This window comes from Melanotaenia boesemani, chromosome 5 (genome assembly GCF_017639745.1).
Source record: "Melanotaenia boesemani isolate fMelBoe1 chromosome 5, fMelBoe1.pri, whole genome shotgun sequence".
NCBI classification, from domain to species: Eukaryota; Metazoa; Chordata; class Actinopteri; order Atheriniformes; family Melanotaeniidae; genus Melanotaenia; species Melanotaenia boesemani.
In genome coordinates, this window is record NC_055686.1 from 29,298,490 (window position 1) to 29,349,449 (window position 50,960).

General features: G+C 42.1%; 2 protein-coding genes across 3 annotated transcripts; one reads left to right on the forward strand and one right to left on the reverse strand.

Moving 5' to 3' along the window:
• Window positions 1-19,730: 19,730 nt before the first annotated feature.
• On the forward strand, window positions 19,731-37,485 carry aco1 (aconitase 1, soluble). Of its 2 annotated transcripts, none has more exons than XM_041984755.1 (21): window positions 19,731-19,814; window positions 22,382-22,504; window positions 22,582-22,750; window positions 25,829-25,966; window positions 26,084-26,153; window positions 26,236-26,419; window positions 27,791-27,930; window positions 28,019-28,190; window positions 28,419-28,519; window positions 29,874-29,990; window positions 30,069-30,228; window positions 30,305-30,440; window positions 31,409-31,493; window positions 31,599-31,755; window positions 32,507-32,631; window positions 32,705-32,809; window positions 33,388-33,530; window positions 35,101-35,248; window positions 35,324-35,446; window positions 36,425-36,610; window positions 36,690-37,485. In XM_041984755.1, exons 2-21 carry the CDS (start codon window positions 22,396-22,398, stop codon window positions 36,804-36,806), a joined length of 2,685 nt encoding a protein of 894 aa, XP_041840689.1. In that variant the 5' UTR covers window positions 19,731-19,814; window positions 22,382-22,395; the 3' UTR covers window positions 36,807-37,485. The 2 variants fall into 2 exon arrangements, with proteins under 2 accessions (XP_041840689.1, XP_041840688.1); XM_041984754.1 differs by having other exon boundaries at window positions 19,746-19,818.
• Window positions 37,486-42,820: 5,335 nt separating this feature from the next.
• Window positions 42,821-48,925, reverse strand: paqr9 (progestin and adipoQ receptor family member 9). Its single transcript, XM_041986103.1, has 2 exons — window positions 44,081-48,925; window positions 42,821-44,034 (listed from the first exon to the last, which is right to left on the reverse strand). The coding sequence occupies exon 1, from the start codon at window positions 48,064-48,066 to the stop codon at window positions 46,921-46,923; it is 1,146 nt and encodes a 381-aa protein (XP_041842037.1). The 5' UTR covers window positions 48,067-48,925; the 3' UTR covers window positions 42,821-44,034; window positions 44,081-46,920.
• Window positions 48,926-50,960: the final 2,035 nt, after the last annotated feature.

The following is a 50,960-nucleotide window of genomic DNA, read 5'->3' on the forward strand; positions in this document are numbered from 1 at the left end:
CCGTTCTGGTGTGGAGGGCTAAGTCTGCTGCTAACTAACTATGGAAAAAAATCCCCATTTTCATAAAAAAGAAAAAATCTCTAGAAATGGAAAATTCGATTTATCGATTAATCGCCCAGCCCTAGTTCATGGTGAAGGGGACTTTAAGTGCACCACTAGAATCTGGGTCCAACATCCTCCTCTTCAGTCAACTTCTTTCAAGAAATTTTTACCTGAAGATTTTATTTTGTCATTGTCTCCTGAAAATGATTTCAATCACTCACAGTTAAATGACACTATTGGTTTCGGTACTACCTTTCCTACTCCACCATGTCATCCAATTATGACCACAACTGGTTCCAGAAAGGCCAAAATTGCAATGGCCAGCTACCAAACATGAGGCTCGGTATGGTCTCAGTATAAAGCCATGAGGACTGCAGCTGTAAATGAAAGTTTTGGCACCATGTAAATAAAGGTTGCCTGAGAAATTCTAGTTTTTAAAATGCAGAAAAGAATCTGCATTGTTGTAAAAGATTTGTATTTAAAAAAAAAATATTTTGCAAACATCTGTTCACGGACGCAAAGCAAAAAACTGCCAGTAAGACCTGCTGCTGGAGACTCGGACTGAGTCTTCATCACATTCACCTGTCACACGGGCCGTCACACCATCACCTGTCTTTAAAATCTGCCTACTCTGCAGCGATGTGGAAGGACAGGAAGCCATCTGCTCTCTGATTGGACAGTTTGATTTGTCATCATCCAATCAGAAAGACATGTAAAGACGGCCAAAATCTGTAACTTCAGAGTCTCTCTGGCAGTTTTTCACTTTGCATCTGTGAACAGACTTTTGCAGAAGAACTTTGATTTTTCTGTACAGATACAAACTGTATTCCGGCCGTGCAGGGTTGGGTGCTTCTTCTCTACGTATTCACTCACTGGAATCTTTTTTTTTTTTCCAGGATGAAAAAACTTGGTTGACAAATTTAAACGGAAATTATTTGCAAACATTAATTTATAGCTGCAAAATTTCTGGCTTTCTGGCTTCATATTGAGCCCATAGTCTTAATTCAGCAGTTAGCAAATCAGTGGTGGGGTTATGATGGCTACACATCCATCGTACCACACCATTTTTATTTATACAGCACTTAAAACATGAAGTGTTGCTGGTAAAACACTGAAACTCTACAACGAATATAAACACAAAAACAGAGAGGATGCGATATAATCTGAGTAGCTGGTTAAAGTCAAGTCAATCTCACACTGGATTTAAAGCCAAAGAATAAAAGTTTGTTTTCCAACAAGATTTAAAAGCATCAACGGAGGAAGTTAGTCGTATGTGCAGAGGAAGCTGGTTCCAGAGATCTGAGACACAAAAGAAAAAGCTCCATCATTTTCCTTTGTGATCTAGGACCAGCAGCAACATCTGGTCAGCTGACCGAAGGGAGCAGAAGGGGTGTAGGGGTTAGGAAGCTGGACAAAAGTCCAGGAGCAGGACTTATAAACAAATAAAAGAACTTTAAAACTAAAATGAGAAGGAAGCCAGTGCATTGAGGCTCACGCTGGAGCGATGAGCTCTCATTTCCTTGTTGCACTGCAACGTTTCCACTAACTGAAGACAGAGGGACTCGGCTAATTCCTGGTAAAACAGAGTAGCAGTAATCCATCGGGAGGTTATAAAAGAGTGTATTACTGATTCCAACTCACACCTAGAAAAGGAGGCTTTAACCTTAGCGAGATGTTGAGGTTAAACCCTTCATTTTTTTTCAGTCAGTGTTTGCAACCTAGCTTGGTTGCTGCTAGTTTCAGTTCTCATTTCACTGCAGACTGCATATAAGTCCTCTTAAGGTGGTCTGGCAAAAAACTGTAATTAGATAATCTAATTTAGCTGGCAATGCCTTTTCTGTTGGACCTTCGCTTCCTGGCTTACTCTAATGGAGATTTTCTGCCATTAAGGCCGGACCATCACAGATTTTAGCTCATTTTCTGCTAATTCATGGACAAAAATAGTCTCTGCATTGTGCTATTTTATGCTACTAGTGTGACATCCCGTACGTCTGGCTCTCACTTTGCATTCCTGTCTCTCCAGCCAAGTGTACATTGGGATCAGAGCACACTGGAAACACGCATGCCACCTGTTGTGAAGGCCTCAATATGAGGCAGGCTAAACAAATGTACCCCATGCAAAATCACCAAGTTACTGAAATATGATGGCTTCTGCTCTCTGTGTTTATCTAGGGCCACTGAAGAAAGAAAAAATAGAATTCTGAGAAAAAAGTCAGAACCCCCCCCCCAGTGGCTCTAATACTCTTCCAGACAGTACTTTACTCAATACTCTAATACTTTATCTGCCAGACAGAATCAAGCTGATTTTCCAGTGTATGAATAAAACAACACTGTAACCTGCAGTTTGGTTGATAAATAAACTGGCCTGCAAGCAACAATGCACAAGAAGAAAATGTGACTATTACCACTATGACTCTGGATAAACAGCAATAGGATTAGATCCTCAGAGGACTTCATGACCCTCTGTTGATATGAAATACCATGCAAGTGTCACATGGAAGGAAACGCCCACCCGCCAGTCTGCTGTGTCTTTAGAGGACAAACCACAGCAAGCAGCGACCATGTATCACACCACTGAAAGTATGTCACGTTAAGGGTTTCTGCCACATTAAACAAGTACACGCACGTGACAGGTGACTCAGACCCCTGCAAATACGTAAATGTGTCTTGTTAAATTCTGTAAATATTATATTTACCAAGTGTGATTATTTACCATGAAATATGAACTATTATCTGTTGTCACGCTGCTTCTTAATACCGACCACTACCTAAAAACCGGTGTTGAATTAGAATGTGTTGTAAAGTTAAAGTCTTAGATGTATGCCGACTTAAAGAGCGGCTTCTGCTGAGTCAGTTGGTGCCTAAAATAATATTCCCGAAGGTGCATTTTCTGCAGAATTCCCTCTAAAGCTTAAATTCTAACATTTTCAAATAGAGTTTTGAATGCATTTTTCCAGCATGGAAATGGAAGGTTACGGGACATGCAAAGGTTGCCCAGACGTTACCTGATGGATGTTCGCAGGCTCGTCATTCCCACTGGGAGACGGTGTCCCTCCTTCCAGCGATGCTGCGGTGACTGGAGAAGAAGCCATGATCTCTCCCCCCACTCTCCACGGTGTCCTCCAGCATTCAGCCGCGCGGCTCGCCGTTGCTCCCGCGGCAGCTGTGGTGTCCTGTCCGGGTACAGGGACTCTCCGTCCGGCTACACAGTGGAGCCACTGTCCCTCCTCCGGCCGGTGCTCGTATGTTCGCGGTCCGTTAGCCCTGTCCACGCTATGACGTTTTCCCAGAGTCTCTCACTCGCCGTTACGCACAAACACACCACTTCACACACACCATCCTTCACACTCTCCATCCTTCTGTGTCACACTTTCAGACTCTCTGCCCTACGACGCGTCCTGGCGGACATCATTTCCTCCTCATCCTGCAACAGTTTCTGTGGAATATGTTGCAGCTCTTCCCTGCCTTTAGAATATCTCTATGTTACATGTTCAAACCCACATTTTTATTCAGGGCTGTAGAACCAAGCAGCAAGCAGACACGAATCCCTCAAGTTTACACCTGCAGGAAGGAGATGGGGGATAATTGCCTGGCAATTAGGGTGGTTACAGGAAGGAGAAGAGACTCTTACCCCTGTGCTGTGTCAAGGATGTTGGGGAGGAGCTTTGGAGCCTTGAGGGGAAAACAAAAAAGGAACCAGGATGGTCCCCAGCTGGTTCCATCTTACTGGGTAACTGGTTAAAGGTGGTGAGGCTGACCCTGTGGCTGACCCCAAAACAAATGCAATGACCAAGATGGTCAGAGGGGCTTCTTCATAACCACATAAGCAATGAAAACACGGTTATTTGTACAAAGTGAGGAGAAGCAAAGGATCTGCAATGTGGTTTATTACCAAATAAAGATGACGTTCAGGGAGTCTGGAGCCCTGTTTCCACCAAAGGGTCAGGTCCAGGGCCGGCCCTGGTCCGGTCTCAGGCAGTTCGGTAAACCCTAATCTTTGCTGCATTTCCACAGCCACCCGTACCTGGTGGGCGGCGTATAAGCTGCACAGCCATAAATGAGTCAGTGGCATGGCGCGACTTTTTACCTGAACTGAGACAAAGAAGAATGTGATACAGAAGCAAAGGAGGAGAATGGTGGACATCCAGCAGCGGAGGCCTCTGTTCACCTAAGATCAGGGGTTTAATTCCCAGCCAGGGCGAGGTCCTGCAAACTCTCTTTTTTAATTTTTTTTTTTTTTTAACTGCAAACCTGCAAACTCAATATGACAGAGAGACGCTAAATGAAGCCAAACCAGCTCAGGGATGACCTGGATTAGCAAGACCCCAGTCAGGTGTGGGGGAAGCAGGACTCAGGGATCAGAAGTGGGAATTGGAACAAGATATTCACAGATTGTTGGAATGCTATGGAACCGAATTCCCATTTAATCTCATCATTTAGCTTTTTTTCTGAAATGTTGGCAATATGATGCATGGCAAACATTTCCTTCAGCGACAGCTTAAAATGGGTGATTTCTGCTAATTTTATGTGGTTATTTAGCAAGTTTGTGTTGATTAACGATTAAAGCTGTTTAATTAAAGTAAAAAGAAAAAAGTCCAGATGACTTTAAAGAGATAAAACCTCAGAGAAACGCTCTTCAGTGAACTTTGTTCCTACACTGGCCGCATCTACAAACACTCATAAGCTGTAATTTAATGGCCCGGTGGGTTTCTGGAGCAAAGGCAGCTTCAGCCGGGCCTCTGGGCCGTGGAAAGCCCTCAGATTCTTTCATCAATGAAAAATGGAAAACATCAGATCAGAGTTCACAGGTTTAGCTGATCAGAGGATTCCCCCCGTCTCTGAGCCCTGAGCAGTTTTTTTAAATATATTTTTATTGGATTTTCTTTTCTCTGTAAACACAAACATCTCAACTTCACAACTTCTGCAGTTACCCAGACACACACACACACACACACACACACACACACACACACACACACACACACACACACACACACACACACACACACATTAAACTTGCATTCAGTCTAGAAAGCAAAAATGAAAACATAGAAATAGTCATAAAAGCTAAAAAATACTACATCTTCATATTAATTTCTGTTTCTGTGTTTGTGTGTTGGGTAAATTCCAGCTACACAAAGTTTAACATTCACAGACAAGGCAAGGCAAATTTATTTGTACAGCACATTTCATGTACAAGACAATTCAAAGTGCTTTACATAAAACATTTCAGCAGGGTGCAGAAAGCAATACAAGTGCATTAATAATAACAATAAAAAAGATTAAAAGAAATGCAATTAATGAAATAAAAACAGAACGAAGATGCTAAAATAAAATAGATAAAATGCAAGAAATAAAAATTTCAGTGTGGGGAAAGACAATATTAAAACATTGTTCCAGCTTAAAAGAACCAGGTGTAAATTTTGACTTCAAAATAAAAACTATTGAAATGCAGCAGAGAACAGGTGGGTCTTTAACCTGGATTTAAATAAACTGATTGTTTTAGCTGATTTGAGGTGTGTGTTCCAGACATGTGGAGCATAGAAGCTGAATGCAGTTTCTCCATGTCTGGTTCTGACTCTGGGAACTGATAAGAAACTGGAACCAGATGACCTGAGGGTTCTGGTAGATTCATACTGGGTCAAGAGGTCACTGATGGAGGTTTTATAGACCAGCAGCAGAACTTTAAAGTCTATCCTCTGACAAACAGGTAGCCAGTGTCAAGACCTCAGAGCTGGACTGATGTGGTCCACTCTCTTGGTCTTAGTAAGGAATCGAGCAGCAGAGTTCTGAATAAGCTGCAGGTGTCTAATTGATGTTTTAGGTAGACCTGTAAAACACTGTTACAAGAATCAAGCCGACTAAAGATGAATGCATGAACTAGTTTTTCCAGGTCCTGCTGAGACATCATATCTTTTACCCTTGATATATTTTTAAGGTGATAGTAGGCTGACTTTGTAATTCCCTTAATGTGTTTTTCAAAGTTAAGGTCTGAGTCCATCAATACACCCAGATTTCTGGCCTGGTTGGTGGTTTTTAGGTGTAAAGACTGAAGCTCTGTGGTGACCTTTAATCGTTTCTCTTTCACACCAAAGACAATCACCTCAGTTTTGTTTTTGTTTAACTGAAGAAAGTTCAGACACATCCAGTCATTAATGTCCTCAATGCATTTACCAAGAGCCTGTACGGGGCCTGAGTCTCCTGGTGACATTGTAATATATATCTGTGTGTCATCTGCGTAGCTATGGAAACTAATGTTGTTTTTCCTCATGACCTGTGCCAGTGGGAGCATGCAGATGTTTAACAGAAGAGGCCCCAGGAAGGAACCTTGGGAAACTCCACATGTAATTTTTGTCTGCTCAGATGTAAAATTACCTATTGACACAAAGTATTTTCTATTCTCTAAATAAGATTTAAACCAGAGTAGTACAGTGCCAGAGAGGCCCACCCAGTTCTCCAGTCGTTTAAGTAATATATTGTGGTCGACTGTATCAAATGCTGCAATGAGGTCCAGTAAGACTAAGACTGACATTTTTCCAATTATCTGTATTCAAATATATGTCATTAATGACTTTGGTCAGAGCAGTCTCAGTGCTGTAGAGCTGTCTAAAACCTGACTGGAAGACATCGTAGTAGTTGTTTTGTGTTAAAAAGTTATTTAGCTGATGAAAAACAGCTTTTTCAATTATCTTACTTAGAAAAGGAAGATTTGAGATCTGCCTGTAGTTGCTCATTTGTGTCTTGTCTAGACTGTCCCTTTTTAGGAGAGATTTGATTACAACTGTTTTTAGGAGTTCTGGGAAGACGCCAGAAATTAAAGACAAGTTCACAATATGTAACAGATCTGGCTCCAGAATCTTTGAGACCTTTTTGAAGAAACCTGTGAGCAGGATGTCCAAGCAGCAAGAGAAGGAGTTCAGCTAACATAAGATGTCGCCCAGATCTTTGCTGTTAATGGGATTAAACTGTGTCATGGTGCTTAAACTGGTTTTCATTGGACACAGTATGTCTGTTGAACCTGCTGCTGATGAACAAACTGCTTGTCAAACTCATTGCAGGCCTTGGTGGAATAAAGTTCAGTTGCTACTGACACAGGAGGGTTAACCTGTCAACAATAGCAAATAACACCCGAGCATTATGATAGTTTTTGCTAATAATGTCAGAGAAATAGGACTTTCTTGCATTCTGCAGTTGTAGATTATAAGAGTGAAGTTTCTTTTTATACATGTCATAATGAACCTGTAGATTTGTTTTTCTTCATCTACGCTCGGCTTTCCGACACTCTCTTTTTCCATGCTTCACCAGTGTGGAATTCCATGGAGACTTTTTCTTTCCAGAGACAACCTTCACCTTAATAGGCGCAATAGCATCCATAATATTTAACATTTTAGCATTAAAACTAGCAACAAGATCATTGGCTAAACCCCCTGATAGGGCAGGTTTTAAAGAGAAGATCTGGTTAAACATCCCAGTCGTAATAAGCTTTATAATAAGCTTTCAACTGAAGAGCCACGTATTCAAAAGAAGTAAAGCTTCCAAGAGATAACTGCTTACACTGAAATGATTCATTAAATAAAACTGCAACCCCCCTCCTCTCCTGTTCAGTCTGACCTCACTGATAAAACTGAAGTTGGGAGGCGTTGACTCTATCAGAGTGGCTGCACTGTTATTTTGGTTTAACCAGGTTTCAGTTAAAAACATAAAGTCAAGGTTGTGCTCAGTTATAAAATCATTAATTAAAATGTTTTCCCTACTAATGACCTAACATTTATTAATGCTAACTTGATGGGTTTAGAATTGTTTACCCTATGTTTGGGGGCACGCTGTGGCTCACAGGGTATGTTAACTCTACTTGGAAACCTTTTAGAAAGCAGCTCTCTGTGTTCTGACCAAGCTGCATTTCTCCTTCTATTGCCAAACAGTACAGATATTTTTGAACCTTTTAATAAACGGGTCCAGCTGGACCTGGGAAAAATCATGACTGCTTTTATCTATGCAGCCTGGACCCTCCACACATCATACATCCAAAACATAAAGCTGGCATGGTGGTATAGGAGGGGCTGGGTGCCCTACCTTTAGCCGCTCTGGCGGGGGGTTTATGGGGGACAAAAGCATACTGGGGCATGGGGTTAGTTTGGTCGCAATAGTGACCAGCTGCTTCATCTGGGAAGTGAAGTCCAGGAGGGGTGGGGAGGATGGGGAGAGGGAGGGTGACTTGGATGGAGTATGATGAGATGAAGGGGGTGGGTAAGAGCTTTGGGGCTTTCTTTGGGAGGGGGCTGAGGTGGTATTTTCCTAAGGTTTAATCTAGGCTCTGTGTTATCACGCTGTTTTGGTCTCTCTTGTCTGTTGTCCTTGTCCAAGGGAACAGAGTGTCTGTTCAGAAAATAAAACAGGTTGGAGGCAAACAGCTTCACTCCTGACCTGTTCAGGCAGAATCCATCCGTCCTAAAAAAGTGCCTGCGGTCCCAGAAGAAGCTGGAGTTGTCTATGAAATGAACTGGATGTGTGGTACATATAGCCGACAGCCATGCATTCAGACTAAACAGCCTACTGAATCTCTCCACTCCTCCTCTGATGGGAGGGAGAGGGCCACTGATGAATATTCGGGCATCTAGACAGCTGATCGTATCCAGCAGTTCAGTAAAATTCTGCTTCAGCACCTCAGATTGTTGTTTCACATCATTCGACCCCACATGCAGGATGAGGTTTTCCACAGTTGGGTGCGCCCCCACAATTTGCGTAATTTTGCCTCTCACATCTGATACCATATCCTTGGGAAAGCACAGTACTTTTGTACGTTTTTCACACACATTTCTCACATTTTTCACACCGAAGTCACCAACAATCAGAGTCTGAAGCCCAGCCGTTTGCTTTTCTTGCCACCTTTTACTTTCTGATTTCTTTTTTGGTCTAACCTCAGTGTGTAGGGAGATTTCATTCCGATCATCAGATGTAGATCCAGAATCCTGCAGCAGTGGAGCAAACCTGCTCAGTAGTTGCATGTCCGGTTGTTGTGGAGAGGATTTGTTAGTTTTCCTTCTGATAACTGGCCATGACTGTGTCTTGCTAATGAGAGGGGTTGAGGATGCGCTTGGTCTGGATGGTAGAGCAGGCCAGCCGGTCGCGTCGCTAATCTCAGCAGACTGGGCTCTGCCTGTTACTCGTCCTCCCATTTCCCTGTGAGATGATTTACTCTTTGGCTTTGCACCAAGAGCATTCCAGGGAGGACTATCAGTGAAAGAGTTATTAGCTTGTACATTGTCCTCCTTTTTCTTTCCAGCTAAGTTTGTGCTAATTAGTTGTGTGTTAGCACAATCTTGTCCGCTGTTTTTTATTAAAGGCAAGGTTGTTTTATTTCCGCACAATCCATTCACTTCCACATTCACCTCGAGCTGTTGAATCTTTGTTTCCAGCATGTTGATCCTCTGTAGAAGTTTGTGATAGTCATCTGTAGAGAAGGGAGGCATCTTGCAGCTAGTTAGCTCCTGAGTAACTGTAGATAAGGCTTCTGCTATTTGTAGGCCACGCTGACGTGACACTGACAAGATTGTAAGAGTCTTAAAAAATAGTAGTATCCAACCAAATCTACCACAAAATACAGTCCTGGTGAATTATAAGTATCCAGGAGCCGTTGTTCATAAATTTTTCTTGAATAGAAAAATAAGAATATTGGCAGAAAAATGCAAGCAGAGGAGGAGAGCAAAGCAGCAAGCGTCAGCAGGTGACAGAAGCAGGAAGCTGAGGGATTTTTACCTCAAACAGCTCTGATAAACGCTTTCTATTATCTTCCCAGAATCTCTGGACCTTTGGACGTTCCCAAAGACAGTGAAAGAGGCTTCCTCTTTCATTTCATCATCGAGTGCAGATATCTGGGAGTTTGGTAGGTTATCTACTTTCTACGTCTCTGTGCCTTTAAACATGGTCATGTGCAGTTATTAGTGTTCATGTGTGAGGCAAAGAGCAGGCAGAGTTGTTTTAGCTTGGGGACGACTCAGTTTACTTGTCACAGAACATCACAGCTGGGTGAGAACCCTCAGCATTAGTGGTGAAGGACCACCCACGGAGGGAACAGGAGTTCTCCACAGTGTGTTTTATGTGTGCTAGTTATTCATGTTTAGACTCTATGGTGTTGTAGGCTGAAACCCCCACCTTCAGTCATCGTTATGTTCACTTCCTGTTTTATTATTGTCCAATTAAATTTAAATTTGATGTAAATGTCGTTTAACTCAAGACTGAGCAGCACAGCCGAGTGGCTCAGAACCAGATTATGTTTGCTAGTACCGGGTCATCCTCTTCATCAGGTCCACCTTCTAGTACCGGGTCGTCCTCTTCATCAGGTCCACCTTCTAGTACCGGGTCGTCCTCTTCATCAGGTCCACCTTCTAGTACCGGGTACGAGAATCTCCCATTCCACCACATCCCAAAGCTGCTCTACTGGACTGAGATCTGGTGGCTGTGGAGGCCGTTGGAGTCCAGTGAACTCATTGTCATGTTCTAGAAAGCAGGTGGAGATGATCTGAGCTTTGTGACATGCAGGTTTATCGGGCTCCGTCAGTCCAGGAGAAACGAGAATGGAGCAACATTCTGTCGTCCCGCAACGTCCCAACCAGGAGTGGTCAGGGTCCACAAATGTTAAATCTCTGTCCTTCAAACGCCACTATGGACATGCCAGTATCTTTATGAAATGTCATGATCAACGACAACATTGCATTTAATTTTAAATAGGTCGTCGCCTGTCTTTCTGTCTTAATGACCTTGCTTGCTGAGACAGAAAGACAGGAAGCCTGCAAGCTGCTTTCACAACGATGGCCGTCACAGACATGATCTGGCTTGTCTGCAGCCCGGCGAGTTACTTACTAAAATGGTTCCAAACCAACATAAAAGATCAAGCTGGTCCATTATAGCCTACATGGTGTATGTACGTCACTTGAGGTGCACATTAATCTGTGCAAACTTACACATATTTTTCTTGTATTAGGAGTTACCACTAATGTGAAAAGTCTGCAACCAGCCCACAGTGGCAAACCGCTGAGACCGTTGAGGAAACGGTAACTACCGCTACAGAAACGGTAACTGCCGTTGTAGCGAGAGTGGCTGGCCTGGATCTCAGCGTCTCTCTCTCTTTCTCTCCCCTCGCCCTCCCTCTGCTTGTAGCTGTTGAGAACAACTGCACAAAACTGACGTTACTCCATCTGCGATCGACTAGTTTTGCCTCACGTCAGGTCCCGGATGTGTGGCACAAAAGTTTGTATTTCAGATCTGAATTTGAATTTCAGATCTGAATTTGAATTTCAGATCAGAATTTGAATGGAGAGAACTGAAACTGAACTATGAAAATAAATTAGGAAATGCATTTTTTCAAATACAAAAGTTTCAACTTTACTAATATACACATTCAAAAAACAAAGATTCAATATGAAATATGGTAATTTGGATTCAGTTTTTTTAAGCAATTATTCAAACAGGCATATTCAGATTCAAATTGAATGATTCAAATTCAAATATAAAGAATTCAGATTCGCTCCCCAGTGGCACAAAGCTTGTCCCGTATGGGACTAAATCAGAATACATTCACGTGGACTAATAAAGACGAGAGGAAAATGTAGTTCACTAAATAAAAACTGGGCTAAAATCTTTGGACACTCTTCCGCCACTCACACACACCTGCTTTCAAACCTGCAGCAGGCAGGCTCACAAACACATGGAACAGACAGGAGGTGGATTCACGGCGAAAAGTTAAAAGTAAAACATTAATGGCCATGCTTTGCACCTAGCCCAAAAGAAAGAGAAGATGTGATGTATGGACCCATTTTCGCTACAGTGAAGTGGAGCAAAACAAACTTATGCTTGATTTTAGTGGAAGGGAAGGAACGTGGTCTGGAAATGTTGCTGGAAAAAACACAACAAACCAGAAGAGACACGTCACAGTTTACCACAAAGACATTGTGGTAATTCAACAAAAAGTTTGGTGGCGGTTGTTTATAATATAACATTAAACCACCGGCTGTAATGTTCCAACAATAACATTAAACTGACCGCAAACCACTGGCTAACTTACTAGCTTCTTAGCATGTAGCAACTGTAGCCACTTGTTGATTGAATTGTGTGTGAAGTTGAATTTATGCTCACTTAGATACGTTATACTGGTCGGGCAACTATGTTTTCAGTTGGATTGCAAGTTTAATTAAAGCAGACAGAAGTATGAGCTAATCGAGCTGCAAGCAAACTATTATGAACACAAAACACCTGAGCAGCTACACATGGTTGAAAACTAAAACTAAAACGTACTAAAACAAATCATCTAAATAAAATAAAATAATACACCACACTTAATTCAAAATGACCATAACCTACATTTTCATACATGAAATAGCCTAAATGTGATATAAAATAAGTAAAATTATCTGTGTTTTGAATGTCTGGGGTCGCCAGAGTTTAATGATAACTAAATTGGGAAACACTTCTCCAGGAGTTTGCATCTCAATGTATTTATTTGTTGACATAAAATGCTGTTCTGTTTGTCTTCAGGTTACCATCACAAGGACATTTGATTTGACATCAATAATAATGTAAATAAATGCATGTAAATGTGAAAATGCCTGCAATTATTTCCGCATAAAATAGGGTAGTTATGTTTAAGTATGAGCTTTAAATGGATTGTTAAATGTAGTTTAACAATGTTAAACTACATTTAACAATGTTCTACTAAATACTAACAATGCACTACTGACAATGTTAAATATTATCTCCTGACAAAAAATGTAAAAGAGTAAGATGATTGTCCTGACTAAAACTAGACTAAAATGTTGACTAAAACTATACAAACAAAATTGTGTTTTCTTGGACTAAAATAAAGACTAAAATACTCGACTTGAGGTTGACTAAATGTAATAAAAACTAACAAGCGTGATTGAAACTGGACTAAAACTGAGTCTTAATTTAAAAATGGCTGAAAGAATTAACACTAGTAACATATTTTGTTATTTTTCATAATTTGAGCAAGTGGCAGCGTGTAGATTTTGAACACTTCAAAACACATTTCTTGGAGTTAATTGGACAACAAATATACTTCATATTTTTCCAGTTTTCCAATAAGAGTTACCCCATTTCCCATTTAACTGTCTATATTTTTGTTAAAGATGGGAGGAAAACAAAGAAAAATTTGGTTAACTAACAAACAAACAAAGGAATAAAGTAGCAAAAAAAAAAAAAAAAAAAATCTTTCATTGAAAAAAGTTCATTACAAACTTATCAAAGCTCATGCACACAAACATGCACACACACACTCACACACACACTAAATGAACATGAAGCCCCACCCCCACCCCCACTCTAAAATAAACGGGCTCTAAAAATAACTATAAACAGAGATACAGTATGTTTTGGTAGATCTAGAGTCCACACACATCAAGAGCCACACTGTAAAATCAAAGTGTTAGAATCTAACCAGATAATCGGTGTAACAATTTGCATTCATTATATCTGAGTTGATTTTAACCACAATTGTTAAGTATACTTTATTAAAGTTTAACAGCTAAAACACATCTAAAAAAAATAGTTACATTCTAACTACTTTAACACATGTAATTACTACAACAAATGTGCTAAATTTTAATTAATTTACTTATGCATCACTACTGAAATATGATGAAATGTGATTGCTCATATAAATTCAGGGTCAGGTCTACTTTCTGTTCCCAGAGTCAGAACTAAATGTGGAGAGGCAGCGTTCAGCTTTTATGCTCTTCACATGCGGAACAAACTCCCAGAAAACTGCAGGTCTGCTGATTCAGCAGTTTTACATCAGGATTAAAAACTTTTCTATTTGCTACTTTTTATCAGAACAACTGTTAATTTCCCACACTGGAACTTTATTTCTGGCTTTTATCTGTTTTATTTTAGCTTTTTTCTTTCTGTTTTTATTTAATCTATTTTATTTCTTTTGAAGTTTGTTTTTAATGTTCTTGTTTTTGCTTCCTGCTGTGATGCTTTAAATGTTTTATGTAAAGCACTTTGAATCTTGTTGTACATGAAGTGTGACGTACAAAAAAACTTGCTTTTTTCATCTGGACCATTACAAGTTCATTTTTCTACCGCAGTATCATACAGAAGGAGCTGGGTTAATGACACCAAGCCAATTAAAATGAGGGTTTTTAATTGTTATTCGTAAAAATATGTAACATCCAGCTTAAGATCTGCTGGTTTACAATTAAAGTCCACATACGGGGCTAATCATATGCAGTTATCAATATTTTCCATACTAAAATCTGTTGATTGTGCCAAAAACATTCAAAGAGGTAATAAGAATTGAAAAGTTGTTTTTATGAGGACAGGAGATCGTATGCTTGTTTGACTGACTGTCTCCACAGCTCTGCAGCCAGGTGGTCTTGGTTTGAAGTCATGGAGTGTGTGTTTCTGTGTGTGTGTTTCCACGCGTGCCTGAATGGAAAAATGCCTCAGAGGACCAGGCTGAGCTGTCAGTCACAGTTTGGTAGATGCAGAGGACGTCTGGTCTGGTTCAAACATGCAACAGACTTTAGCCTCTTCACCTGGTGACCGGTGGGATCTGGGAAGTCATGGTCACTGCCGATGTGGGCTTTCTACGCGGATTATGCTTGCACTCTGTCCCCTGTCCACTCTGCAGCTGATGACTGGTTGTCATGGAGATGGGGCGGACAGCAAGTACAGCAGCATAACCTAGTGGCCATTGTTATGAACTGCAAATCAAAGGTCAAAGTTCACTGTGTTAACCTTTTAGGTGGAAGACAATACCTGAATAATGTATAACTGATGGTTTTAATAGAAATTAGAGGCAAAAAATGTGTAATTTTATTCCCTTTTATTTTATTATATGTAATTTCATCCTTAATTGATTATATTTTCATTTAATTTCATCATTTTGTTCACTTCCATTTTATTGTATTTTATTATTCCAGTTTTTATTTTATTTTATTTTATTATTCAATTTTATTTTCATTGTATTTATATATTTTATTATGTTTAATGCCTTTTTAATTTAATATTAAATGTATTTCTGTTTAATTTAATTTAATGTATTTTAATTAATTTAATGCTATTCTATTTTGTTGATTTATTTAATTTTATTCAATTTTCATTTTATTTAATTGTTTATTTCTATTTTATTTTAATTACATTATATTTAATTGTTTCATTTTATTTCCAATGTAATTTATTTAGTTTAATTTATTTTTATAAATACATGTATATTAGATTGCTTTATTTTACAACTGTGGATAAATTTGTTTGCAAACTCTCAAATAAATGCAGTGTAGGACACAATGAGACAAGAAAAGAAACATGCAATAAGTGCTCAAAGCTCCACCAATTTAAAGACCAAATAAAGCAACCTTTGTATAAATCAAGATTAAAAAGTAATAATAATGGAAAAAATAAAAATTATATTTTCACTCTCTCTGGTATATGGGGATGCTGGTAAAAGAAGAGACTCACCAGCAGTCCAGAAGTCTATTTAAGTGTTTGGTTTAAAGAGTTTTTCCTCCTTAAATGATATGTGACCAAACTATGACGCCAAGGAAAACGATCAGACTGATTCAACAGAAGCTTGATGGAACATTGTCACAGTGGTTTCAGTGTGAAAATGGGAGTTTACAGATGCTGTCCACCCTCCTAGCTTCACAGCTGGCTTCAAAGGTCCATTTCTTTTCAATCACACCAGATATTAGTAAGATGGTACATCCTCATTGGTCTGATCTTTGGCTAAAGTGTCCTTGTGCATGTGGGTTTTCCTCTTAAAATCAGTGATCATATCTTCTGTTTTTTCAAAGATGAGCTGGAGGTCAGACTCATCACACCAGTGTACCAAATCATCACTTACTGGTCCAGGACTGGACTCATTTTCCTGTAGTAGACAAACAATAACTGAGTCCATTCATCCATCCATTGTCTGCCGCTGTCCATAAAAGTTATGAATAGAATCGGTGACAAAGGGCAGCCTCGGCGGACTCCAACCCTCACCGGAAACAATTCTGATTTACTGCCGGCAATGTGGACCAAGCTCTGACACCCATCGTACAGGGGTCGGACAGCTTGTACAAGGGGGCCCGGCACTCCATACTCCCAGAGTACCCCCCGCAGGAGTCCCTGGGTGACAAGGTCAAACCCCTTCTCCAAGTCCACAAAGCACATGTAGATTGGTTGAGTGACCTCCCATGCTCCCTCAAAGACCCTGAAGAGAGTGTAGTGCTGGTCCACTGTTCCACGACCGGGACAAAAACCATACTGCTCCTCCTCAATTCGAAGTGCGACTATCCAAAGGACCCTCTTCTCCAGCACCCCTGAATAGACCTTATCAGGGAGGCTGAGGAGTGTGATCCCCCACACCCAAGTCTGCCAGTCCAGGGGAATGTCCACGCCATGCTGCAGAGGAATGTCAGCCAAGACAGCCCTACAGCATCCAGAGCCTTAAGGAACTCTGGGCGGACAAAGTCGATCATCGAACTGCAGCCTAGCGTGTCCTGGTGCCAAGTGCACATGTGGACACTCTTATGCCTGAACAAGGTGTTCATTATGGACAATCCATGACAAACACAGAAGTCCAACAACATAACACCACTCGGATTTAGATTGGGGGGCCTTCCTCCCAATCATGCACCTCCAGGTCTTGCTGTTATTGCCCACATGGGCATTGAAGACCCCCAGCAGAACAAGGGAGTCCCCGGAAGGGGTGCTCTCTAACACCCCTTCCAAGGACTCCAAAAAGGGTGGGTACTCTGAATTGCTGCTAGGTTCATAAGCACAAACAACAATTAGGACTCATCCCCACCTGAAGGTGGAGGGAGGCTACCCTTTCGTCCACCAGGGTAAACCCAACGTACAGGCGCCAAGTCTGGGAGCAATGAGCATGCCCACACCTGCTCAGTGCCTCTCACCAGGAGCAACTCCAGAATGGAAGAGGGTCCAGCCCCTCTCAAAGACAGTGGTTCCAGAGCCCAAGCCATGCGTCCAACTATATCTAGCCGGAACTGCTCAACCTCGTGCACCAGCGAAGGCTCCTTCCCCGCCGGAGAGGTGACATTCCACATCCCTAGAGCTAGCTTCTACAGCCGAGGATCAGACCGCCAGGGTCCCTATCTCTGGCAGTCACCCAGCCCACACTGCACCCAACCCCTATAACCCCTCCTGCAGGTGGTGAGACCACAGGGGGGGGAGTATGTCACTCTTTAAGGCTGAGCCTATTTCCATGTCTACTATGGGACATGTTAGGATAAAGAATAAATAGTTATGGTGACAGTGCAGTTCTGAGACCCCAAAATGTCATAAAAAAACCAGTGCAAATGGAAACTCCAACATCTCTATTCATGATTACCCTTCCAGTTAAGTCCTGTGTAAACAGGATTTTAAAGAGACTGGAAACTATTGGTCTTGCATCGTTGGTTACCTTCATTTGTCGCAAAACCCTGGACAGTTGGACCCAGCAGCTGGACAGAGGAGATGCTTGGAAACAAATAGTAGAAGCAAAAGTATTAACCATTATCCATACTGCAGAAATAATTAAACACTATAGAAAACAATTAACTGGCTTTACATTACCCTAAATGTTTGACGGAACTTCCACTGACCCTATATGCAAAAGAGACCCTACATTTAGGATTTACACCCCACACAATGAACCTCACACCACAGACTTTGTGACTCGCTGCTCAGATCTGTCCTGGTTCTGGTTGGACTTCCTTAAAATTTTCAGGTCAGGTTTTACTACAAAAGCTCACCTGAGGGACCAGAACATGGGGAAAAACCACTGATGCTCTCTGAGCAGCATTCAGCAAGAAAGAATGAATCAGACATATCTGCAGACCTACAAGGAATATGACTCTTACTTGTTCTAACACCTAAGCACAGGACATACAGAATAGGGACAACAACTGATACAACACTATAGAAAATACACACAATATTGATAGGGTTAAATAAAGTGACTGATGTACTGGTTAGTGGGTACACAGTAATGGGAATAAACAATGAGACAGAAGTGCATTGAAATAAAAGATAAATAATGAAATAACATGTCTGTGTCTTTCCTCTTTACTAAAAGTCAGAAATTTCTCTTTCCTCTTCATTCTTATATACATTCCTCTACTAAACCACACTGGTTACAGTATCTATTTCTCCACATTTTCATGCTATAGCTACTTTAAAACCAGCTATCAGCTAACCTCCTGTTTAAATTAAACTGGATCATGTAGCACTAGCTTAGTCAGCGCTAATGTGAATACTGAGCTTCTCTTTGAGCATCTTTATAGTTTATTTTCAGCTCTAGTGAAAATCATGATGAGTTGATTTTTAGTCCCTAAACACACTCACTGTAAACTACATATGACCTGGTTCCCCCACATTAGCTTAAACTAATCTAGTACTACTACATAGCTTCATGCTAACATCAGGCTTATAGCAGTACATAACAATATTAGCTGTACTTTGCGATGGCTGATTAAGGTTTTGTTGAAGCTTTTACACTTAATTTAAAAAAATGGTTCATTACTCGTACTACAGTGAGACAGCGCTTCAGTAGGACATCTAGTGGTCAACAAGATGAAATGCAATGGAGATGTGTTTTTCTTTAGTTAACTCCCAGCAGTTATGTTACGATGTGGTTAGTTGGTATATTTGTACCTGTTTTGTATTGACTTCATTTATATTTTTACATTATGAAACACTGAAATGTTACTGTACAAATATAGTCTGAGGTCATTATTACATGTAACTGGGGCAAATTCACATGATGTTATGGATTTTTGCAAAGTGTTTTTTGGAGTTTAGAGAGTCAGAGAGATGCACTTGTCTATGAAGGGGTGGGCTGCCAGTGGTGAAGATAGCCAGGGGCAGCAGGGATAGGTTCCTGTGCTGGCAGGGTAGAGTGACAGAGAGTGGGAATCCCAGGGGTGCAGGAATCTGCTTTCCAGTTGTGGAGGAGGTTCTTCTGCAGCTTGTGGAAATCCTCACTGTGTCGAATTCGCAGCAGGCCCCCACGTACCAAACTGCAGAGCCATACCGGTGCCAAAGCTCAGACCCTGGGGGAGGGTTTCGCAACCCGGGCAAGCTAAGTATTTTGATCTTTCTAGACTGTGTTTTGTTAGTTCTTTTTACTTTGTTTGTAAAGTTTAAATTGCAGCTAAGCCAGCACTTTTAAATGTGGGAGCTCTTAGCCAAGGAGGAAAACCCACAAGTGCATAATGCTGTGTGTGGTGCCCAGAATGGGTTAAAGATAGTGTAGTGTTGCAGTGCATGTCTTGTTGCAGTGCCCTGTTGGGGTGCAGTATGGTTCTAAGTGGCACAAGCCGTACACCTATTTGGGCCATGTGCAGTCGCTGTGGAGATGGTTTGCTGCAAAAAAAAAAAAAAAAAAAAATGTCAGTAAAGATTTCTGTATTTTGCTGTATTTTATGGGCTTTGTCATCCTTTGATTCTTGACGTTGGAGAAACACACATTCATCTCTGGTGGAGACAAGGTTTCTTTGGTGGGTGATGCATTTGTTAGGAAAGGCGGCTCTGTATTTACATGCCCTCTCTGCCCCCCCCCAAAAAAAATAGAAATCTTGATCCGTTCCTGAGTGAACAGAAGACAAAGGAGACAGCTGTAAAAGAAAAGCCAAAGCAAGAGCTTTTATTTTTATCAAAACCCTAACCGGAAGTTGTTTCTCATGTCACCGGAAGTTATGTCAGATCAGCAGTCTGACTGGAGCTCTGAGTGTAGGTTGAGCTGTGCGTTGTTTACTCTGCTGCCCAGACAAGAAGGTAACTGAAGTAAAACGTTTTAACAAATAAGTTTTAATAAAAATGATTAACGAACTCTTTTTCTGTAGCGTATCTAAGCTAACCTGCTTAATTCCTATTTGTTTTATTATTGACGAATCTCAGCTTTAGCTAAGTTAGCTAACTTAACCCTTCATGTTTACACTTTTCTTCCTTTTTATGTTTTTATTAAGTTATCAAGTTAAACCGAGTCAGTTTTACTATGGAAATGTTAGCTGTTAACCTTTCTTATACTGTTTCTTTCTTTGTGTTTTCATACCAAACATATACATGTGTAATATACATGTTTGTCAATGTTTGACCAAGGGGCTAATGCTAAGTTGTTGGAGGAATGAAATATGTATGAAACACGTAAAAGAGGATTAACTAAGTTAATACACCTTTTATTAGCCAATATCTGTGTTGGGTAAAGTAGGAAAGAGTTTCATCAGAGGATGTTGATTGTCCTTTAACCAAATAATGGATCCATTCCGGACAAGTCTTTTCCACTAAGCTTTTTAATATTATTATGTTTATCTTTTAATATCCTGAGGCGAGGTTTATTTGTTTGAGAAGTAAAGAGTTGGAGTTGATAACTGTAATCATAATGTGACTTTGAACCTGAACCAGCTGAGGTTTACTTTGGTTTTGAAGCTGAACAGTCAAATGTGCAGACATTCAGGATGTTCAGCCAAATATCTTTTAATCAGTTCAACTTTGACACAGATAAACGCCTCTCAAGGAAATCACATGTGGCCAAACCTGATTTTCTGAATTGCCATGTACTTTTCACAGTATTAGTTTACAACAAAGGGGCAACTTGTCACTGATTTGCCTGCAGTTCTTTTTCCTGATTGCTAAAGAGAGAGTTATGTAAGGTTTGTTAAACAGGGACTAGAGTTCAATGACCATCAGCTTCACCTTTACGCACGTTTTGCAATCTGAGCTCATCTTTTTCCTGGTTGTTACATGTAAAACCCAAACCCCCCAAAAGTTGCAATTCTGTATAAAATGCAAATAAAAATGGAATGTAAGGATTCACAAATCTAATATTTTATTCCCAGTAGAAAATAAACATGTCCGAGGATTAAATTGAGACATTTTACCATGTGATAGAAAATATGAGCTGATAGTGAATCTGATGCAACAGGGTGATATTCAGCACGGTGTAAAAAGTAGTTCCAGCGTGATGTTTGGCACGGTGCAGCATCCCCTCTTCTTCTAACACCTGTCTGGAAACGTCTGGGAAGTGAGGAGACTAGTTGCTGGAGTTTTAGGAGAGGAATGTTATCCCATTCTGGGATGCAGGATTCTAGCTGCTCTACAGTCCTGGACCTTGGTTGCTGGATTTCTGCTTTCATGATGCTCCAGATGTTTTGTATTCGTGACAGGTCAGGACTGCAGGCAGGCCAGTTCAGCAGCTGGACCCTTCTCCTGTGAAGCCATGCTGCTGTGATAGATGCAGGATGTAGTTCAGCATTGTCTTGCTGAAATCTGCAAGGTCTTCCCTGAAAGAGACGTTGTCTGGATGGGAGCAGATGTTGCTCTAAAACCTCCATGTACTTTTCAGCATTGATGAAGCTTCACAGATGTGGAAGCTGCCCACGCCATAGGCACTAATGCAGCCCCATCCCATCAGAAATGCAGCTTTTCACCTGTCCACTGATAACAAGCTGGATGCTCCCTCTCCTCTTTAGTCTGCAGGACACGTCGTCCATGCTTTCCAGAAACTAGTTCACATTTTCATCCAGGTTTCCACTTTGCCTCAGACCATTTTAAATTAACTTTGGTCCAGGGTGAACTGTGTTCACAGACAGTAGTTTCTGGAAGTCTTCCTGAGTCCATGCAGTGGTTTCCAGTAGAGAATCATGTCTGCTTTTAATGCAGGAGATCACCAGCATCCAGCCTTGTCCCAAGCACACAGAGATTCCTCCTGATCCTTTGAATCTTCTGATGATATTCTACACTGTAGATGGTGCATCTTCAAAGTCTGAGGAACAGTTTTCTGAAATTATTCCAGTTTTAAATCCAGTTTGTCTCAGATTGGTGAACCTCTGTCCATCTTTCCATCTGAGAGACTCTGCCTCTCTGAAATGCTCCTTTCATACCCAGTCATGTTACTGACCTGCTGCCAGTTAACCTGATTAGTTGTCCAATGCTACTTCAGGTGTTTCTGCTTTGTACCAGTTACTTTTCCAGCCTTTTGTTGCTCCTGTTCCGACTTTTTCCAGCCGTGTTGCTGCATCAGATTCACTATCAGCTCATATTTTCGTTTTATCTTTTTTTTTTTTTTAATATGTATGTATATTGCTTATTTTATTTTTCACAAGAGAGATGCACACTCAATCTCGTATCGACTGGTACAATGACAATAAAGTCTATTCCATTCTATTCTGATACGTTGTTTATCTGCTACTGGGAATAAAATATGACCTGCTGGGATTTATAAATAATTGCATTCTGTTTTTATTTCCATTTTACACAGAGACCCTACATTTTTGGAATTGAAGTTGTCATTTATACAGCAGGGTTATGAAATCTTATTTCTTTATTCCAATTTCCACAGACACATAGAGGAAGATGTCTGCAGCTATAAAAAATCCTTTCCAACATATCATTGAGCCTCTCGACCCCAAGGATCCAACGCAAAAGTTTTTCAGTCTGTCCAAGCTTGCAGATCCAAGATATGGTAAAAACACATCCTGACCGCATGTTGAAATATGCACCAGATCACCTCAAGAGTTTAACTGAAGATCTGCTTCACAGACCGTCTGCCGTTCTCCATCCGGGTCCTGTTGGAGTCCGCTGTCAGGAACTGTGATGAGTTCCTAGTGAAGCGCTCAGATGTGGAGAGGATTCTTGACTGGAAGCAGACTCAGACTCAGACAGTGGAGGTCCCGTTCAGGCCGGCCCGTGTCATCCTCCAAGACTTTACGTACGTCTGTCCTACTGTTCTTTCAAACCTGATCCTGCTGGTTTTTCTGTTCTGTTTGTTTTTGGGGGGATGGGCCACATGTCATATCCAAAACTGCATCCTCTCAGGTTAATATATAAAACATGAGAACACTCACTGAGCTCCCATCACTGACAAACACAAATATGAATATTAGAAAATAAAAAGGTATGACCACAGTGGAGCATCTTCTGATGCTACTTCCAGCAGCATAATACACCATGTCACAAAGCTCAGATCATCTCCACCTGCTTTCTAGAACATGACAATGAGTTCACTGGACTCCAACGACCTCCACAGCCACCAGATCTCAGTCCAGTAGAGCAGCTTTGGGATGTGGTGGAACGGGAGATTCTCATCATGGATGCAGCCGACAAACCTGCAGCAACTGTGTGATGCTGTCATGTCAATATGGAGCAAAACCTCTGAGGAAGGTTTCCACCACCTGCTTCCATCTATCACACCAGGATTAAAAAGGTCCGACCCGGTACTAGAAGGTGGACCTGATGAAGTAGCAGTTGAGTGTAAATCTTTATATCGTAATGTGACAACAGAAGTATTACAACCTTAAAAAAGAATTAAAGAATGAACTACAGCTTATGGAAAGTTTGTGGAGGGATTCTAAAGCTGGAGTAATATTTTGTTTTCCAGGTACTGGTTGTGCACCAGGTGCAGATGAGACATCTGGGATTAGTTAATACCCAATTACAAAATATTTGAGTGTCTCTGGTGTCATAGATATTCCATCACAACATCCTGCAAGCCTGAACAGGTTTAGCTTTTTATTTCCACCTTCTTAGTTTGGGAAATTAAAGCGGCAGAGCTCAGATGGCCTCCCAAACACTTCCACACTACAGCCACTGCACGGCCGGCAAACGTGTGGAAGGATGAAGCTTAGTGGAGTGTGGAGTGGTTCTCAAGAGGGTCCTCCTCTCCTGGCTCACGTCTGACATGCAGGTGATCTTGATGCTTGCGAGTCACTGACACTGGCCCTGTCTGGTGGTAGACTACTCCCGGCAGCCAGTTAGGACCAAGGCCAAAGTTCTTTGCAAACACCTTGTCTCTGGTTTTAAAGACCCTTTCTCTGGCATGTTGGTCCCATCTAACTTTCTGTCTGGCTTGTGACTGCACCACTCTGGTTCCTACATCTGGGTGAAGAAGATCCAGATGAGACTATGGCCTCCCCAGTGACATCTCTGCTGTGGACACACCTGTAGTGGTATGAGGAGTGATCTGACATTTTGGAGTCTCTACTGCTCGTTCCGCTAACCCATTTAAGGCCACATGATGCGGAACAATGCAAACATGACGGATGCAGTTTCTCTCCATAAATACCTGGAAAACGCCACATGTGAAAGTGAGCCAGTTGTCTGTCACAACTGCATCTGGTAGGCCATGTGTGGCAGCGATGCTCCTCAGAGTCTCTGTGGGAACTGGGGCCATGATGCTTGACATGATGTGGACATCCAACCACTTAGAATGAAAGTCCACCATAACCAGGAACATGTGACCCATAAACGGTCCTGAAAAATCTGGCAGGACCAAGGACAGCCTGGCCACTCCCAGAGGTGGAGTTGGAGCTGACATTGTGGATATGCTTTCACTTTGTCTTCTTTACCACTGTCCATTCCTGACCACCACACACAAGACCTTGCAAGGCTCATCCGGGATACCCCAGGATGAAGAGCCTTGCAAGCATCATGTGAGCATCATGCAGCTCTTCCATCACCTGTGCCTGCCCCGGGGGTGGAGCCATCACCCGAGACCCCCAGAGGAGACTCCTATCCTGAATACAGAGCTCCATCTGTTGACTCAGTGTTTGAACACTTGCTGCTCAACTGCAGCCGGCCAGCCCACCATCATCCATCTCTTTACTTGTGATAACACCGGGTTTCTATCTGTCCACACTGTGATCTGTTTCACTGTCACAGGAGTCTGAAACAGTCTATCCAGCAGGAACACGGTCTCAGGTGGCAGACATAGGTAAGATGAAGTCTGCTGAAAGCCTCAGCATTTGCGTTTTCACTGCCTGCTCTGCACACTGTTCTGTATTGATAAGCTGAGGGAGTTAATGCCCAGCGTTGCACCGTTGCTGAAGCCGTGGGAGGAATGCCTTTGGACTCACTGAACAGACCTGTTAAAGGCTTGTGGTCTGTAAAAATGGTGAAAGGACGGCCATATAGGTACCGGTGGAAATGTTTAACTGCAAAAACCACTGCCAGTCCCTCATTCTCCAGCTGTGAGTACCCTTTTCCTGATGATGTTAGTGTGCACGACACACAACCATATCATCCATGACAGCTGCCTCAACTCAGCCACATATGCAGCCACTGAAACCCCGGGCCTGTGGGAATGTGCGTGGAACTTGAAGCGCTGCATAATCAGATGTTTTGATGATCCTGGTCACCAGCTCCTTAAATCCAATGTCTCCCGACGTCTGTGGCATAGCAAGATTACGGATCAGTTGATATATCCTGGCGCTACACGCTGAGGTGGGTGGACTGTTTTTTTCCTCATCTCTTGAGATACTGTTTGCCCAGATGAAGTGCTCCAGTCATTCAGTGTATTCAAAGCAGTCACCATCGGACTCAACGAACTCACTGAGTGAACCGAACATAGCCATGCTAAAACTAGCCGCTAACTTCTTCTCCGACCTGCTGAGGATAACTCGGCTTTAATCGCCAGTGTTGTAACTTATGACCAGGCAGGTCCAAGATGCTCGCTGTAAATCACTTCTTCAGTTAAACTCAATAATGGAGATTCGGTCTGGGAAATATTGCGCGGACACATGCACCAACAACCAGGCTCAACAGGGAGGAGGTGATGCACTAAAGGGGCCGGGTGGAAACCCAATCCATCCAACACCGTTCCAGGGTACGCTCCCTGCTGTACAGATTGGAGTGTGACACCACCCATCCTAAAACACAAAAAATAAGAAGCTGCAGAGATGATCTGTTTACTTGCACATGTGTCAGTTTGCACCATGACCTGAGTAAGATGGTTCATTCTTCATGTGAGAATGAGAATGCATCCTTCTGTCTCTGTATTCAATCTATCCAGTGGTGTTCCTGCTGTGGTGGACTTCGCAGCCATGCGGGATGCGGTGATGGAATTAGGCGGCGACCCAGAAAAGATTAACCCGGTCTGCCCTGCTGATCTCGTCATTGACCACTCCATTCAAGTGGATTTTAACCGGAAGTAAGACCAGGTTCATTAGACTCTTCCCTTCATCAGGATTGCTTCATAGATGGTGTATTTTCTGCAGATAGCTCCACACTTTGCTGAGGTTGGATGCGTTTTTTTATCCCTCTGTAGGTCTGATAGTCTTCAGAAAAACCAGGACTTGGAGTTTGAGCGGAACAAAGAAAGATTCCAGTTTTTAAAGGTCTCCAGTAACCTCTCAGGTTTTGTATGTATTTTAATTCTGGTGGCTTTCTTTTCTTCATACATGTGTTTGTTCTCCACAGTGGGGCTCTAAAGCCTTCAAGAACATGAGGATCATTCCTCCTGGTTCAGGAATCGTCCATCAGGTCAATCTGGAGTATTTGGCCCGGGTGGTGTTTAACCACGATGGCTTCTTCTACCCTGACAGTGTGGTTGGCACTGACTCCCACACCACCATGATCAATGGTCTGGGGGTTCTGGGCTGGGGTAAGACAGATACTTTCATTTTACACTTACAGTGATGACATCATTCAGAGAAGGCATTGCTAGCATCAAGTTGTGTTACTGTGTCAGACTAAAATGGTCCTGGTATTACTAAAGTAGTTCTAGGAATTAATTCAATTCAACTTTATTTGTATATTGCCAATTGACAACATCGTTTCAGGGCACTTTACAGACAATCAGTTCAAGCCAATTCATTGTCATCCAATTAGTGTTCAGACAAGTAATAATGATATAATTCATAATGAATAACCTAGTTAAGGAAAAGCAACAGATTGCATTGATACAAAACTTCCATCCAATCTTCCATCCTGAGCTGCACAGGGTGACAGTGGACCCTTTTAACAGGAAGGAAAAACCTATGTATGCATGTTTTGCTACAATAAGGTTGCAAAGGTCTTGGTGCTCTTTGCTTTTACCCATCATGAGGTGTTTCTTGTGACACCTTGGTCAGGAAACACCTTTTTATAGGCCCTCAGTTGGGACTGAACCAGCTGATATTAGCTTGCACTGAGGGCAGGATTGCTGGTGTCTTGGCTTTCTGTAACTTTTGTACCTCCCTTTCTACTTGTGTTCAGTACTTTATCCCTGAGTCATTTTATTTTATTACACATAATTAATGGACGTCTAAGGTTTTATTTCTTTGCATGTTTGGATTTCATTGGTCGTTATTGACATTTGTTAAATTTCAGGTCAGTAGCACCTTTAGAAATATATTTACTGAGAAAAGTGGTGATGTGCTCAATAGTTATTTTACCTGCTGTGTTATAATAAAATCAGATTTTCTAGAGGAGTCTTATACCCATAAAGCTCCGCTAGCCAGACCATCATTCTGCTGCTGCCACGTGGGACAGGACAAGTAAAAAAAAAAAAATCCAGAAAGACGAAGTGCAAGATAGTCTATGATAGGAAGAGTGAATCCTTCACTATAAACCTCCTTCATCTCCATGGAAACCAGCTGGACTCTCATGTTCATGTCAAAGAAAAGCATATTCATAGGAGAACACATTAGTAGAGTTTTTAGAGCTGGAATCAAATTTTTCACCACAAAAGCAGCAAAAGTAAGACCTGATTTCTGATCTTGGCTGCTAGCTCCAGAGTTTCTGTCCCACGGTGATGAGACAGACGTCTTTGTGACCAGCAGAGTCTCTGTTGTCATGTGACCACTCCTGGGAAGATTAACAGCTGCCAGTTTTCCACGTGAATAATCTCTCTGTAGAATGACGATTCCAGGTAGTTACAACTCTTCCCAGACTGAACAGCAACAGCTGCTTCTCTAAGATGGTTGCTGATGTCTTTATGGTGTCTTCAGTAACTTTTATAAAGTCCTGAACTAACACCTGGTCACACCTTCAGGTGTTGGTGGGATTGAAGCAGAGGCTGTTATGCTGGGTCAGCCTATAAGCATGGTTCTGCCTGAGGTGGTGGGTTACAAGCTGCTCGGGACCCCAGACAAGCTCATCACCTCCACCGACATCGTCCTTACTGTTACTAAGGTAATTGGACGCACTTTCAACCAGCTGTTATAACTAAAGTCGTGTTTCTGAGCCTGATGCGACATCCTTTATCACCCTTCACCTTCAGCATCTCCGTCAGGTGGGTGTAGTGGGAAAATTTGTGGAGTTCTTTGGTCCAGGTGTAGCCCAGCTGTCCATCGCTGACAGAGCCACCATCGCCAACATGTGTCCGGAGTACGGAGCCACAGCAGCCTTCTTCCCCGTGGACCACGTCAGCATTCAGTACCTGGAGCAGACCGGTGAGTCAGGTTGTTCCTGCAAAGACCACCAATGCATCTTTTCATTTTCAGTTCAGAAGCTCAGAGTTTTAGGCTTTATACGTCTTTATTAAACAGTTTTATTCATGACATGTTAACAGTTTCCCTCATCAGATTAAAATCAGACATTCTGTTTGTTAAAACAAAGAAAACAGAATAGAAAACTTGATCTTTTCCCACGAATCGGATGATTTTTGTGTCTGAACTCAGGACGAGATCCAGAAAAGCTGGCTTACATCACAAAGTACCTGAAGTCTGTGGCCATGTTCAGAGACTACAACGATATGGCTCAGGATCCAGATTTCACTCAGGTTGGTCCTCTGCACCAGCCTGTGTTGGTTTCTAATGATGTGTTTACGCACCGTTTTCCAGATGATTCTGCATGTAGGATTTCAGCCAATGAAATATTTGGGTTTTAATTTTTTCTGTGTTGTCTGGTTTCTCCTGTCTGGTTGGACTGATAAAACCCTCAGACGGGTTTGGTCTTTAGTTTACGGGTGAGGAAACAACTGAAAACTAAAGATCCACATTAAGACCCTCCCAGTTTCCCCGCAGTCTGGAGAAAGAGGTAGAAATTCCTGATGTGCTCCAATACATTTGAAAAGGAATGAAAACATTGGACATTTCAAGAAAACTTAACCCTTTAAAACGCAGAGCCATTTACTACTTTTTTTGGTCTGCCTGTTTGTTTTTCTTTAATATAAACCAGTCTGCAGAAGCTAAAGCTTTTAATCCCAGTATAAACCAGTCAGCATCAGACATGATGTTTCCAGCCTCAGCCGTCAGATTATGAGGCTAAAATGATGTAAAATGAATGTATGAATAGATATAGCAGCATAAAGTCCGATCAGAAGATGAAAGCAGAATTTATTACTAAAAGAACTTTGTAGAAATAACACACAGATCAACAGTAACCAAACCTTTTCTCATCTCATCATTCTCTCAAGTCTTGGCTTTCAGGAGAAAAAATATTGGCATTGAAACAAAAACACAACAAACTATTTCCATGTTTCTACTTTTTCCTCATTTCCAGCTATTCCTGCTACTATTTACCTGCTATTAAGATACTGTTATGGGTGGAGGTCCAGATGGATGGAAGTCTAGATGGATGGTGCATGGAGGTCTGGGTGGGTGGTAACCCTAACCCAAAATCCCTCCTGTTTCTAACGGAGCATTTCCTGCTGTGGTCTAAAAGGAAGAAGCGTTCCTTCTGCAGTAAAGATGACGCTCCATCCCATGATGCAGGAACACCAGCAGGATCATTGGCTGCTCAGGGTTTAATGGGAGAAAAACTCATGGTAGACCACCACCATCCCTTCAGCCTAACCCTAGTGAGAACCCGTGGAGCATCCTTAAAAAGAAGATGTATGAAGTTGGGGGGCAGTAGACCTCCAGAAAGAAACTTTGAGAGGAAATTCTGGTCTTGTCCATGAGATCCAGACTGAAAGTATCCATGGGCTTCCAGGTTTAATGATGAGAGATTTTAAAGTGGTTTCAGTGAGGGTCTCCATGGTAACGTGGATCTGGAAAGATATTTATTTGTTTAGAAAAATGATCCATCTGCTGCACTTAGTCCAGTTCAGCCCATCCCAGCGATGTCTGCAGAACAGCATACGTCATGACTTCCCCAGCAGACAGATTATCCTCTGCTCTGTCCTTCCTCAGGTTGTAGAGTTGGATCTCAGCACAGTGGTCCCGTGCTGCAGTGGTCCCAAAAGACCACAGGACAGAGTCCCAGTGTCCGACATGAAGAGAGACTTTGAAGCTTGCCTTGGAGCAAAGGTAGGTTCCAGGATAATCACGTTGGTGCTACCTGACTTCATAGAAAACTTCATATCTTTTATATTCCGATGTTCTCAGCAAGGATTCAAAGGTTTCCAGGTGGCCCCTGAACACCACAGCGCCTCGCTCCCTTTCCAGTTTAATGGACAGGAGTACACGCTGAGCCACGGCTCCGTGGTCATCGCCGCCATCACCAGCTGCACCAACACCAGCAACCCGTCCGTCATGCTCGGAGCAGGTTGTTTACACGTCCTTCAGCGTAAACGTCATCATTTCTTTCACCGAGTCATGATAAATATTCCAAAATGTTCCAGGACTCCTCGCTAAGAAAGCCATCGAGCATGGTCTGAGCGTGAAGCCGTACATAAAGACCAGCCTGTCCCCCGGCAGCGGCGTGGTGACCTACTACCTGAAGGAGAGCGGGGTGATGGACTACCTGTGTCAGCTGGGGTAAGCTGGCTTCGCGTGTGGAGAATCACACGCATCAGGCCCCAGTATGTAGCTCTGGTCCACGCTGGCGCTCTGAAAAAAGTTCCTGCTTACACAAAAGATGCTGAGCATCAGTTCAGAATTCTTCTTCTGTTTTTTCTTCTTCTTTGGTGGTTGTGAGAGGATCCGGTTAAAATGCATCCAGCCAGCTGAAGGCTGATATTAGGCTGCACAGTGGCTCCAAATTATAATAAAAATCACAATAACAGTAAAAATAATAGAAATAATAATCATTAAAAAATGAAAATATTGTAACTTCCTGAAATAATATGAGTTTAATCTGATTCTATTATCAAATTACACAAATTTAATATCAGTGTTCATGTCTCAATTTTTTTATTTTTATTTGTTTTTATTTTATTTTCTATTTTACTCATTTGTAATTTGTTTTAAAATTGTAAATATACAAATAATAAATTGAAACAAAATTGAAAGATTTATACTTTAATTTTTTTAATTTTTTAAAATTTAATTTCTAATTTTGCTTTTTAAAATTTATATTTCAAATCTAAATCATGAAATACAGAAAAACGAGAAATAAACTTATTTTAACATTTTAAAATAAAACTTAATTTAACGTCTGTTATTTTTACACTTTAAATCTGTTCATCTATCCACGTGTCATTCATCCATTATTCAGTTTAATTATCAGCTGATCAGTTAAAAACTGAAAGTGTTTAATTAATCGTAGGAAAGCAGAACCGTGTCTGAGGTTAAGTCGAGGTTAATGCAGCTCTGCCAGTTAGAAATCGGACTAATGTGGCTCACAAGAGGAATTTGTGAAACAGGCAAATCAGACATTGAATGGACGTAACGTCACGTGATCAAACCTTCCTGAAGTCTCTGCAGCCTCATGAAACGGTCGTTTGTGTTTGTCTACGGGAGTAGACGTATCTGTCAGACGTGTAAACTTCTGTTTCTCCCGTCAGCTTTGAGGTGGTTGGTTACGGCTGCATGACGTGCATCGGCAACAGTGGGCCGCTTCCGGATCCGGTTGTGGAGGCCATCACCCAGGTATGGCGCCACTCCGTGGCTCCAGTCAGACTGGAAACCAGGTTCGGACTGGACTGTACCACACATGCTGCTGTCTGCTGAAGTGCTAACACTGAGGGGTTTTAGGGGGATCTGGTTGCTGCAGGCATCCTGTCAGGAAACCGAAACTTCGAGGGTCGGGTCCATCCCAACACCAGAGCCAACTACCTGGCTTCCCCGCCTCTCGTCATCGCTTACGCCATCGCCGGCACGGTGAGGATCGACTTCGAGAAGGAGCCCATCGGTGAGCAACTACTACACCAAACTTCCCGGTTTTATTCTTCCGCTAGCTGCTGCGCCAGACGCCAGCTAAGTGGTACAGAAATAAAATGGAAAACTGACTTTAAATTAAATGGATATGTAAATTGAAATTGATTGACATTTAATTGAATTAATATTTAATTTAGATTAAACTGAATAAATTTACTTGGAACTGATTACTATGGAGTAGTATATTGCTTAAAATAGATTTAATAAATACAATTCCATTTTAAAATTTACTGAATTTATATTTAAATTGTATTAATGTAAATTTTAAATTGAAATCATTAAAATTAATTGAATTTATAATTTACATTTGTTTAAATTTTAAACGGAATTAATTTACTTTAATTACTTTAATTCACTTTTTAAATGTAAATATTTAAAAGGTTCTTCGTTTTTTCCCCATGGCTTCGCAGAGGAGCTTTAAACCTGGAAAAGAAACATCTGGAACATTTTTGGGTCCAGATTTCAAGTCTTTTAGTTGAACTTTCACAAATCTTGTTAGACTTTCTGTAATGATTCGAAGTGGAGAGAAACGTCGGAGCTAGAGACTGTCGTATGATTGGACGGAGATGACGTCCAGAAACATGGCTGCCAGTCTGACTCAGGGCTACGCGTCTCATCAGGCCTGACAGCTGACTTCTTATTAGACCTCTTTAGACATGATTCATTTTATGGTGTAGCTTAAAGCAGGGGTAAAGTTTTTTACTGGACTCTTTAAATGTCTGCAGCCATCAACTCACAAGGTAAGGAGGTCTTCCTGAGGGACATCTGGCCCACACGGGAGGAGATCCAGGCTGTGGAGCAAACATACGTCATCCCATCCATGTTTAAAGAAGTCTACGAGAAGGTTGAGGTTGGTACACTTCAGCTGCACGCTGCTTTAGATATGACCTGTTCATTAACTGGAAAACGCTCTGTTGTTGCAGAAAGTGAACGAACGCTGGAACACTCTGGTTGTTCCCGCTGACAAGCTGTACGCCTGGGACCCTCAGTCGACCTACATCAAATCCCCACCGTTCTTCAACGGTTTGGTAAATAATATCTGGTTGTTACAAAGTTCACTTTGACCAGAACACTAGTTCTTTACCACTGTTCTCCTTGGATCACGTGACCTCTTCACAGCACTAGAAAATGGGAGCTGTTGTCAGCTTCACTCCAAAACTCTCCCAGTTTGTTAGACCTTGATTGACCATAGAAGTCCGGGCATATGCTCAAATATTTACCCGAATGTAGAGATTACCCTCAGCAGCAGTTGTAAAAATGTTTATCAGAGAATTCTTTAGTAGACCACTAGAGGGAGCAGGAGAACCACAGGACATGAAGGAATGGTTTATTTACAACAAACAACTTTATTTCTACAAGACTTGAAAATGCAGCTAGCGCTGAATATAGAAGCCGGTCTGAAGCCGCAGATGGTTCCAGATACCAGGAACTGGTCCAAAAGCTGGTCTGAAGCAGCTGATGGTTCCAGATATGAGGAACCGGTCCATAAGCTGGTCTGAAGCAGCTGATGTTCCAGAGACCAGGAACTAAATTGGGCTCCTGTAACAGCCTCTTTTCGGTGTTTTTGTGGTTTTCTTATATTTTCCATTTTCTTCTCATCATTTAGACCATGAAGCTGCAGCCTCCTCAGTCCATAAAGGACGCCTACGTCCTGCTGAACCTGGGAGACTCGGTCACCACAGACCACATCTCTCCTGCTGGGAACATCGCCAGGACCAGCCCTGCCGCTCGGTACCTCACCGACAGAGGGTAAGGAAGTTCACCATCATGTTGGACTTTCAGGTCATTTTTCCTCATTTTCTGGCCTCCATTTTGATCGTGGTTCCTCATGATGTTTTTGTAATGTGTTTCTTTGAATTTTAAACTTTGAAATTCCAGTTTTTGTTTCTTAAAGGTAAACAATTTTCTACTTTTTCAGGTCATTAGTGGATACAAACAATTTTCCACATTTTTTTTATTTTGCTCAAATCAATTAGTCAATTTCTATCCTGATAAAAAAAAAATCTAATTATTTTAACCATTTAATGCTAATTTGATTACATGATTTGTTTCCATAAGAGTGACATTGTGCCATGAAATTGCCATTTAAAGGGTTAAAATAATTTCAGTAATTACACGTTTGGCTGATTTCATGAGGACTGAGGTTGATTAGAAGATCTAAGCAAAAAAAAGGACAAAAAAACTGTATATTCACAATTTTGTATAGCATTTTTTGAGAGGATGTTTTTGTCCTCTAATTACGGAAGCGTGGAGCTGTCACCCAAATAAAAAAAAAATTGGACCTTATCACGTTATAACGTGATAAGTTTATTATAAGAACATAGCCTGTACTGTATGCAGATGTTGTTACGACCTATATTAGAGCAAAATACATTTTATGGAAAATATACTCATCAAGCAGAAACTTTTCAGTTCTTTTTGACAATGATTAATTGTTCTACTCTGGTGCCGCACCGTGTTGCTTATAACGGTCTTGTGTACAATAATAAACCAGGTCTGCACCAGCCTCTTAACGACCTATTATTTGAGTCAGGTGTGCTGCAGTATGGACATACTGAAAACCTGCAGGACACTGGCTCAAGAGGTCCCAGGTTGGGGATGCCTGCTCTGGCAATTCAGACACACACGCACCGTCTCACTGTGCGCAGGCAGGTGACCTACGTGTTTCTCATAACTGTCCCACATTTCTGTACAACAATAAACCAGAGTAGAACAATTAATCATTGTCAAAAAGAGCTGAAAAGTTTCTGCTTGATGAGTATATTTTCCATAAAATGTATTTTGCTCTAATATAGGTCGTAACAACATCTGCATACAGCACAGGCTATGTTCTTATAATAAACTTATCACGTTATAACGTGATAAGGTCCGATTTTTTTTATTTGGGTGACAGCTCCACGCTTCCATATCTAATGGCCCAAATGTGTATAAAATTATAAATCTGTTGCTGAAAAAATTCACCAACAAAGCAACAATCAGCTAGTTTTAACCATATTTAAGTTCCCCAACACGTATTACATGAAAAAAAACTCTTTATTTATTGTGTATTTAACGTAAAAACTCATCGTGTAATCAAACTGGCATTTAAAGTGTTATAATAACTTGAATAATTGCATATTGGGTAGTTTTAATTATGTCTGAAGTTGACTGGAAGATTTTAGCAAGAAAAGAGTGTAAATATGAATCCGTGCTGTTTCAGTGTTTGGGAGAGTTTGTCCTCTAATGTCCTGTAAGGAACACATGAACGGGTTAATGTTGTAGGTCATGTTCTCTCTCCAGCCAACATGGTGCACGGTCATTAATCACTGTTTTCTGACAGCTTGAGCCCTCGGGACTACAACTCGTACGGCTCTCGTCGGGGCAACGACGCCGTCATGGCCAGAGGGACATTCGCCAACATTCGGCTCTTCAACAAATTCCTCAACAAGCAGGCGCCACAGACCGTTTACATGGCAACCGGAGAGACGGTGAGGGGCTTCCTGCCACCCTGATCTGAAACGTGACTGATGCACTCACCGTTTCATGTGTTCTTCCTTCCCCAGCTGGATGTGTTCGATGCTGCAGAGAGGTACCGGCAGTCCGGCGTCCCGTTGCTGGTCCTGGCAGGGAAGGAGTACGGATCCGGAAGCTCCAGGGACTGGGCAGCTAAAGGCCCCTTCCTACTGGTGAGCTGCACACTTTTCACTGGCTCTGGTGGGAACGTATATATAATGTAAATAATCCAATTTGGGGTCATGGGTTCTGGAGGGAAACCCAGACCTCCCTCTCTTCAGTTCCCACTGGGAAATCCCGGCCAGACCAGATACATAATCCCTCCAATGTGCCTTTCCCAGAGTCTTGTCCCAGTGTTTAAGAAAACCTCCAAAGAGAGGTGACCAGAGGTGACCAGAATGTATTGTGATCAGCTGTCCGCTCGGATGCTGGAGCTCCTCTCCGTGCTGTGGGGGCGGAGCCCTGCACACCCCACAGGAAGCTCGGTTCAGCCTCTTGTAGCTGTGATCTCACGTTTTAGTTCGCCACCCAGGGGTGAAAGTTGGAGTTTCATTCATTCTTACAAAAGATCAGCAGCCTCGTCCTCGCTAAGGAAAACCCTGACACACTTAAACACCTACATGAGGCAGCGAGTCTCCTCCCTAGTTTCTGTAGCCTCACTAACACTTCATCCGTGGTTCTACTCGTCCAGCTGCCTGCATGAAGGACCGGAGGTGTTGGAGAATAGACGACGGTGCAGAAGCTTGGGCCACCGGTTTTAGATCAGCAACGTTTAAAACGAGGTGGTTTGAGTAAATATTTGTACTTCCAGGACGTATGACATCATCCTCAGGCCTGTTCATTTCTTTTATTTCTTTTTTTTTTTTTTACTTTTATTCAGTTTGTTTTAATTTTATTTATTTTTGTATGTTTTTTTATTTAACTGTTTTTCACTTTTTATTGTTGTTCTTCATCTATTAATTGATGCATTAATAAATGAGTTTATCAGGCGTGTAGAAGGAAAGAGAAGAAAGCTTCATGTGAGTAGTTAATAAAAATCTGTTTGTGAATAAAGGTTTGCATCTGTTTAGTTTTGTTTTTCTCTCTTGGCCCAGCTGGTTTTTATCTTTTCTTTTTTTCAGACGTTTCTCAGACTGTGATTTTCTCTGTAGGGGATCAAGGCGGTGCTGGCGGAGAGCTACGAGCGGATCCACCGCAGTAACCTGGTCGGGATGGGGGTCATTCCTCTGGAGTATCTGCCTGGAGACACCGCTGACAGTCTGGGGCTGACGGGCCGAGAGCGCTACACCATCATCATCCCCAACCAGCTCACGCCCAGGATGAAGGTGGACGTGAAGGTAAGTTCAGGATTAACGGCTCGGAGCGAGCTGACGTGGTTCTGAACTCTTCCTGATCTGGACTCTCCCGCCCTCACAGCTGGACTCCGGAAAAACATTCCAGGTGCTCATGAGGTTCGACACGGACGTGGAGCTGACCTACTTCCACCACGGAGGAATCCTCAACTACATGATCCGCAAGATGTCAGAGAACTAAAACGTTTCATCTCCTCCAGCCACCGGGAGACCGCCGTCCATGAATTATCCAGTCATCCTCCTCGTTTGGCACTCAGAGAACGGATCTAAACCACCAGAGAACCGATCTAAACCAAAACTCTGGTCATAATCTTATCTCTGAGGATGCTGTGTGTCGTCTAGTGTGAGCTGCAGGTGCTTCACATCCATCTGCTGTTTCACTGGTCTAATAATCCTTCATTTATACCCTCAGAGCAGCACTGAAAGTCTTATCGTTGCCAGCCAGTGAGTTGTCGTTCTTCCTCTGACCTGCAGGGGGCAGTAAAGCTCCAACAGGCAGAGAAGAAGTTGACCTTTTAAACCTTCCTACATGTCTCATGATGAAAGTAATCAGACCCCAGGATGGATGATTTTATCATTTTTAGCCAGAAACAAAGAGAAATGCTGAAATGTGACATTTCTAGGACCAAAAGATGGCTGACTGTAATGTTGTCTGTAATGTTGTCTGTAATGATGCGGGGATTACCTCCGCTGCTGATTCCACGTCTGTCTGCTGTAAACCTGATCATGTGCAGTTCATGTCGGTGCCTTAGTAACTGTCGTTTCTGTGGTGTTGCGTCCATCGTGAAGCGGTTGTTAATAGAAGCTGATGGAGTCGAGTTCATCAGAGCATTAAACCTGATAATAAACCAGAAAATCTCTTTTTGCTTCTCATTCTTTTCTTTACTTCTAATCAGGCTAAATAAATTAAAATTCACTTTGGTTCAGGAGGGAGGTCACTCCATCTCTTCACATCATTTATTTCTTTATTATTATTATTATTATTTATTTCGTGGGGTGTCTTTCATTTCATCCAGGCCTTTCATTAAACCAGTAAACCCACAGTTCATGTGGTTTTTCTGGTGAATCATTCATTTTGACATGTAGTCTCTATTGTTGCTCTAAACTTCAAGTATCAGCACAATGAAACCCTCTACAGGAATGTTTTCTTTTAATACTCTGCAGGATAAGGTCCTTAAAATAGTCCCTGAAAGCCTGTTTGGTCCATAAATAGACTGCCGGCTGGTCGCACTCTGCTCTCCCTGACTTCATTTCTGCAGAAAAAAGAAAGTCATGAAACAACCGAAACACGTGACCTGAAGACAGGAAACAAGCGCTTTGTGGCTGGTTCGTTTATCTTTCATGTGCCTTCCTGTTACTGTTGGGACAGAGAAGTTGTCATGAGAACAGTTTTCATCTGTCGGCCGTTTTTCTTTTCTTTTATCTGCAGGAGCACAAGCTTAACGTCCACCTTATTAAATCCTATTGACACAAATATCTAACCAGCCAATCACATGGCAGCTTGTAGCAGCGTTATGCTAGATACTGAAAAAAGTTTTTAAAACTTTTAGTTACCTTTGTAAAAGACTGTTCTTAAAATTTCTCCCATTAATATTGTTCTAACTCACAGTTTTGTTCGACATAAAAAACAAACACAGTAATTTTTTAACACTACTCCGGTCAGGCCTGCAGATTATTTGGGGAAAAAAATAAAATTAAAAAGTAATATAGCAAAAACTCAAAAATTAAATCTGTGCTGCATGTTGAGCTTCCATCTTTCTCCTACTCTATTATATATATTTATATATTTAGTTGTTTTCGGTCATTGTCTCTGTGCACGGGGGATCGGTTCAGACGCCTGCGGTAACCAAGGTAACTGGGCTGTGGACGCTAGGTCCTGATAAAAGGACTGTTGCGTTTCCTTTCTGCATCCAGTGATTACTGCTTTGTGGACAGCTGTGAGAGAATCAGATTCACAAAGGGAGCGGAGGAAGCCTCAACTCACGACTGACCAGATTTACAAGCAACTTCACAGAAAAACAAGTGGACTTTGCAGCGCCACCCATGTGATGCTGCATCACCACGGTAACAGGAAGCTCCATGCTGCTCACTGCTGGCAAAAATGTAGTCATTTAGCTAGTAACGGAGTAACACACTGTAACTGAGTTACTTTATTTAAAGAGTAATTCGTTAGTTTATTAGTTACTGACCAAAGTAATGGCGTTACAGTAACACGTTACTACCCAACACTGGCATGTAGTCCTGTAGACATGGTGAAGACGATTGAAGTTCAAATTGAGCATCAGAATGAGGAAGAAAGGGGATTTATGAGACTTTGAACATTGCTTGGTTGTCGAGGGCATCAACGGTCAGGCTGCTGATGGTGTAAGGGTAACAGGGATGTTTTCTTGGCCCACATTGGGCCTGTTTAGCCCTGTTTCCAAAAAGGGTTTGTTGTTTTGCACCTGTTCCTGTTTTTGCCCTGGAAACACAGAAAACTGTGTCTCAACCCGTCCCCTACCTGGTTGGCCACTTTGCTAGAATCTGGACTGGAGTCTCCTGGTGAGATGGTTATGTAGAGTTGTGTGTCATCTGCATAACTAGGGCATCATATTTAGTTATTTTTCATCACTTGTCTGAGTGGCAGCATGTAGATGTTGAACAAATGGAGCCCCAAGATGGAGCCTTGGGGAACTCCGCAGGTTATATTAGTTGGCTCAGATTTATAGTTACCTATAGACAAATAGGATGGATGGATATTCTGGCATCCTTCCCACTTTTACGGTGGAAACGCAGGAAAATTGTGTCCCGTGCTGACCCAGACCCAACGTGGTCTGGTTTAATCAGCACAGCCTGCCTGAGTATTGTTGCTGACCATGTCCATCCCTTTATGACCACAGTATAGCATCTGATATGAGAATATCTAATTTGTGTCCTAAAATGCCCACCTGTATGCTATTGGGGTTATTTAACTGCTTGTTTTGGAAGGTTTTATGAATTAAGGCCATTTTAGGCCAGAGGTGGAATGATATGGGAATATCTAATTTGTGTCCTAAAATGACCATCTGTATACTATTGGTGTTATATAACTGCTTGTTTTGTCCCAAGTGACCACCTGTATACTGTTTTTGTTATATTATTCTGCTTGTTTTGGTGCCTGTGTAACTGCCTATCTTTGGAAGGGTGAGAAAAGGGTGTCTTGTAAATATGTTTACAAGACAGGATCTCAGGACTCATCCTCGCCTGTGGGAAGGACCGGCCATCCTCTCTCTCATGCGATGTTGTGTTTTTCTAAATAAGTATAAAGACGGGGAAATCCCACATCTCGGTAGAGTCTGCTGCGGGTTACGTACGAACGCCCAGCCGGGGTTTTCTAAGCCACTCTACCGGGATTGTTGGCTCTCCAGTCCGTGTCAAAGGTAGGGCAAGCTATGCTATGCTATGCTATGCTTATAAGGCTGAACCCATTGAGATGTAATGATGAGTGTCATGAGCTGCGGGGAATAAACCTGACACATTTATTCTAGCACTCTGACTTTGTGTGTTTCATCTGCCGACCACCACGAACCTCTAAAATCACACATTACAGCATCTTCTGATGCTACTTCCAGCAGGATAATGCACCATGTCACAAAGCTCAGATCAGCCAAAAATGTTTTCTGATAAATTCCCTTTTCACACATTATTTAAATTAAAATCATAATTTGATCCTCATTTATCAGGGGATCAAATAACATTACCAGACATATTTTGATATCTTTTGATTGTGTGGTTTTCTATGTAGATTCAGACCTGCATCTCTGCAGCTTTACTGCTCAAAGCCCTTCAAAGTGAGCTCAGTCCATGTTTCTCTGAGCCTCCACCCTCTCCTCCTATCAGCAGTCAAAGCCACGGTTCCCACCCCCTCCTCTGATTTCCAAGAAGCCTATCTTTACTGTCAGCTCTAAAACAAACTGTGAGGAACAGAAAACTAACTTCCTCTGTGTGCCTGCATGTTAGAATTTCTCACATCAGACTCTGTACTTTAGGCCAGGCCTAAATTTATAAAGCACATTTAAAAACAGGAACTGTTGGCCAGCGCACTGCACCAGAGAGCACTCAAAAGCCACACAACATATGAAACGAGAAACAAACATAAAACAAAGTCAACTATTACACATCAGGAAAGGCTAAATAGTAAAAGTGCATCTTAAGCAAACTCTTAAATATGTCCAGTTTAGGAGCAGCAGTTTTACAACCTCTGTCCATCAGAGAGGACAAATGGACAGATTGACAGAGGATCACCAATCTGAGACAAAACCTTAGACTTTCCACATCTACGAAGCTCCATCAATGCTGAAAAGTAGAGCAACATCTGCTCCCATCCAGACAACGTCTCTTTCAGGGAAGGCCTTGCAGATTTCAGCAAGACAATGCTGAACCACATCCTGCATCCACCACACCATGCTGAACATCACCCTGGAACTACTTTTTACGCCGTGCCAAACATCACCCTGAAACTACTTTTTACACCATGCCGAACATCACCCTGGAACTACTTTTTACGCCGTGCCAAACATCACCCTGAAACTACTTTTTACACCATGCCGAACATCACCCTGGAACTACTTTTTACACCATGCCGAACATCACCCTGGAACTACTTTTTACACCGTGCCAAACATCACCCTGAAACTACTTTTTACACCATGCCGAACATCACCCTGGAACTACTTTTTACACCGTGCCAAACATCACCCTGAAACTACTTTTTACACCATGCCGAACATCACCCTGGAACTACTTTTTACACCGTGCCGAACATCACCCTGGAACTACTTTTTACACCGTGCCGAACATCACCCTGAAACTACTTTTTCCACCTTGCCGAACATCACCCTGGAACTACTTTTTACACCGTGCCGAACATCACCCTGGAACTACTTTTTACACCATGCCGAACATCACCCTGGAACTACTTTTTACACCGTGCCGAACATCACCCTGGAACTACTTTTTCCAGACGTTTTGCTGCATCAGATTCACCATCAGCTCATATTTTCGATCACATGGTGAAACGTCTCAGTTTTATCCTCTGATATGTTGCTGATCATCTACTGGAAATAAAATATGACCTGATAAATTATTGACCAGCTTTTATTTATGTTTTACAGTCACAGCTTTCTTGGAATTGGGGTTCAAATTTAAACATAATTCCTTCAGTATGAATATGTGTTTTTCTTCCATTTTAAACCCTTAAAGAAAACGCAACTGATCATATCTAACCGTTGCTTCTTTTCTCAGCATCAGTGATGTGATGAATGTCAGAAAGCAACAAAGGCCTTTCAGATGCTGAGTCGGTCCAGATTACCAGGCTCTCGGCTTTCTGCCAAAACAGATTCATGAAAATTTGTCTGAAATTTTCTCCGCTGAGGTATAAAATCCCCTCCAGCGTTCCCCTCCGACTTGTGGCTCCATTTCTAAGTGCAGAGAAGCGGTTATAATGACAGAAATTCGAAGCTTCTGCAGGTCAAACTTGGCGTGCAGCTTCAAACTGTCCAGAACCAAGTCACGAGAAAGATCAGCTCCAGGGTGCCTGATACCTTCATCCTCACATCCTCCTCCTGTTCTCATTATTTACTCACATTTACTCCTGTTCATTTTCAACAATAGAAATGCATCATTCCAGATTTTTGTTTGTATTACACGTTCATGCAAAACTGTTAAACTTCTGAGACGGTCAGCAGAAACCCTGTGTAGGAAAACAGGAGAGAAAAGAGGGCAAGATTCATTCAGCTCATGACCTCAGAGTGAAACTGAGCACGCTGGCCACATACGTGACCGTGCACATGGTTCAGTACGCCCACAAGCATGCAAAGAAAACCTAGTCCACCAGGAACAGAGGAGGAAGTACTGGACTTGCAAAGCAGGATATGCAGAGACTCATTTGAATGATTCAAATCTTTGGGGAAAACCGTCTATTTCGCTTATATTTACTCACCGGCTCCATGTCGGAGTGGACAGACATGAAGCCGTAACCAAGAGTAACCATTATAAAATTTACAATATGTGATATAAGAGATTTACAAATGATTGTTCTGAAATTTGAAAATAAGTCTGTTTATATATATATATATATATGTATGTATGTGTATATATAAATAAATAATGCTCATTTGAACTGTCCAGATGTCTGATAATGGTGAATAAACATAAATAAAAAACCACAATGAAAGGTGTTCTCTGTGTGATTTATTCAGTAAAACTCAAATGATATAGATTATTTGTGCTATTTAAAACTCATTTTACACAGTGGAGGAGGGATCTTCACTTTTCGGCACTAACAAACACAGAGCAGTAGAATTAGCCTCCTCTAGTAATTCATAATTAAATGCACATCTAAATAATATATTAGTCACTCTTGAGTCACCCCTGAGTACATGGCTAGGTAAAATACACCAGTCTGTAAGTCTAACATTCACATACTAAGTACTGCTTAAACATGAGTAGATTCCAGTGCGACAGTTTGAGAGGGGACGAAGTCGGCTTCAGCCATGTTTCTTCTCAGCCACGCCGTGACTGATACGAATGCTGTATAGAGGTAGAAACATTGCTTCCACATCAGCTGTATCAGTATCTGATGAATCACTCTGACCGCGTGTTGGGAAGCCTTAAACCTGAAATGTGCTGAAACAATACAGTACAACAGGCCTGACACAAAGCCTCATTTCCACACGTGTTCAGCCCAAAGATCACATATGAAACACAAAGGGATGGAAGCTTCACTGCAGCAGCAGGAGAAAGATGTAAACAAGAATGTGGAAATTCTGCAGCGTCCACAGCTTCAGATCGTTTTGCTGGAGACGTCATTCTGCACGCAGAAACACATGTGGAAACAAGGCATAAAAAAACATTTTTAAGAGCTTTAAAGTTGCTCTAAAGTGCTCAATAACAGCATGATTATCACAACCACTCAACATGGTCCCTCAGTACTCATTTCTCCAACGAAGATATGCAACATCACCCTTTCCACTTCTGATCATTCTCTCATGTGCAACTGAATGCAGGTAAATGTGCAGATTTTAGAATATAAATTCTAGAATTATACAATGACCAACATTAAATCGTGTTTTCTACATATTTGTAAAAATATTACAATTTTAAATGTTACTGTGGACAACATCACAAAGAGAAGTCAGGCTGGGTTACACTGGTGCTGGGTGGTACAGTGGTTCCACCAAAAACTAGTTTTCATATTTGTTGTATTAATTTGTAGGAATAACAGAAAAAAAACTGAGGGGGGACCCTTTTCTGGATCCTTTTTATTGTCTTGTCTTTTATTTAATGTTTTGCTGTTTTTATATTATGTTCAGCACTTTGTTCAGTAGCTGCTGTCGTAAAATGCTTTATAAATAAAGTTGGCTTGGCTTTTCACTGCTGCACCATTTAGCCTGCAGCAGGAAACTGTATGAGGGGGGACCCTTTTCACTGCTGCACCACTAAACCTGCAGCAGAGCAGCTGTTACTGGCGATGCTAACGGTAAAAATGGACGGAGAAAGTTCGGAAAGTGAAGCAGACGTTGGACATGACAACGTATCTGTAGTCATGGAGATACTTTGGTTTTAAAAGGTAGGACGTGGACCAAATTACTGGTTCCTGAAGATGGTGTCCAGATAAACAAGCATCCTGCTGCACCACCGTGGCTGCAAACATGCTTTGGAGAAGCAAGAATGTCTGAAACTAAGACCAGCATCCTCCACATCATCAGGTAAAACGGAAAACGATGGAGGACACACAAGTGAGACCAGTAGATCCCAAAGGCCATGTTTGGTTTTAGCCTGGAGCAGGGAGGGGGTCTTTTCGGTTGTTGCATGAAGGAGGTCTTCAAGGAAAATCGGTTGGGAACCTCTGTGCTAGAGGAGCCAAGGAAAGCATAAGAGGTGGAGGGAGAACCAGCACACCACAATGCATACAGTCAAAGTCCTGCTTCTGATAAGTTCTCTGGAGGAAGACAGATTCAGAACGAAGATCACATTAAAATGCTTTTTTGTTTTCTGTACAATATAAAATTCTCATGGCAATAAAATTGATCAATCAGTGGAAAATGTTGCCATGATATAATTTTGGTCATACCGCCCAGCACTAGTTTCTCTCAGCATCCCTGATGACCGAGGGTGCCTCTAACACATTGGATGTGCACCTGAATGCAGCAGCAGAAGGAAAGTTTGCCTCTTTTTGCCACATGTGCATCACATAATGCCCAACAGGAAAAAGATGGAATACGTAATAGATGGACGAACATGATACTCAATTTACAATATACCAGGGCTCCACATACAGTCACTGATAAGACATACATAACAGACTTTTTATCTATTTCAGACTGTCAGCTTACTATGCTAACATAAACATCCATTTTCCCTTAAATGACATGAAATATGTGGATGTGATCTAAAACAGTAAAATCTAATCCCGAACTTTACGTGACAAAACAAGGTTTGATTTGAGTCAGAACGCTTGAAGACAGGAGTCAAGACAGGAAGTGATCCCACAGCACAGAAACATTGCTAAGCTATAAGGCCGAGCCTTGTGTCATGCAACTGAAAGCTGAATAAAGAGATATAGTAGCTCCTAAAATTAGGTCAGCATTTCATCTACATAATGTCACGGCCTTGGATTATGTCGTTCTCATGAAACACGTAATATCACATGATATTGTTCTTTACAGCATATTTAGCCCATTGCCTTAAAATTCTTTCTTTTATATATTTAGCTAACCAACTATAACACCTACTAGACAATCAGAACAGATTAGAAAAAACTCTATGGCTTAAATATGGCAGCAACTGCAGAGTCAAGTTCCTTCTGACGGACTACAGTAAGGCCAAAAATACATTTACTTTCCAACTTTGTGTTTCCGTAGCCGACTGGCTTTGTTACAGTTGTTACCAGAGGATTCCACCAGGGGGTGTATTAGAGAACTCAGACTGGATAGGATTGCTGAATTTGTAGGGCGTAAACAAGACGATTAGCATGGAGACAACAGAGGAGATTAGTGACTGGTTAATTTTGACATCATGGCAGATAAAAATGACAGCAGTTGTATTGTATATGGAACGTAGGCTCCTAAACTAATCACGCCTGTCATTTTTACAGCTTTACATTTGGTCAGACTGGTCTCTACACTGCCCCCTACTGGTTACTTTGCAGCCTGCAAACACGTAGCACTAATATCTGAGGATGTGCACAAACGATGCGCCAAACAAACACAAAATACAAAGCAAATATATTCTCGGCCTCGTACTAATTCGACTACAGCTTCTCCCTGCTATGGCTTCTGCTCTGAGAGGTCGTGATGACATAGCAAACCTCAGCAAACAAGCAGTCTCTGTGTTATCATCCTTAATACATCGACTTTCGCAACGCAAGCCATTGGATATACTCTCAAACAATTGACTCTACAGTAGCAGAGAGATCTGCTTGACATAAACTAAACGGCTTTCAGCAGTCTGAACATAATCTGTGCAAAACTAGTCGCACAAGCAGCAGATGCATTCAATGCACTAAAGTTATGTTTCGCATCTAAACAACCCAAAAAGTTGCTCAAATATGCTTCAAAATGTTATGCATCCTTTTGAACATGGCTTATTAATGACGGGGTTTGGTTTTACCAACTCCCCCTTGAAAGTGCTTTGCTGTAAGACTCATGAGGTCCAAGCTATTTCTGCTATTGTCTGCAAGGCTGCCCCACTTCCTGCTGCAGGGCTCGACAAAGAGGAAATGAGACTGCCTATGAATGTTTCTGAAAATCAGAGGAAGAGAAGGTAGAGTTAACAAAAGCCACATTGGGTTAATTCAGCCTGGAACAATGAGTTCAACTGAAGTCATAGCAGAGGATATGGGGAACCATACTGTTCAGGGTCAGAGGAAGGGGAAGTGTGAAGGAAAAAAATAAAGAAATGAAAGAAAATAGTCCCTCTGAATGGTCACCAAAAAGTTCAAATGACTTGCTCTCATAAGCAGAAACACCTTTCCTCTGTGTGTACTGTGTACAGCCCAGAGAGGTAGATGTTATCGCCAATGCTCACACATCCTGTTGGAACATGCCAGAGCAGCTCTAAGGTTGGTTAAAAAAAAAGAAAACTGGTATAGACTTTTAATACCCACTCAGAACCCAGAGTACAATCCTTTCACCTCTTCTTGCCCCCAGTTTATCCTCATGAAAGCTTGACAACACTCAGAATCAGAGAGGAGTTTTTCGCTGATCGTTCTGTTAGCAAGTGGAAAAATCTCCGTCGTGGTCATTGTGATTGAAAAAATGTTGTTTTATTTGGGATTAGTGACATTTCATGTGTTTCTTGCATTGTTCCTTTTCTAGTTGGTCTCTCTGAGGTCCGTAGATACAGTTGGCGCGCCATGAAAACCCAATGATGATGGAGACGATGGTCGTCTGGAGGAGGAGCATCACTCCGTAGGTGGAAGCAACGGTAGGTCCAGGTAGGCGAGAGAGGCTGGTGGGGGGAAGGAGTAAATCCGGACTGAGCAGGATGGCCTTCACTTCGGCCTTGATCATGTGAAGTTCATCTAGAATGGACAGGAAGGTGCAGCAGTGGAACCACTGGTGGCTGTGGCCCCAGATGTCGAAGCGACCAGGTGCCAAGCGCTCGGGAATCTTGCTGATGTTGAAGAGTGCCGACACCAGCAGCCAGAGGCAGTGGCGGTAAAAGAAGGTGGACATGGTGGTGGAAGCGGCAAAGGAAGAGGAGGTGGCGGTGTAAGGCGATCTGGTGGTGAGGCGGTAGAAGACAGGCGTGGAAGAGACAAGGAATGGCAGGAGGAAAACCAGGGTCCGTATGATGTACCGATGCTCCCTCCACCTCTGGCGAGTATTGCAGCACGATAAAACGCAAATGATTGCGACAATACATGCGCACGGGATGTAGAAGGTCCCAAAGAACGAGTCAAGCCCAGGCATTGCATATGATGCAAGGACCTCCTCGAGGTGCATGTGGGAGCTGTTGAGTCCTCTTTTCTCCACGATCCCTGCCCGAGGGTGGATGTAGTAGTAGTACGCCAGCGACGAGCCAACCGTGTAGGCGCTGATCGTGCCATAATCCACAAAGAAGCAAACTTCTCTCACCACCAGAGACATGGAGTTCAGCAGGTGGGCCATGCTGCTAGCCATCAGCAAACAGAACACCCCGATGAAGTAGTTCCACATTGGATAAAAGAATGAGGCATCGCCATTTGGTGCGCCTTCCCATCCGAACACCTCCACAAAATAATAAGAAAAAATGAAAACAGGCAGGAAGTGCGTCCAAAAGTTGCCCGTTTCGTTAGTGGGTCTGAACGCCGACAGCAAACAATCCCTCAGGCTGTAGTTGGGGAAGCGGTAGCCGGTCAGAATGAAGTTTTCTATCACCCGAGGTGGCACATCGGTGTGCCTCAAGAGAGGCAACGGCTGGCCACAGTTCAGAAGCATAATGAAGACGCTTTATTTCTCCAGTAAAAACACGTATTTGAGTTTAAATTTCAGGTTTTATTGCTTGACTGTTCATGGCAGAGTTTGCCTCCCTACAATCCTAAAAGAGCCCTCAGCCCGGCTTCCCAGGCGGGCCTCATGAGGTGGAGGCAAATCCAGAAAGCTGAGTTCTTAGTTCAGCCATTCATAGAGAAAGAGGCAGGGGGAGTGCAATGCCCAGACGCCTCAGGCCTGTTGGTTAATTTTTTTCTTTTGGTTTCCTCTTCGACCTGTCAGAGCATTACCAAAGGTCAGAAAAACATCAGCATGCAAAGCATAGCAGTTGGTCTTGTTCCCTTGTTTTGCATATAGGACTTCCACTGCATGGGTTAGTCATTTGCACATTCATGTGTCTGGTTATGCATAGTTCTACAGTAGCAAATAAACATCAAGGTCCCCTATTACTGTGTAACATCAGTTACTCTCCATTATATCCACACAGCAGAGATGTCCTGGAGATGCCTCCATTAAGCTGTGTGGTATGTAGGTCATGCTGACCATTAGCCCTGTATCAGGCTACAGCAGGCTCCTATTTCTCCTGTTGTTCTGCTCCTTCAGCTTCAAGCCGCGTCCGACTTTTAATTCATCCTGCGCTCGTGCCGTTGCAGTGCGGGACGCTGCGGAGAGACATAAATCCATGGGTGCAGCGGGAAGAAAAACCCCGCTGTGGTCTCAGTCCTCTGAGGCAAGGTCACGTATGAAAACGCCATTTTACAACTGGGAAAAAGTGCATTAAAATCACGGGTGCCGGCGGGTTCAGAACGAGCCCCGCGAGGCTGACGGCAGCCGGCGTTTCAGCTGCAGCGGAGACCGGGACGCTGGCTGACAAGTACCAGCATCAATTTACCCAGGACGCAATGACGTGCTTCCGGTGAGGAGCTTCAAAATAAAATACAACGGCTGTGATGTAACACCATCCAGAGGTCATTCTGTCACCATGACAACGAAATGAGCATAAATTTACACTGGATCCTCTATAAATTCAAATAACCTGACAGGTTTAGTGATTTTTTGTGATTTCCCTAACCGTATTAATAAACATAATGTAGGTTTGGCTGTATGTAAATATAAATAGGTAAAATACTTCGTCACTTCCAGAAAAATGGTCTAAAATGTAAAGAAAACCAGAATGCATTTATTTCTACATCCCATCAAACCATAGTTTATTCCCAGTAGCAAATAACCAACATATCAGAGAGTGAAACTGAGACATTTTACCATGTGATGGAAATTATGACCTGATATTGAATCTGATGCAGCAACACGTCTGGAAAAGTTGGAACAGGAGCAACAAAAGGCTGGAAAAGTACATTTACATCTGAGAGATGGATACAGTACAGTATACAGATACAGTAGTGATGTCATATTATCAAATAGACAAATATCATCAAAAGATTCAGAGAATCAGGAGCAATCTCTGTATGCATGAGGCAAGGCTGAAGGTCAGACTGGATGCTGGTGATCTTGGGGCTTCAGGCAGCACTCCATTATCCCTTTAACTCCCTGCTCTACCATTTCATAGAGCAGTTTTCTCTTACTGTAATGAATCTCATTTAAAAAAAAAGAATGGAAATAGGCCATGGAGCCATGTCTGCTACTTGTTTTGGGTGTGTATTTATGCTTATTTCAATCAGGTGATAAAAACATTGATTCTTATCATTATTATTCAAAGGACAAGGAAAAATGCAAATAAAAAATTTTCTTTTGCTTTTTTCTTGGTGTGAACTTTAAAGGGTAAAAAGCAGACTTGATTCTCTACTGGAAACCACTCCATGGACTCAGGGAGACTTCCAGAAACCACTGTCTGTGAACACAGTTCACTCTGAAACCCACAGATGCACGGGATTGCATGATGGCCAATTGGGTGCCACAAGTCTGGCTCCAGACATCAGCCTTAATGTTTCCCATCTCAGGCCCTACTGCGGTCAGACTGAAGAGTGTTCATTCGTCACCAACAAATGACTTTAATAAAACAGTATACAGGATCTTTTACAAGAACTAGGGTCTTTTAAAGGGTCTCTTTCTTCACCTCTGTTTCAACTGCAAGTACCAGAGGCTAAGCAGAGTTCCAAGGGAGGTATTTCACCCCTCAAAACTGACCTGGTTACCATGCACCTCAAGGTGGTTCTGAACCTTTCAGATGAATTTAATATTCTGAGTATTTTACCATTCTGTTTCACACATTGCACATTTAAAACCCACTATGACTCATAAAATCTGTAAACTTTAGGCAGTAGTGAAACGGTTTGTATGCACGGCTTTCACGTTCAGGAATCGGCTGTGAGCTGCAGACTGAATGAGGAGAGAGTGCCGGTGATGGCCCAAAGAACAGCTTTTACAGTTTTACAGCACGAATAAAACACCTGCAGCTTTTAGAAACCTGGAACGGATTCTCACGTTTATTAGACCCACTCAGAACTTTACATTCCCAACCTTCCATCCCATGCAGCACGTTTCCCTGCCGTGTTCACCCTCCTTTCCTGGTTCTGGTTCTGATGGAGGTTTTCCTTCCTGGTTCTGGTTCTAGTGGGAAGTTTCCGTCCTGGTTCGGGTTCTAGTGGAGGTTTTCCTTAGCTAGGTCATTACTTCTATGAACTGGTTTATATGAAAACAATAAACTGGACTGATGTGGATCATGTGATGGATTTAATTGGACTGTAAGTGAACTACAATGAATTGGATTGAACTGGACTGTCTTTAAAAGTGTTTTGAGATGAGGGGGGTGGGTTGGTACAATATAGGAATTCACAGCCACTTTTTTCATTTTCTTTCTTTTTTGTGTGTGTGTTTAAAACAGGTCTATGTGAGACTTTATGCCTTGTATAAATATATGTTAAATAAATAAATAAGAAAGA

Coding starts and splice junctions, on each gene's coding strand:
- aco1 (XM_041984755.1), top strand. CDS start 22,396: ATGTCTGCAGCTATAAAAAATCCTTTCCAACATATCATTGAGCCTCTC. Junction 30,229..30,304: donor GTCCGTCATGCTCGGAGCAG/GTTGTTTACACG, acceptor AAAATGTTCCAG/GACTCCTCGCTAAGAAAGCC. Junction 36,611..36,689: donor GGATGAAGGTGGACGTGAAG/GTAAGTTCAGGA, acceptor CCGCCCTCACAG/CTGGACTCCGGAAAAACATT.
- paqr9 (XM_041986103.1), bottom strand. CDS start 48,066: ATGCTTCTGAACTGTGGCCAGCCGTTGCCTCTCTTGAGGCACACCGAT.